General features: G+C 39.2%; 1 protein-coding gene across 1 annotated transcript; it reads left to right on the top strand.

The window, feature by feature from the left end:
- The first annotated feature begins 35,460 nt into the window (after window positions 1–35,460).
- Window positions 35,461–48,218, top strand: LOC149211371 (phospholipase D beta 2-like). Its single transcript, XM_089390420.1, has 2 exons — window positions 35,461–35,801; window positions 47,975–48,218. The coding sequence occupies exons 1-2, from the start codon at window positions 35,730–35,732 to the stop codon at window positions 48,188–48,190; spliced, it is 288 nt and encodes a 95-aa protein (XP_089246546.1). The 5' UTR covers window positions 35,461–35,729; the 3' UTR covers window positions 48,191–48,218.
- The last annotated feature ends 23,871 nt before the right edge of the window (window positions 48,219–72,089 follow it).

Here is a 72,089-nt window from a genome sequence, read left to right as displayed (position 1 = left end):
CGGTCTCAAGGTGAGGGAACTTTTCATGGTCAGCGAGGTCCCAATCTTCAAATTTCAAGTTCGGCACCCATCCCAGGTGCATGCCCTAAAAAATGATGTTGTTTGGGAGAAGCGGGGTCTGGAGCGAGCTCTTGCTTTTGTCAAGATCCTTGGGCACTTTTGCCTTCCCTTTCTGTGGGGGGATATAAGCGGGCAACTTTGTTGGAGGGTGCGCAGGCTTAGTTTCCTCCTCCATGCCTTGGTCCTCGTCTTCTTCGATAATCACATCCTCTAGGTCTCCTTCTTCCTCATCGGTTTCTATGGTAACAACTTTCCTCTTCTCCTCCATTGTTAGCCTAGTGTGCAGCGGGTTTCGCAGAGACACACATACGGGAACCATCATTTGTTTGTCCTTATTTGGTCTCAGTGTGTGCGGTGATTTAGGGATTTCTGCTACAATCCCGACACCTTCCAGGTCATCCCCCACAGTTGGGGCCTATGTAGCATCTTCAGTGGTCATCTCTTGCATCTCCATAACTTCCTCATCTATTGCCATTGTGTCCGTCGAGAAATCTATCACTCGCGAACTCAGGGGCTCAATCAACAATCGGAACAAAACAAACAGGGCTCTGCTCAATAGCTCAATTCGCAAATGACCAAGTGTTGTTTGCTGGGTAGCCCTTTGTAATTTATAACGCCTTTTGAATTTGAATTCGACCATTTCCCCCAAATATGGTTCATTAATGCTCCCTTTGTGGTGGATTTTCTCAAATCTTTCCCATAAATAGAGTCTTAAATGCTTGTCGCCCGCTCCATTTGGTCTCAAGTCGAGCATCCCATCGTGAATAGTGACTCTAATGGTCACTTTGTGGCCAAGTCGAACGGCAGCGTAGCCCCCTGTGTGCGGTCATGGACCTTGTGACTCTTTGCTTCTGCATGTAGCTCCGACATCGCGCAGCTCCCAGGCAGAGTAGTTTATACTCCCGTGCCTCCTTTCAGCTAGCTGGAGTTCTAAAACTGTGCTTCCATCGGCTAGTCAGGTGGTCACGCCACCTGTATATGATTTCCTTCGGTCCTCCATCATTATTCCTGGGAAATACCCACCCTTTACCATTACTGGCGGCATCACGCACCTCATCATCTCTAGAGCGCCACCCTAGTTACTTAGCTTAGTAATATGGGGCCCAAGCCAAGGCATCAAACTGATCAATTCAAGGCGATAGTCCTCAAACTTGTGAGTGTGATCATGCACACCTTGTTTTATCACCCTGGTCTTCTTATCGAGAAAATATTCCTTTATCGCGTCCTCCAGCTTCTTGACTTCCACTTTTACCAAAGTGCTTTTCTTCCTTAATCGCACCCTTTCTTTCTCAAGTTTTTGGAGCCTAAAATTGCCTTGGATTTCTTCCTCATGTCCCATGCGTTCTGCTTCTTTCAGTTGTGTGATCCCTTCTTTAAAGTCTCCATGAACCTTCGTATCTACCGGTGCTGTCATGCGTGGACTAGGAATTTCATGCTCCATGGGGATTACAACGTTTTCTTCATACTCCAGCCTCGGAGGTGCCTGTGCCATCAGGTTTGATACCAAATGTAGGTTTTAACCCCGTACAAAAATTACCTGCATATGAATTCTAAAACACAGAAAACAAACAATGCGAGATCATAACACATATACACATATATTTTCCCTTGGATCCCAAAACCAGGACTACCAGCTTGATTTTTCATTATTTTCCTTTCAATGTTACAATACATATTTATACATGCCAAAGCATCCAATACCATGGACCGAAAAACATCGCATCCAATACCATGGATAAAAAACCATCGCGTCCAATACCATGGACCGAAAACCATCGCGTCCAAAAAGCATGTGCGAAAATCATGCACAAAACCATAGGTGGGTTCTCCCAACCTAAAATAGGGTCCAAAACCAAAATTTTCCAGGGCGTTGCCCCAGATCCCATAAAATGGGGTTATGGGTGCCCTTCAAACCCCCTGTTAACTGCGTGGAAAGAATACAACACAACCCAACATTCTCCCACTTGTTGTTTTCATTCCATAGGGGGCCACAAGAAAGCTTAGTCATTTTCCCATCCCTGAAATGCCCATTTTCTCTCTACACCAAGAGAACTTCTCAGAGCTCACAAATTTTGTCAATGCATCTGCAGTATTCTTCAAAGTGTCCACCTTTACCAGCAACACCTTTTTGTCTTCTATCATATCCCTCACAAAGTGATACTGAACATCAATGTGCTTTGTCTTTAAATGATATGCAGGGTTCTTTGCCAAGAAAATTGCACTTTGGCTGTCACAGTCTATCCTTATAGCTTCCTGTACTAACCCCATACTTGAACATAATCTCTGCAACCAAACTACTTCCTTGCTTGCATGAGTGACTGCCATGTATTCTGCCTCTGTAGTTGATAGTGCCACTACAGATTGTTTCTTACTCATCCAACTGACTGCACCTCCAAATAGGTTAAACACATACCCACTTGTAGATCTTCTCTGATCCAGATCTCTAGCCCAGTCTGCATCAACAAAGCCACGAATATCCCACACTCTATCCGATCCCAGTCTTCCTTGGTAGCACAGATCATAATCACTAGTGCCACGCAAATACCTAAAAACCCGCTTCACTACTATCTAATGATCCTTTCCTAGTTTTGACATAAACCTTCTCAATACTCCCACTGCATGTGCAATGTCTGGTCTAGTACAGACCATTGCATACATTAGGCTACCGACTGCACTTGCATATGGAACACAGGACATGTCCTTTTCCTCTTCTTGTGTCTTGGGACATTGTTCAGTAGATAACCTCACACCTACAAGAATAGGAACCTTCACCGGTTTACTATCCTGCATATTAAACCTCTGCAGTATTGTCTCGACATACTTCCTCTGGTTTAACCAGAGCTTGCCTATAATGCGTCTAGGCTCTCCCATTGATTTGTGAACATTCCATCTTACTTGCAATAGTGCACTGTATCGCTCTTATACTTGTCATTTGAATTACTTGCTCATTGACCTTTGATATTGTTCTATCTTTTTGAGCTCAGGTAAGACGTGAAGGTCCGGAACCTTCCTCGACCAGAAGGAACGAATCACAAAATTGAAGGGAAAAAAAACCTGCCGATGATATGTTGCAAGAATCCATGCAAATTATGAGAATAGTTTGATGTTCATTGAAATTTATTTACATCACAAAGAGTATTAGGAAAACTTTGAATACATAGTTTAATTATTATATATATAAAAGCCCTGAACATAATTTCAGGAAATAGCATACAGAATCCATCCCTAGACAGTAAACTACAGAAACTTTAAACAACATAGTACCACGAAATTAACTTATTGCTTGCACCTGCATATGAGCTTGTACACACACGCAAAAACACCTATTTGAATTCCTCTGCATGCCCAAAATATAGTTTGCAGCACTGTTACACTAAAAAATGTCACCATGGCTATTTGTAGTTAGTATGGCTCCATCAACTGTCATACTATCCTCCTTGGCAAGTCTCACGCCTCTGCTTCTCATGTCAAACTCCAAGAAAGAGAGAAAAGTCATTTAAAGTCATTTATCTTTGGGTACGCAGTTTCTCTCAGCCTTACCTGCGTGTACGCAACCCAAGTTCACAATACCTGCGTACTTGTACGCTCTGTATGTAAAGGGATGGGTGCGTACCCCTGTAAAGGTCAAAAGGCGCGAGTTTCATCTTAAAAAAGTTACTTGTGGTCATTTCTAGAGCATTCTAGAAGCTTGTTTGACGTGTATTGAGCGCCTCCAGATGGTTCATGTATCCCTATGAAAGAGGAACTTATCCCATCAAGAGGGGAGCTAACCCATCCAAAGAGGGGCTTATCCCATTGATGGTGGACCTGATTAACTTCCTCTAGAGCACTATAAATACAAGCATTGGGCCAGAAGGAGGGGAGGTTGAAAGCTGAACATTCCTAAGGGTAGATGCTGCTGGAATTAGGACTTCCTTGTAGAAGCTTGTGAGGAGAGATTCCCATCCTTTCTTGTTTCATTTGGAAGTGGGTGAGCTTATCAAAGTAAAGGAAAACTCTTGCTGGACCCTGGGAGGGACCTGCACAACACCAAGGCTCAGGTTGTAATGGTTTCTTTTGTTTCCTATTAATACAAATAAGTCCATTCTTCTCAACAATTTGTTATTTATGAGTTGTTTCATATACTCCTTGGTCTGTATGTTAAATATGTTTTGTTTTATGAGATATTCAGGTGCTATTTAATCGTTTGATTGTTAGTGAATGCAGGTTTCGAAGAGAAGGAGGAGCTCATCCGGATCGACGAGGCTGGACTACTACAACCGCGTTGGGTTACAGGTAGGATCTGAACACTTGATTTCTTGTATGATAAATGCATATTTAGAGAAGGATTGCTCTTAATTGTCTTGTTTGTCACTAGAAAGCCTTAAGCTTCTAGGGAGGTTGGTTTTGTCCGCAAAATCGACTCTTTCCGCATGAAAAAATGGCGACTCCGCTGGGGAACTCCATTGATGTGAATGATTTTTCCTTTGTCTGAAACTTTGATCTGAGAAAAGTCTTTTTCTTTCTGGTTTTTGGTTGTCTGACTGTGTATTTGGGTGGCTTAGCTTAGGGTTAAATTACATTTTAGTTTTTCTTTGTTTTGCTAGAAGTACGCAGCCTCTGAGTTGAGCACAGTGCGTACTTGTACGCACTGCAGCTTTGTGCACAGAGCGTACCCGCACCTGTGCAAACAGGTCACCTGCGTACCCTGTCAAAATTAAGAAAATTTCAATTTTCTTCTTTTTGCCTTTTAGATTTTGGTTTTAATTTGTTTTCTCTGCCCAGATCCACTGGTTTTCTGCCATAAATCTTCACCTAAGCTTGTTTCGTCAGTGTCGAGAGTTTTAGTGAAATTCATAGAGATTTTGCCTTAGGGTTTGATTTTTAACTGGTCCTGTAGTGACTTTGGCGTTAGAGGTTGTCAAACTTTGGATCTCCCTGATTTTGTTCAACCCTCTTAGGAGTCGGACCTGTCATAGAATTCATACTTGTGAGAGACCTACCTTTGTGTCTTCTCTTTGCGAATCTCGAAAAAGTTTGTTGATTGAACTTTGAATTTTATTCTTGAGAAAAAGAACAAAAGATTTTGATTTTTGTTTTTGACTGGTTTTTGGTTCTGCATTAACTAGTCCTTATTTGCATTTTGACTGAGTAAAACATCCAGGAATCATCTTTAGTAGGCTTTTGCCTCGTTAGATTTACTTTTAGGTGCATTTTATCTTAGATTTGCTTTTAAGTAGCTTTGATTTGATTTTCATAGATTTGTAAAGGTTTGTTTTTTGATTTTTAAATGCTTTGTTAAGTAGGAAAAAATCCAAAAATCTCTTTTGAAAGAAAAGTTTGCTTGGTAGCATTTGAGTCTTTGAATGAAAAAGGAATTTTCGTAGAATAATTAGTGGTCGTGTGTTGTACGTTTTGGAAAAGATAAAGAGATTGTTTCTTTGATTGTCTTTGCCAAGAAAGTTGTCTTTTATAAATTTTGCATTCTCCAACTCTCTTAGCTAGGGAATTCATTGAAAAAGAAAATTAGTATAAGTCATCCTAAGTGCATCTTTTTAGTGGATTTGAGTCGAGTCTACACACCATCAGTTTCATCTCCACTACCTTTTGTCTTAAAGAAAAGCCATAAAAAATTAACGCTTAAAGTAAAATCAACGTAGTAACTTTTTATTTACTAGGGCTCTGAAACACCAATATAGATCAGGCTAGTGTCTTGGAGTAGGAGAGTAATTAACTCTCCAAGACAGCAAAACCAAACAAGTAGCTTATCTTGTGGTAGGATAAATCCAACTGTTGCATTTATACTCTGGGAAAGCTCCTCTTAAAGGAGAAGCACGAGCTCGTGTCCGAACCAGTGAGGGGATCAATCATCCCTCGTTGGGAACGACGCCAGATACGCACGTATTACAAACGGTAAACCTCGGATTAACCATTGTTGAGGAGACAGGGGTCACTTGTCGGTAAACCTTGGATTATTGTCAAGGAGCCGGCAAGGGGATTGAGCTTGATACTCTGCCCTTGCGTGCTGTCGGAGCGTAGACTGTTCCCCCAGGTGTATTTGTTGCTGTTGGTAACCTTAGTGACCATTATCTTTAGGATTCTACCCGAGGTGACGGTGGAGGGAAGATCCCACTGTACCTGGAGCAGACGTCGACTAGACTCACTTGGATTTTCCGGGGGGTTCACTTCACTCGAGACGGTTAAAGTGGAGGAACTTGTGCCGGTCTATTCATTAAGCAGGTTGCCAGGGTAACTATTCCGCCCACCACTTCTGTACTGAATTCGGCGATGTTGGGCTTCATCACCAACTAGTGTTTTCGGTCCAGAAGGCTACTGTTTGTGTATGGTTTGACGCCCTAGATTCTTTAGGCGTGTGATTCAAATTTGTTTGGTTCTTTAGAGACTTTAGGTGGTTTGCTTTGATATTTTACTTTGTTTGTGTGCACAGTAGTTAAAAGTTTTTAACTATGGCGGAATTACCGAGACAGTCCCGTAGACTTCGGGGCCAGTCTCCTGAGATTGTTACCATGGCCGATTTGTTGAGGAAGTCCCGTAGACTTCGGGGTGAACCTCCTGAAGACGTCCCGGGTCATTACGAAGGTTTGAAAGTCCTTGTAACTCCTCCTAGTGGCAGTAAAGTAGGTTCGCCTGAAGAAGGAGAGTCTTCGTTGGTAGTCCATCCGGATTACCAAAGTCTAGAAACAGGTTATAATCCTGAAGCTGTTGCAGTTTCTGAGCTTGCTGGTAGTTTTTCATCTACTAGTGATATAGGCGAAGAACCTGAAATATCTGAACCTGTTACTCCAACTTCTAGTGTTCCTGATTCACCTAGGGTAGAAAGAGTCATCACCGAAAATCTTCCTTCTGGTCTGATAGCTATTGAAGAACTTGCTCCAGAAGAAGAAGTAGGTGGCCCTATTCTTGAAGATCAACCTACTATTGATCTAAGGGAGCGTGAATCCATTTTTTACAATCCACCTAGAAGTACTACTTGGTACCTTTCGTTAACCAATTATTTAGACAACTCAGGGATAAGTTTTTCTCCACCTCGTACTCCTTAGCCATCCGGAGGTATTTATAATCCTGTAAATATGTCTAGTCAGTCGTCCGTGTTCACTCAATCTCCTAAATCTTTCTTGTATGGTGGTCCTTCTGTTCCTACTGGGTATCAATCACTTTCTGGTACCTTTGCAGGAGCATCTCCTCAACCCGTTGGACATGGGTCATTAACTGGAAACAATGGTAATAAACCGTTGGGCGTAGGAGACATTTATATGATGTCAGGTTCAATTCCCGATTCTCAACCTCAAGGTGGCCAATTACCGCCTGGGGGGCAACCTCAAGGTACACAACTTGCGTCTGGGGGGCAGCCTCAAGGACAATATGTACCTATGGTACAGTATATTCCTCAAGGTCAACCCCAGCCTCAATATGTACCCCAGGGTCAACCTCAATATCAATTTATCCCTCAAGGTCAACCCCAGTATCAGTACTTACCTCAAGGGTATCTACCCCAAGGTCAGTACTCGAGTCAAGGTTATCAACCACCCCAAGGTCAATCTTATGTTCAAGGTACGGGAAATGTACCTTTCAATTATCAATCCTACCCTCAATCCGGTTATGGATCTCAATATTCTCAACCTGTCATGGGTCAATACCCCGGAATGAACATAGTGTGGGATCCATCACAAGTTCAACAAGTGTTGCAGCCAAGCGTACAGTTGTCATCTCAAACTAGACAACCTGTGGTTTCTGGTCCACCCCAGCAACCAGTCCAGTCTAATGTTCAAACTTCTGTACCTTCGGTAGTTATTCAGTCGCCAATTGCACCTAGTACTCCATCTCAAACGACTACTGCAACTATCGCAACATCTGTTTCTTCTACCGCACTTACTTCTGGAGTATCGACAGCTCCGGTTTCTACTGTCTCTGCCACTACTCCGTAGACATCTGTACCATTGTCTGGATCTACGATTCAAACTACGGTTCAGATGCCTATGGGGCAGCCTGGTTTAAGTACGGTTGTCACTAGTCAACCACAATTTGTTTATCAACCGTACCAGGGACAGTACCAATACGGGCCTGCTGTCCAACAACCGGTTTACCAGTATCAACCGTATCCTGGGTACACTTATCAACAACCACAACAACCCCAGTACGGTCCGGTTAATCCTGTTTTTCCGGGAGGATACAATATCCCGAATGCGATTCTTGTTCCAAGTTATCCTGGATATCCTCCTCCTGGGACTGGTCTTGTGACCCAGAGTTTTAGGGATCCTAATTGGCAATTTCCATTTATCGCAACTTTGGATTTACCAGACTTGACGCGCCTAACGAACGATCCAATAAATTATCTTCCGTTCTGGCCACCAATGCCAAATAAGTTGCCCAGTGACATACCCAAGTTCGAAGGTAAGTCTGGAGAGGATCCATCAAATCACGTGATGACTTACCACCTCTGGTGTGCTTCAAATTCTATCTCGGATGATTCGATCCGTTTACGTCTTTTTCAGCGTACGCTCATTGGTCTCGCGGCCAAGTGGTACATTGAGTTACCACGAGCATCTTTTTATAATTTTAGTCAGTTAGATACCTCGTTCTTAACACATTTTCAGTTGCCGGTCAGGTATGATAATGGCACCGAGTTATTAACTTCATTAAAATAGTCGACGTCCACTTATATTTCCGATCATATTCATGAATGGAGACGTCGAAGGCGATTAGTGAAAGTTTTTATCCCGGACCAAATCTTAGCTGAATGGTTTGTTAAATCATTGTTACCGAAGATTACTGAAGACGTAGCTAAGGCCGGAGTAGTTACTGAAGAGCAAGTAATTGCTCAAGCGCAGTACCTTGACTTAGTTTATACTCAGTCGGGTACGTTACACGAAAAGATCCCAGATCTTCCAAAGTCAAATCAAATTGCTGCTGATGGCATGATTGGTACGGTAAATACTAAAAGCAAGAAGAAGTCTTCAAAGAATTCTTCGCCCATTATAACCTTACCAGACTCCCCGACAGGAGAATCTTCTCCTGAAATTTCCGCTGATATTCACGCTGTAGAGTCATCTACGGCTAAATCAAAAAACGGTGGGAAAAAGAAAGGCAAGAAGAAGGATAAAGCAGACAAGGTTCCAAAGGAGAAAAAAGAAAAGTCAGAAACCAATGACGAGAAGCGCAAACCTCGATATCCTTGTCTTATTTGTGAAGAGGATCATTTTACAAGAGATTGCCCTCATCGGGCCGAGGTTGTGAAAATCGTCAAGGGTTCCCCAACTCCTGTTGTTTTGAAAGATCCATTTCCAAAGCAGGAGAGTAAGATGATAGGTTCTTCCTCGAGTGCCAGTGAAGAACCCATATTGATGATGTCTCATGTAAGGATTGTGACTCGATCACACGATTATGGTAGTAAAAGTCCTGTTGATGGATCGAAAGAAGCAGAATCTTCTCAATCAAATCCATCAACCTCAGCTCTCGGTTCTAATCCACTACAGATCGAGAAACCTAACCCTGACTTAGTAATCAAACCGCCCGCCAAGGGTGTACTTCGAAGGTCTGCTTTCAATCCACATGCGAGAGTGGCCCAGAATTACAACATTGTTGAGGATTTAGCTGTTTCACCCTCAGCAATGTCGGCTTTAGAAGTGTTGCAGTCATGCCCAGCACAACGAAAATTACTTTTGTCGGCTATAGGAGCTGTTGATGTTCAGGACCCGAACCTGATAATCTTTGATCTAGAAAATAGTACACCGCGTCTCCCTCATCAGATGGCTTTCCAGATTCCAGTGATAGTCAAAAATAGGCCTATTCATCGGACTGTAATTGATGAGGGAGCTTCCACATGTATTATGTCGATTCAGTGTTGGAGATTGCTTGGTTCTCCTTCGCTGAACCAATCCCCGACAATTCTTAAGGCCTTTGATGGCCGTGGGTTCCATCCGTTTGGCATTTTACAGGATTTGCCTATAGGGGTTGAAGGAAAAACCGTTAGTCTGCATGTGGAGGTGGTTGATGCCTCTCTAGACTACAACCTTCTCTTGGGTCGAAGTTGGTCTTACGCTATGACAGCGGTCGTCTCATCGGTCTTCAGAGTTATAAAGTTTCCACATAATGGCAAGATCGTGACAATAGACCAGCTGGCTTTCTTTTCATCCGACCCAGCCTCTTCAGAGAGTATTCAGCATGTTGGTAAAACGACTATCCCTTATAAGGATGTTGGCGTAGGATTAGTTAAAGATTCTGGTTTACTGGGAACTTTTCCTTTTCCTCCAATCAACGCAGACCCTTCATTCGCATTCATTCATATGATTACATCAGATACTATTATTTACGATGATCCTTGGATTGTCCCATCTGAATCTGAGATAGACGCATTCGGTGATGCTATGTCTTTGAGTCCATATGAAATTGCTTATGAAGCCGTGCAGTCTTTTACCCACCCGCGTTCAACCCAAATCGACCAAATGAATGTGGTCGGTGAGGAATCACTTTTCACATCAACCTCAGAACGGATAACGATTCCCGAAGTCGTGTCATCTTACGAACAACTTCGTGAAATCCTAAGTGTAGACGATCTACCATGGGAAGATCTCCATCATAGGATCTACCATGGGAAGATATCCATCATAGATCTTCGTTTTTACCTGAGGGTGATGGCTTTGAAAATGATTTTTCATCAGTCTTCACGGCTGAATATGTCAAGGACGCTCAGAATCCCATGAAACATCCTGATTCAAAGTTGAATTTGGGAAACATTTCCCAAACTATTGCCATTGACATTTCAGTCAAAACTGGAATTGTTGAGAACATTCATATAGGCGCCTCGTGTACAGATGATGAAATTCAAACATACAAGGCCCTATTTCAAGAATTTCGCGACGTGTTTGCCTGGTCCTATGAGGAAATGCCAGGAATTGATCCCTCCATTGTTGTTCATGAGATCAAGACTTACCCGGACGCTAAACCCGTTTGGCAACGTCTGCGTCAGATACACCCTCGGAAAGCGGCTGCAATTAAAGCAGAAGTTGAGAAGTTGTTGAAAGCAGGTTTCATTTATTTGATTCCGTTAACGGATTGGGTATCGAATATTGTTCCGGTTAACAAGAAACAAGGAACAATAAGAATATGCATCGACTATAGGGTATTAATCGTGCTTGTCCAAAAGACAACTATCCCACGCCCTATATCGATCAAATAATTGATGATTGTGCCGGCAGTGAAATATTTTCCTTTATGGACGGTTTTTCCGGTTACAATCAAATCAATATTCTACCTGCCGATCAACCAAAAACGGCTTTCATTTGTCCATGGGGGACATTTGTTTATTGTAAACTACCTTTTGGACTTAAGAATGCCGGAGCCACTTTTCAAAAGGCAATGTCTTATGCGTTTCATGACATCAAACACATTGTGCAACCGTATCTCGATGATTTTCCTGCTCATTCTTTACATCGAGCTGATCACCTTGTCCATTTACGAGCAATCTTCATGAGGTGTAGACATTATCGTATACGTTTGAACCCACACAAATGTGTCTTCTGTATAGAAGTGGGACGATTGCTGGGATTTGTAGTTTCAAAAGCCGGCATTCGCGTCGATCCCTCGAAGGTAGAAGCTATCATCAAATTGCCTCCTCCTTCGAGTCTTCGCCAACTCCAGAGTTTGCAGGGGAAAGCAAACTTTTTACGCCGGTTCATTCCTAACTACGCCGAGGTCACAAAAGGTTTCACGCGGTTGTTGAAATAGAACGCTCAATTCTCTTGGGATGAGATAGCTCAGCAATCTTTCGATGCACTTAAACACGCGTTGACCCATGCACCGTTGTTGCATCCTCCCAACTACAACCAAGATTACTTTTTGTACCTCGCCGCCTCTCATTCCACTATTGGAATGGTGTTAGTTCAGGAAGACGAAGTCGGAACGGAACATGTGATATATTATCTTAGTAGGACGTTAAATCCCACTGAGCTAAAATATTCGCACGTGGAGAAATTGGCCCTGGCAGCCGTTCAGGCTGTCCAACGTTTTCGTCATTACATTCTTCTCCGTAAAACTACAGTCATTTCGGATTGCAACCCTATGATCTACATTTTGACTAAACAATTGCTAGGGGGCAAGTACTCTAAATGGATTGTTATCTTACAAGAGTTCGACTTGTAGTTTGAAAAATCTAAGTCTAAGAAATCTTTAGCTTTTGCAGAGTTGATGTGTGACTTCCTGCATGCTGACACGGAAACTGTGGTAGAGGAACCCATTGCAGACGAATCTTTGTTTCTCATCAGCTCCGTGGTATGGGGATATAATCGTCTATCTCCAAACCCAATCCTTTCGGCCCGAAGCTTCAAAGTCGGAACGTCGGAAAATTCGATTCCAGTCCCAACAGTACAAAATTATTGGAGATACTCTTTATCGCCGTCGGGCAGACTTGGTTTTCCGACGTTGCTTAACTCATGAAGAGGCAGAAAGGGTTTTGAATGACTGTCACTCTGGGGCGTGTGGCGGTCATATGTCTGGGTATGCCACAGCTCAGAAGGTGTTGTGTGCTGGCTACTTCTGGCCGTCCATGTTTAAAGATTGTATCATTGCGGTCCGAAAATGCCACAACTGTCAAGTGTTTGATCGCAAGATGCGCGCACCACCTGCTCCTCTCCACCCTATAATTGTCGTTGGTCCTTTTGCCAAATGGGGTATTGACTTTATTACATGTAACCCTCACTCGGCTGGGGGGCATGCGTATATCATCCTTGCGGTTGATTATTTTACTAAGTGGGCCGAGGCGATGCCTACATTCGAGGCTGACGGCAAGACAGCTGCAATTTTCATATTCAATCACATTATTGCTAGGTTTGGTGTCCCGTAAGCGATAATCACTGACCATGGGCGCCATTTTCGAAACATTATGATGACAGAACTTACAGGCCAGCTTGGTTTACGTCATGATAGTTCTACTCCTTATTATCCCCAAGCAAACGGTTTGGTTGAGTCCATCAACAAAGTTCTAGTTATCATGATCTGATGAATCATTGGTATTCATCGGTCGAATTGGCACAAGATGTTATTTTCAGCGCTTTGGGCGTACCGAACCTCAGTGAAAACATCAACAGGGTTCACTCCTTTCCAACTATCTTATGGTTTGGAAGCAGTGCTGCCCATTGAATGCGAAATCCCATCACTTCAAATGGCTGTCGAATTACTTCCAGCTACTTTCGAAGAGGAGAAACGTCTATTATACTTAGCTCAATTAGATGAGACTCGACGTGACGCTGCTTTGGCAATCGAGACTCACGCAAAACGAATGAAAGCTCAGTATGATCAAAATGTGACCCCAGTGCTATTGTATGATCAAGCTAACGATAAATTAGGTGCTGGAAAATTCGTTCCTATGTGGCATGGACCCTACATTGTTAAGCGAAAGCTAGCAAAAGGGGCCTATGAGCAGGTTGACTTTGATGGGGACTCTTTGGGTAAACCCAGAAATGGACTTTACCTAAAGAGGTATTATGCTTAAATGATGGGTGTGGAGATTTTAGTTAGGTTAGTTAGGTTAATTTTTCTTTCTAGCTGGTGTGTTTGTTAGTTTAGACAGTGTGCTTAGCTTAGAAAGTGTGTTTTCGTCGTTATTCTGGCTTATCTTGGTTTTACTCTTGATATTACAGATGTCGACGCCTCTCCAAACGTACATTGGATTTGCTGATGGTGCTTGTCGTAGTACACGGAATATCTCTTCCGCAGCTTGGGTTATCTATTCGCCCTCTGACGAGTTAGTTTCTATGCATGGGGTGAGCCTCGGTCAAACAACAAACAACATTGCAGAATACAGTGCAGTGATTGAGTTATTATCTGAATCTATTTCATTTGGGATTCGGAGTTTGATAGTGAGGTTAGATTCTGAACTCGTTGTACTACAGCTTAATAGAGTATATGCCATTAGAAATCCAGTGTTATTAAGGTTATTTTTGAGAGTGCGCCTCTTGGAACGTGAATTTGATTACATTGAATATCAGCATATTCCAAGGTCGTTAAGTACATTAGCAGATGCAATTGCTTCTCGAATGTTAGATAGACATTTGCGATAATCATACATGTAAATTTAAAAACATTTCATCACACATGTTTAACAAGATAAGCCGGTAATAATGATATATATAGATAGGAGTGTGTCAAAATATACATCGTCTTCGATCATAGGTTGAAAAACACCTTATGATTGGCAAAAATGATAAGTACAAAAAACCAAAATGTCACATGTGCCTACAAAAAGTGACTAGCCAATCACTGGTGGTGCTCTCTATATGACACCACTGCCCGCGCTACCCTACACAGTAACCTCCTGAAAGGTCCTGGGACTGCGACCACATAGCGCTGAAGTCGGATAGGAATATCGTCTATAGTCGTCTCTGGTATGTCCGTCGTAAGACGCTCTAGGTCCTGTTCCAACTCGGCTAAGGTCTCTGCGGCCGCATCCTGTGGGGCCGGTGCTGGTGCAACTGGTACTCTTCTCTCGAATGGCCGGAGATTGGCCGGACGCTGTGGACCTACATCTGCATTTTGAAAATTGTCACTGTCAGTTTTGAGACGATATAAAAAACAAAACAAAAAAGTAAATAATTTAAAAACCTGTGAAAAATGAACTACCTCTGTCGTCCCATTGTTCTCCCTGTGGAAGAACCATGTCCGGATCATCGCGAAAATCCACTCCGGCATAAGGAAAATCCTGGATCGCAAAGACCTGGTCCTCCAACCAGTGAAAGTAACCCGCAGGAAATCGGACAACTCCCGCTCCCTCCTCAGGATGCCGGGCCATCACCGTAACCCATCGCTTCAACTTTGGCTCCCGAGGAGGCCCAACTGCAATAGTGAGATGCTGTGGGATCAGCATCGGAACCCTCTCTAGGGCAAAGCTCACAACTAGAGGCCCATACCCAAAGGTCTTTAATTTCCCGTTCTTTGCCCTAGTCAGTTGGCCCTTCATATTAGCCAACACAGCATCGCACCAGTTGAAAATGGTGCCTCGGTAGCAATCAATCGCCATCCGCATTTGGGACCCGGTGGCAATATGCAAAGCGGCTGCGCCGCAGAGTCTGGTAACTGTAAAGGCAATTACCATAAGTTCAGGCAGGGATATGTAGTTGATTTCTATCCCTTTCTCCTGGTGCTGATTATTGCACCACTCTAGCCGGAGACTAGCAAGGGATTGGCCACCCGGCCTAGTCCCGGACAGAGTCAGTTGCTCGCCCCTATTAGGCAAACCAGTGAGAAAGTATATGTCTGAGGGCTCTATCTCGAGCTGGTGCCCTCCGATGTAAAAACATTGATCCTGAACGTTCCACCTTTCAACCAGCCATTCTAAGAATTGCACCTGGGCCCTCATGCCAGGTATGGCCCAGTATTTGTAGAGACCGCACGCCTTCAAAGCATCAATGGAAGGTTGATGATCTATTGCAGCCAAATCGACATCTTCGTGTTCTCTTTCGCGCCAATCAAGCATGGTGGGCAATCTACACCAGAAAACATTCATTAGAATTCATTAAATCAAAAATTAATGGTTTAGTTTTGAGATTTGGGGTTTTAAATTTACTTTGCGCGGAGTACGCACCCCGTTTTCAGAAAACAGAGTGTGGGTACGCAGCTGTTCTGAAGGTAGGCTACGTACTCCTGCCATTTTCCCATTAACGAAAATATCGGGGTACGCAGGTCGCCCATGGGGCACCTGCGTGCCCCGAAAAGCGGATCTTGAAACCCCAAAGCCCCCAAAAAATCAAACTAGGGCTTAAAATGAAATTATAAATGGATGAAAACAAAGAAGAGGATGTTGTGAAATACCTGAAAGAGACGGCGCTCGATTCCGACGGTCGGATTCTCCGCAAAGTCCACGGGAAGTTTCTTGCCAAAAGCCCTTTTCTCTCCCTCAACAGTAAAATGGTAAAAATGAGATGCTAAAAGGTCTTTTTATAGGTTTTTTGGATAAATGAATGCTAAGTTTGTTTATTTTTCACCATGGAAGGATATTTTTCAATGTATTTTTGCCCATCTTAAACAGGTATGAGTAATGTGTCGTTTTTGTGCAAGACAAAAGGACTTTCAGGGAAAATTATCATTTTTCACGAACCAAAACATCAGAGTCATCTTTTAAGCCCTTTTCTGACTCCTAAAACACGAAAAGATTGCCGAGCGTTTCTTTTACACTCATTAAAACGGAATTAAAAGACGGTCCCCTTATAGCTCTTTTCTGACCGTAAAAACAGGAAAAGATTGCCGGGTTTTTGTCGTTTCAAACTCGATACTGGAAATAAAACGACGTGTCCTTGATCGCTTTTTACTTTTCAGGTCAGAGGCACTAATCATGAAAGTACTCCTTGGTCGCAAGATCAATCGGTTCTCTCAGGTATTATTTTATACTTTTTCGGGCTTGGGAGACACAAATTTACGAAAAAGTTCAACCTGGAGTCTTCTTAAGTTTTTCAGACTCTCTAAAATTGAAAAACGCCGAGTTTCTCCTATACTGGACTCGTTAAAATTTCACAGTAAAGGACTTGTTCGATTACAAACAGGAAGAGACCACTCCTTCTTAGGGTCTGAATCTAAACTAAGTTGGACTCATCCTAAGGATGAGCTTATAATCAAGCATATGTTATCCTCCTCAAGCTTGTAAAAAATAAAGAGGTACTTGCCAGAAATGGTGGGGGAAAAGACAGAAGAATGAACCTATTTGTTATCCTTTGTCACAGAAAAAACCTTATTACCACTCTTGAACACGACACTTTTCATTCACCTGGGTTGGGAAATCCTTTGCCTTAAAGTTGATTAAACCGCTTTGAAAGTCTTCAACCGTTTCTGGATATTAACTTTGGGTCAATCGTCGCCAAGCCATCTGTCGTGTTGTTATGTGTTCAAGAGGTCTCTGCAAATAAACCATTCATATGCAAAATACTTGTCATCCATTTTGACCATCCCTGAGTCAGTCCTTACAGCAACATTTCTTCAACTTGAACTATGATTTCGTGTTGTGGGCTTGCCTGCAACGGGTCGCTTTCTATCGACATCAGCACATTATCTAGAAAGATGACTTAGAAATCGTCAGTACCTTGAAGTCTGCATGCATCAATGGCAGGTTTCTTGCCTTTGACGACTGTTTACATCATTGACTTTCGATCGAAGGATTCCGTGAAATGTTCAACATCGACCCATTTATTCACATCTCATGGATTGTACTGGGTACTTTGAGAACCATTGACATCACTGGTGGTCTCTCTCACACTTGTTAACAGTTTACATCATCGACTGGTAATCAAGTGGTTTCTACCATGTTCGACATCAACTCATTTATTCGCATGGATAGAATCGTACCAATTCGGGAAGTAGAAATGAAGACCCTGGATCTAGTTTCCACCATCCAGGCTGCGAGGAGTTTTGTATTCATTATATAGTAGACTAATCATAAACAGATGGCTGCGTCCATATTGTGTCTACATGAGTCTATGATTGCGATGTACTGCAAAATCATTCCTGTATCAGAGCAGTAGATAGTCAATTAGTTAAAGTTTTCAATCTGAGTATGGGAATGCCTACCTCAGCGATGATATGATCTTATATATGTATTTTTTGTTGAATATGTGCAGGTTCTGACCGGGCTCTCCACAAGATAATCCTTGAAATGATAAAGTACTTCACCCTTCCTAGATGATATAAAACCCTAATCTACTACAGGCTTCGCACTTTAGGGGGCAATCTGTTACACTAAAAAATGTCACCATGGCTATTTGCAGTTAGTATGGCTCCATCAACTGTCATACTATCCTCCTTGGCAAGTCTCATGCCTCTGCTTCTCATGTCAAACTCCAAGAAAGAGAGAAAAGTCATTTAAAGTCATTTATCTCTGGGTACGCAGTTTCTCTCAGCCTTACCTGCGTGTACGCAACCCAAGTTCACAATACCTGCGTACTTGTACGCTCTGTATGTAAAGGGATGGGTGCGTACCCCTGTAAAGGTCAAAAGGCGCGAGTTTCATCTTAAAAAAGTTACTTGTGGTCATTTCTAGAGCATTCTAGAAGCTTGTTTGACGTGTATTGAGCGCCTCCAGATGGTTCATGTATCCCTATGAAAGAGGAACTTATCCCATCAAGAGGGGAGCTAACCCATCCAAAGAGGGGCTTATCCCATTGATGGTGGACCTGATTAACTTCCTCTAGAGCACTATAAATACAGGCATTGGGCCAGAAGGAGGGGAGGTTGAAAGCTGAACATTCCTAAGGGTAGATGCTGCTGGAATTAGGACTTCCTTGTAGAAGCTTGTGAGGAGAGATTCCCATCCTTTCTTGTTTCATTTGGAAGTGGGTGAGCTTATCAAAGTAAAGGAAAACTCTTGCTGGACCCTGGGAGGGACCTGCACAACACCAAGGCTCAGGTTTTAATGGTTTCTTTTGTTTCCTATTAATACAAATAAGTCCATTCTTCTCAACAATTTGTTATTTATGAGTTGTTTCATATACTCCTTGGTCTGTATGTTAAATATGTTTTGTTTTATGAGATATTCAGGTGCTATTTAATCGTTTGATTGTTAGTGAATGCAGGTTTCGAAGAGAAGGAGGAGCTCATCCGGATCGACGAGGCTGGACTACTACAACAGCGTTGGGTTACAGGTAGGATCTAAACACTTGATTTCTTGTATGATAAATGCATATTTAGAGAAGGATTGCTCTTAATTGTCTTGTTTGTCACTAGAAAGCCTTAAGCTTCTAGGGAGGTTGGTTTTGTCCGCAAAATCGACTCTTTCCGCATGACAAGCACCAAGATCTTTCATGTCGAATTTGGAGGACGATTGGGTCTTCAAATACTAGATAATTTCTTTGTCATTTCCAACCAGCAACATATCATCCACATACAAGACCAGATAAATAACATGGTCACCAATTAATATAAAATACACATAGTGATTTTCTTTACTTTTGGTGAAGCCAAGTCCCCGTATAAATGTATCAAATTTCTGATACCACATCCTTGGTGACTGTTTTAACCCATACAGAGACTTCTTTAACTTGCATACCAGTTCTTTCTTACCCTTCGTTGCAAAGCCTTCAGGTTGCTTCATGTAGATTTCCTCTTCCAAATCCCTGTGAAGAAATGTTGTCTTCACATCCATCTATTCCACCTCAAAATCAAAAGCAGTAGCAATAGATAAAAGTAATCTAATAGAAGTTACCTTGGCAACAGGAGAAAAAATATCACCAAAATCAATTCCTGGCACTTGGGAATAATTTTTTGCGACCAACCGAGCTTTGTATTTCTCCACTTTTCCTTCTACATTTGTCTTCTTTTTGAACACCCATTTGCTGCCAATGGGTTTCCTTCCAGCTGGCAACTCCACCATATCCCAAGCCTCATTTTTGTGCAAAGATGCCATTTCATCAACCATGGCCTCTTTCCAGAGTTTTCCATCCTCTGAATCTACTACTTCCTTCACAGTTCTGGGATCATCGTCAGTAATAGATAAAGCAAAATTTGAACAGAAGCAGATGGACTATACCTTTCAAGCTACCTTCTTTCTCGAACTGATCTTCTCACAACCAGAGTTTGTGGCTCTTCATCTTCTCATTCCTCCTCTGTTGTAGAGTCTGATTCTTCCTCCTTTAGCTCAAACTCTATCTTCTCAGGTTCCTTTTGTTGGACTTCATGTTTAATAACATCTTTCACCTCTTTGAACACCACATCTCGACTGTACACAACCTTCCATGTGGCTGGGTTCCAAAGCTTATAACCCTTTAAACCATCCTTATACCCAATAAAGATGCACTTTTCATATTTACTATCCAACTTGGTTCGTTTCTCCTTTGGAACATGTACATATGCATCACATCCAAATACCCTCAGATGTGAAAGAGAGGGTTTCTTACCAATCCATACCTCTTGTGGACTCTTATCCTCCAACGCTGATGAAGGTGACCTGTTGACTAGGTAACATGCAGTATCCACCGCCTCTGCCCAGAATTATTGTCATAACCCAACACCACTAAGAATGCTTCTTGCCATTTCCATCAACGTCTTATTCATTCTTTCTGCAACTCCATTTTGCTGAGGTGTATATGGAGTAGTCTTCTACCATGCTATACCAAACTTCTTACAAAATTCTTCAAATTCCTTACTACAAAACTCTCCACCGTTATCTGTCCTCAACACCTTTATCTTCTTCTCTGTCTGGTTTTCCACCAGAGCCTTAAATTCTTTAAACCTGTCAAAGACTTCAGATTTCTTCTTAAGGAAATATATCCATGTATTCCTTGATAAGTCATCTATAAATGATACATAGTACACAGACTTACCCAGTGATGAAACCTTCACAGTTCCAAACATGTCACTATGCACAAGTTCTAATATTTGTTTTTCCCTCTTACTACCAGAGGGGAAACTCACCTGATTTTGCTTCCCATATACACAATTTTCACAGAAATCAAAATCCAGAGAGATATTACTCATACCTTCTACCATACCTTTACCATGAAGTATCTGAAGGCCCTTTTCTCCAAGCCTTTGATGCCATAGCATGGTCTTCTCTCCAGAGACCACTAGATTTTCTGCTCCACTTTTAGGAACCACATAACTGTTGCACCCATCAATAAAAGTGTTACCTTGCAGCTTGTACAGAGTTCCAATCTGAACTCCGCGCATCAATACCAGTGCTCCCTAAACCATCTTGTAGGTATCCTTCTCAAACACTGTTTTTACACCTGCATCATCCAGCTTGCTAACAAAAATCAGATTTCTGGCTAATGCAGGAATATGTAGAACACCTGGAAGCGTTCTAACCCTTCCACCTTGCAACTTCAACTTTACTTTTCCGTGACCAACGATTCTAGCCTTCCTGTCATCCCCCAAGAAGACATCACCACCATCATATTTCTCATACTCGCAGAACCACTCTCTATGGGGAGTGAAGTGAAAGGATGCACCTGAGTCAATCAACCATGCCTCATGATCTACATGTGTACTTAAAGAATCCAAGTACACATCCCCACCTTCATCTGAGGTGGTTTTCGCCTCTGTAGAAGGAGCCTCATCAGATCCCTTTCCTTTGTCAAGAGCTTTAGATTTACAGTCCCTTTTGTAGTGCCCTTCCTTTCCACATTTCTAGCACACCACCTTTACAGGTTTTCCTGGAGATTTAGATCTCCCTTTAGATTTAGATCTCCCACTCGATGAATTATTTTTGTTTCTTTTCTGGGTCCACCCTCGTACATATAAGGCATCACCATTTTGGCTCTCCATATTTTTCCGTCTCATCTCCTCCGTCAGCAAGGATGAGACTATTTCATCAAAATGCAAGGCAGTTGCATTGCTACCTATTGCAATAACCAGACTATCCCACGAATCTGGTAGAGAACACAACAAACTGATGCACTTATCTTCATCTGAAATTTTTATATCAACATATGCTAACTGACTTACCACAGTTTAAATGCATTCAGATGCTCTATCACCGAGTCTCCATCTTTCATCCTTACGTTATACAGATTTTTCCGTAGGAACAGTTTATTCACCAGAGACAGAGATTGGTACAAAGTCCCTAACTTGTCCCACAAAGCCTTCGTCGTAGCTTCCCCGGATACATTCAGCAATACTGAATCTGAGACACACAATCGTATTGTGCTCTTTTCCGTCCAATCCATCTTCTTCCATTCTTCATCGGACACTCCCGTTGGTTTAGTACCCGAATCTACTGCGATCCACTGCTCTTTATCCACCAACAGGTCCTCCATCTTGAGTTTCCACAACTCAAAACTTTGACCATTAAATTTCTTGATCTCTATCTTTCCATTGCTCGCCATCTTCTTTCACCACCAGAATCAATCTTGCAGATCTCCCACTGAACAGGGTCTACCACAGGCCCGAGCGAAACCCCTCAGCAACAAAGGTGTCCCCTTGAAGCCAAAATAGCTCTGATACCAAATGTATGTTTTAACCACATACAAAAATTACCTGCATACGAATTCTAAAACACATAAAATAAACAATGCGAGATCATAACACATAAAACACATATACACAGATATTTTCCCCTGGATCCCAAAACCGGGACTACCAGCTTGGTTTTTCATTATTTTCCCTTCAATGTTACAATACATATTTATACATGCTGAAGCATCCAATGCCATGGACCGAAAAACATCACGTCCAATACCATGGACTGAAAACCATCGCGTCCAATACCATGGACTGAAAACCATCATGTCCAAAAAACATGTGCAAACATCATGCACAAAACCATAGGTGGGTCCGCCCAACCCAACATAGGGTCCAACCCTGGAACCCATAAAGTGGGGTTACGGGTGCCCTTCAAACCCCCTGTTAACTACGTGGAAAGAATATAACACAACCCAACATTGCACGCGGTCCTATAAGCCCATAGAATCGTTGGTACGTGCAGGTCCCAGTTAGTTTGCTTCGCATTGTGGACCTTGTTTAGTGCTTCGCATAATTTGCTAAAGGCTTCTGCATGGATAATGTCTTGTGCACTTGGTTTTTCCATACTCTGTGGTTTTACACGGAGGGGTTGTTCGCGCCATTTCCTTGTCTGAACCTACTTACTGACTGTGTCTCCTAGCACAAAGACTGTGTGCATCCGTGCAGGTTTCGCACCATACTCCTGCATCCATCTGGATAGGTGGGTGCATGGACCGTTTCGTCCAGAAGTATTGTCTTTTAACTACATCTTAGGCTTCCCAAACTACATGCACATAATCCTCCTGTAGTCACGCCAGTCTTCAAAGCTTCTTTGGTGCGTACCCCACCACCTTGCAGGCGTAGCACGCAGTACCAATTTCAAAGCTTCGAAACGTTGCTGTTCTAGCACTTCTTTTTCAAATCCATTCAGGAAATCATCCACCTCACTTAATCCATCATACGTAGGCAGATCTCTTAGCTCTGTTTCTACACAAAGTAGTGATATCATCATCATGTTACAATTTAGCATGCTTACCTCGTCTAACCGGTTCTGCCATCGTTCTATCTCCTCATCAGAATCCGATGTGTCGGAGCTTTTGCGCTCCAATGATATTCGTCCATCCGCGGTCGGATTTATTCAGTCTTGCTCTCGTGCGGTTATCTTGTAAATGCATTCCAAGTCACCGTCGCTGTCGTAGTCATGCACCGCCTCCGTGTAGTGCTATTCTTCTGTACGGTCCAAAGTTACAACCACGTGCAAAGTCTTTTTCTCAAAATTCATCTTGCGCTTCTTCAAATTTATCACCCCATTCATGTTAGTGGCCCAATCTATTCCTAATAACACGGGGTAGGTATTGCTGTCATCAACATCACTTCAAAATTTCCTAGTGCGCTTGCTCCTTCAATATCCACTATGATTCCCTGCAATCTCCCGATAGGTAGGATATTTTGTTGGTTCACCATTCGCAGTTGGATAGGAGACCATTGCAGTGTAGTCTTTCCCATGCGTTCCCATATCTACTTCGGTAGGACGTTCACGTCCGATCCTAGATCCAGAATCACTTGCTCCATCGCATATTCCCCAATCTGTGCGGTCAATCTCATTTCCCTTCTTGTTTGCGTCGTGTGCTTTCTGAGTTTCTGGACTACACGCGGTTCTCCTTGTGTCATCCCAGTGCATCTATTTATGAGTTCTTGTAGCCTCTTTACAGCCTTATTGTCATGCATCAGCTTCATGCATGTTTCCAGGAACGTGGTGAGCATCGATGGGTCCATCTCTAGCTCTAGTCTATCCTTACTTCCTGTAGTGGAGAGAGCGACGAAGCTCTTCTTGGTTTCCATGAAGGTTTCCTTAGTGTGCTCCAAATCAAACTTTGGTTCCTTTGTTGGAGCCTTACGAACCCAAGTACTTTCTTCAGGTTGCTTGCCTTTGTCATCCCCTGTCATAATTCCACTTCGAAGCACAATATTTACGTTAAGGTCTTCCTCGTGCAGCTCAAACCTCATCATTTGCAAGTTCTGAGTCGGGGGAGGTTGGAGTGCTCCTTTATCGCACAACCTTGTTATCAGTGTGGGGAAATCCTCTGTTTCATGGTCAAACAATGTACAATACAAGCATGATGGTCGCGTGGGATTCATACAATCGTGGGCATAATGTCCCGCCCCCCCCCGCAATTGTAACATATTAATTGTCCGCGACCTCTTCCTGGTCCTCCCCACCTCGGCCTCATGTGCACCCCTGAAATCCGGTTTGCGCCATCCCTGCGTTTTGGTCAAGGGGCCACGTTTCGGCCTAAACTCTGTAGGTAGGAGTTCGATCCATCATCTGCTTGTAACTTCTATAGGTGTGCTCATCATGGCCTACTGATCTACAGAAATTACAGAACAACTTTTGTGCATTTTGTGTGTACTTCTACAATAAATGGCAGTTATATGTAGCATGCTTTCCTCCTATCTGACAAATCGCGCACCATAATGCAGGCGTCGTGCTCAGTCCTGCTTGTGCCTCTAGTCTCAATGGCATTGGTCTTCCTCCCGGAAGGTAATTAGGGAACACTGGGTAGTGGTCCTTGTCATGTCCCTGACCTTTGCACTTTACGCACCATACCTCCTCGCACACTTCTGGGCGAGCTGTCTTGTCTTGTTTCAAACTCTGCATCTGAAGGCACAAGTTTTTCAAATTCGCATGGATCTACTGAACTCCCAGGTTAGGATCTTGTATTGGGGTCTCATGCAGCCTCATCACGATCTCCAAGGCCTCGACCTGAGTGGTTAGCCTCTGTTGTGACAACGTGTTCCTTAGATGCAGCGTTAGAGATGCTACAAACCATGCGCAGTGTTGTACATCCATCAATGTCATATTAGCTTCACAGATTGTACACTTCAGTGTCTGATCCAACTCCCAAGGGGTCTCTCGCCCGTAGGCTCAAAATTCAAACCTTTACTATCTATCTAAATTCAAAATCCCTCCATGCCTTGATGCTTATAATTTTTATACAATTTTTTTTATTTTATTAGTATTTATTTATTTGATTTTTTTTATGTTTGTGGAAAAACCTGTGAACAGTTTTTGAAACCAATGTTTCGGACTAACTTAGTGAGTCCATCATCAGGGCAATGTGATTTGTATTTTGAGAAGAGAGAGCATGAAATTATGGAGCTATTAATAGTTATTTGAAAAATATTTGATGTCTTTTTTAATGTCGACCTAGCTGATTAATAATTATTAATTTATTTATTTATAACAAAAGGTTCTGTGAACCAATTCTATTTCAAATCCTTAATAATTTCAACTAAACCCCAAGAATCCTCTCAATCCCATAAATCATGAACTAATTCCTAATTTAAGATCTACAATTAATTTACAAATTTATAAATCCCTATAAACTCTCAACTATCATGAGTCTCTCATGTTCCCCTTCATTTGAGAACATTTACAATATGCCTCTCAATACTTAATTAGATCCTATTCTAATAAAATCACTCAAAAACATTAGAATTACATTAATTTGATGCATAGGAAACCAACTTCCTTAAAAAACACAAGACCCGTAAATTCTACAAAATGTAAAAAGTTTTGGAACCATGATGCTCCTGCATCAAACTCCCAAGGTAGAAAACATTCATGATCCCCAAATCATGTGTCATCGTATGCCAATAAAAAAATGTCCAGGGTCCCAAACCTTAGTTTGTAACTGCCCAAATGCCTTGCACCTTTGCTGCTGTTGTATATTTGTTGTCTTCTGGTTCGTCGTCTTCTCTTCAATCAGTTTCAAATTCTGATTGATCACTCCTGTTGTCATTTTCCTCAACCTGGACTGTTTCATCATCAACTGCCATAATTCTTCAATCTCTATCTCCAACACATCCTTGGGCTGGTACATACTCTGCCATTTACTGCTATCTCTTTCTCTCTGCTTCAAGGTGTTGTTGTTGTCCACTAACTTCGGCACCTTCACATTCTGCATCTCTTCAAGCTCTTTCTCTTTCATGGCTACCTCTTCTTGCATCAAGTCTTGACTTTCCATCATTCTAATATCTTTGTTCCATGGATTAAATACTTCCATAGAATCTTCTTCTTTCTTCTTTACTTGGCTGCTCTCTTGTACCAAATATTCTCCAGCATCTGCAACAAAACCTGCAATCATAAAACAATTGTTAAAATAAAAAACATAAGGCTTTTGTGCCTCTTCTTCCTTTGGCAACAATTCAGCTTGCCACTCTGATTTTTCCTCCTCTGTCAGCACATCAGTATGTTGATTCAACCTCTCTAAAGAATTCTCTAAAGGATTCTCAAGACTGTCAGCAAGTCTCTCTTCCACACCATCTACTTCAATGATGTCTTCCTGCTCTTGTCCACTGTAGTGAACTTCTTCATTCTCATTCAGCTCTGATTTTACAACCTAAACACTTACTCTTTGGTTTTCTAGCCTTTCCTCCAAAAGAATCAACTCATGCCATAAATTTTCCATCTCACTTGGGATTTCTCCTAAAAGCTCTGTAAAATCCTCACTATCTTCTTCTTTTTCACAAGTATAATATCTTAGTGACACTACTTCTTCATTCTCAATTAGAATAAAATTTTGATCCTCCATCTGTGTGATAGTTTTAGATGTTTGTCCATCACTCTTCCTTTGGCCATTTAAGAAAATCAATTTCTCTTTGTCCTTACCAATAACAAATTCCTTATCATAAGACATAATTGTCTCATCTCTACTGAAGATATTTCCTTCACTAAGCAAGGAATTTATGAACTCCTTCTGCTGTAATAACTCAACTTGATCTTCATTTGAAAGACAATCATCATCATACTTTGCTTGGCAACCTTCAGCTTCACTCAAGACAATTCCATAGGATGGTTTGTCTTCTGCAATACCTGCATTCACACACAACTTGTCAGTTTTAAAACCACAAGACCTCATGATCTCACTTGATGATTCAATCATCAAGTCCTCCTGTTGTTCCAAGTCCTCTACATGACTCAGAAATTTTTCGATGGTCTTCTCTTCAATCTCCTCAAGTCCTTCACTTGGTTGCTTGATATCCTTCCCTACTTCTTCCTGCTTTTGGCCATCATCATGAGTCAAACTTCCTTTGCTTCCAGTCCTGGCAATATGTTGAAAGGTAAAACTTTTCCCCAATTGTGTACGAGCATTTACATGAGACCTATCTATCTCATTTACTTTCATAACAGAATTTATATTTTTCCTATCTTCTTCCTCCTTTATGACAATATCAGCAAACTGTCCATTTTCACATGTTTCACCTGCAAACATACACAAATTATCAGTTTTAAAATCATGTGACCTTTTGGTCTCACTTGAAGTTTCAGTCTTCAAGTCTTCCTCCAAATACTCATTTATTTTGAGTAATTATTCCTTTAGTCGAGTATCCATCATTTGTTGTTTCCTCTTCTGTAGTTTATGCCACCTTATCTTTCTTCTCATAAGAAAACCACACATCTGGTCTTTCTCATTCCTCTGTAAGAATTCCATCATTACTTCACGATGGACTATTATCTCAGCATTCTCCCTCTCATATTCTTCATCATTCATCTGTCTCATTATTCCATTTGCTTTGGAATCTTCTTTCTTCACTTTGTGGCTTTTCTCTGATCCTCTACAGTGACGATCATTAGTCATCTTATTCTCCATCTCTATGAGTTCTTCACCCACTCACTATGAGTTGCACAAGTCTCTCCAATAGCAAGTCCTACCTGTTGCACAGTACCTCACTAAGCTTCTCTCCTTTGAGCTCAGTCTTTTGTCATCTCTCTGGTTCTCTCCTCTGGAACCATATGAGCACTCCATGCTCTAGGCTTCAACTCATCTGCACTTTTGAGAACACAATTGTCCTCTTATATTTCAAACCCAAATGAAATACTAGGTTCTGGCCACTCTCTCTCAGAAACCCTTACCAGATTCCTTCATCACTGCTCTTCGGGCTGTGATCTTCTTGCTGAGATGCCTCACTAACTTTTGCTACCTACATATCAATGATATTTAAACAAATATCATTCCTAATCTTTCAAAAGCTCGCTGCTGCCAAATTTCTATGGTTATTTTAAAATGTTTCTGCCCAGCTTCCATATAATTTCTTCTCCAAAAGTAGCTTCCCTGCACATAAATTTGTTAATTAACAAACCTCCTCTGTAGACCTTCTGTCTGTCTTCACAAGAACATACCTTCACAACTTCTCTTTAATTAAAAAGAACTTTAGCCAGGCTCTGATACCAAATGATGCCAAGAACGACAAAATTTAAAACTCTCATTTTATGATCCCACTTTGATTTGACCCTTCACCGGTCACTTTAATTCTGGAATTTTCGTGATGGAATATCCACTGTCGATATTTATCAGCGCGATCCAATGGTCTTCACGCAATATCGCGCTCCAACAAGTGCACTAGTTATTATTTTGAAATCACATGATATCGGTGGTTTTGTGTGAGCTACGTGGCGCTTCCACATTTTATCACATTCACAAAAATATTACCACTTATGGTTTTGAACTCGCATAATAACCACTTGTTGTTTTCAAAAACTACTCCTCATTCCATCTCACGGTTCCACAACCGTCACAGTTTTGTGCGCTCTTCATTCCGTTGACAATTCACTACCCTGATACCACTTTGATGCAGCAAAGCTGCAAATTTTATCATCCCTAGACCTATGGTTTATGGCCCCACATAACTGGTTAATTTTTTTTATTGTTCGACTGTCTCGTTCCTGCGGCTAAAATTTCTTTCATTGAGATCCAGCGCAATATCCGCCAAAACAAAATTTAACACATTTCCCTCTGGAACTCAAAGAAGTTAAACTTATTTTGAATAATTGGATAATTCATCGGGTCCACCTGGCGTGTTAACCCGTGCAAACATTCCAGTGCAATTACCATCGGATTATCACTAGAACGAACAGTCACGATGAACCGACGAGTAAACTTTGTTTAATAGATGCTTCAGGTCAGTCATTCGTGGATAACTTGCATGCTAGATCGAACCCGATCACCGTAGGATCTCCTCTGATTGAAAATTACAACACTCTCATGACTGTTGTCAATTTTGTTCACGTTCTGCACTTTGTCTTCGTCCACTGGTTCATGATCTGAAATATTTGGCTGTTTACAACATATTCACCTCAAAATTCCACCGTGTCACACCTCGCATTATTTTCATGATGATGGTAATAAGATATATGTTAAACGGAACATACACATAGGAAATGATATATATATATGAATGCTATTTCATTACATAGTTTCAAATCTATATAATATTTGGCATCATATGTTCATGTAATGATTCATTAACAGGAATCTCCATCTTATAACAATTCAGAAATTCAACACCACTCGCACCCCTGCACGCTATCCTCTTTCTCTGAGCTTCAATTTAATTATTCAATCGTAACAGAAATAATTCCGACTACTGCTCTGTGTAAATTTGCTCAAGTTCACCTGCACATCTGTATTCTACATAAATATTCCACAATTTACACATCGTTTGTAGTTCAATCACTTAGTGTACACTAGATATATATATATATATATATATATATATATATATATATATATATAGATAGATAAACAAATATTTACAAAAGGTTTCTTTTCTCAGGCTTGATTTCTAATCAATGGCCTCTTCACCTACTCTCTGGCCCGTAGGCTCACAATTCAAACCTTTACTATCTATCTAAATTCTGAATCCTCCCATGCCTTGATGCTTATAATTTTTATACAAAAGGTTCTGTGAACCAATTCTGGTTCAGATCCTTAATAATTTCAACTAAACCCTAAGAATCCTCTCAATCCCATAAATCATGAACTAATTCCTAATTTAAGATCTACAATTAATTTCCAAATCTATCAATCCCTATGAACTCTCAACTATCCAGATTCTATCATGTTCCCCTTCATTTGAGAACATTTACAATATTCCTTTCAATACTTAATTAGGAACTATTCTCATAAAATCACTCAAAAACATTAGAATTACATTAATTTGATGCATAGGAAACCAACTTCCTTAAAAAACACAAGACCCCTAAATTCTACTAAATATACAAATTTTTGGAACCATGATGCTCCTGCATCAGACTCCAAAGGTAGAAAACATTCATGGTCTCCAAATCATGTGTCCTCATATGCCAATAAAAAAACCTCTAGGGTCCCAAACCTTAGCTTGTAACTGGCCAAATGCCTTGCACCTTTTCTGATGTTGTATATCTATTGTCTTCTGATTCATCTTCCTCTCTTCAATCAATTTCAAATTCTGATTGATTACTCCTCCTGCTGTCATTTTCCTCAACCTGGACTGTTTCATCATCAACTGCCATAATTCTTCAATCTCCATCTACAACACATCCTTGGGCTGGTACATACTCTTCCATTTACTGCTATCTCTTTCTCTCTGCTTCAGGTTGTTGTTGTTGTCCACTAACTTTGACACCTTCACATTCTGCATCTATTCAATCTCTTTCTCTTTCATGGCTACCTCTTCTTGCATCAAGTCTTGACTTTCCAGCATTCTAAGATCTTCATTCCATGGATTATATACTTCCATAGAATCTTCTTATTTCTTCTTTACTTGGTTGCTCTCTTGTACCAAATATTCTTCAGCATTTGCAACAAAACCTGCAATCATAAAACAATTGTTAAAATAAAAAACATAAGGCTTTTGTGCCTCTTCTTCCTTTGGCAACAATTCAGCTTGCCGCTCTGATTTTTCCTCCTTTGTCAGCATATCAGTATGCTGATTCAACCTCTCTAAAGAATTCTCTAAAGGATTCTTGAGACTGTCAACAAGTCTCTCTTCCACACCATCTACTTCAATAATGTCTTCCGGCTCTTGTCCACTGTGGTGAACTTCTTCATTCTCATTCAGCTCTTATTTTACAACCTGAACACTTACTCTTTGGTTTTCTAGCCTTTCCTCCAAAAGAATTAACTCATGCCATAAATTTTCCATCTCACTTGGGATTTCTCCTAAAAGCTCTGTACAAACCTCACTATCTTCTTCTTTGTCACAAGTATAATATCTTAGTGACACTACTTCTTCATTCTCAATCAGAATAAAATTCTGATCCTCCATCTTTGTGATAGTTTTAGATGTCTATCCATCACTCTTCCAATAGCCATTTAAGAAAATCAATTTATCTTTGTCCTTACCAATAACAAATTCCTTATCATAAGACATAACTTTCTCATCTCTACTAAAGATATTTCATTCACTAAGCAAGGAATTTATGAACTCCTTCTGCTGCAATAACTCAACTTGATCTTCATTTGAAAGACAATCATCATCATACTTTGAATGGAAACCTTCAGCTTCACTCAGGACAGTTCCATAGGATAGTTTATCTTCTGCAATACCTACATTCACACACAACTTGTCAGTATTAAAACCACAAGACCTCATGATCTCACTTGATGATTCAATCATCAAGTCCTCCTGTTGTTCCAAGTCCTCTACATGACTCAGAAAGTTTTCGATGGTCTTCTCTTCAATCTCCTCGAGTCCTTCTCTTGGTTGCTTGATATCCTTCCCTACTTCTTCCTGCTTTTGGCCATCATCATGATTCAAACTTCCTCTCCTTCCAGTCCTGGAAATATGCTGAAAAGTAAAACTTTCCTCCAACTGTGTACGGGCATTTACATGAGACCTATCTATCTCATCAACTTTCAAAACAGAATTTAGATTTTTCCTGTCTTCTTCCTCCTTTATGACAATATCAGAAAATTGTCCGTTTTCACATGTTTCACCTGCAAACATACACAAATTATTAGTTTTAAAATCATGTGACCTTTTGGTCTCACTTGAAGTTTCAGTCTTCGAGTCCTCCTCCAAATACTCATTTATTTTGAGTAATTCTTCCTTTAGTCGAGCATTCATCATTTGCTCTTTCATATTCTGTAGTTTATGCCACCTTATCTTTTTTCTCATAAGAAAACCACACCTCTGGTATTTCTCATTCCTCTGTAACAGTTCCATCAGTACTCCAAGATGGACTATTATCTCAGCCTTCTCCCTCTCATATTCTTCATCATTCATTTGTCTCCATATGCCTTTTGCTTTGGCATCTTCTTTCTTCACTTTGTGGCTTTTCTCTGATCCTCTACAATGACGATCAGTAGTCATCTTCTTCTCCATCTCTATGGGTTCTTCATCCACTCACTATGAGCTGTACAAGTCTCTACAACAACAAGTCCTCCCTGCTGCATGATACCTCACTAAGCTTCTCTCCTCTGAGCTCAGTCTTTTGGCATCTCTTTGTTTCTCTCCTCTTGAACCATATGAGAACTCCATGCTCTAGGCTTCAACTCATCTGCACTTTTGAGAACACAATTGTCCTCTTGTATTTCAAACCCAAATGAAATACTAGGTTCTGGCCACTCTCTCTCAGAAACCCTTACCGACTTCCTTCATCACTGCTCTTTAGGCTATGATCTTCTTGCTGAGATGCCGCACTAATTGTTGTTACCTGCATATCAATGATATTTAAACAAAGATCATTCCCAAGCTTTCAAAAGCTCGCTGCTGCCAAATTTCTATGTTTATTTTAAAATGTTTCTGCCCATCTTACATATAATTTATTCTCCAAAAGTAGCTTCCCTGCATATAAATCAGTTAATTAACAAACCTCCTCTACAGACCTTTTGTCTATCTTCACAAGAACATACCTTCGCAACTTCGTTTTAATTAAAAATAACTTTAGCTAGGCTTTGATACCAAATGATGCCGAGAACGACATAATTTAAAACTCTCATTTGATAGTTCCACTTTGGTTTGACCCTTCACCAGTCACTTTAATTCTGGAATCGTCACGATGGAATATCCACTATCGATCTTTATCAGCCTGATCCAATGGTCTTCACGCAATATCGCGCTCCAACAAGTGCACTGGTTATTTTTTGAAATCACGCGATATCAATGGTTTTGTGTGAGCTACGTGCTGCTTCCATGTTTTATCATGTTCACAGAAATATTACCACTTATGGTTTTGAACTCACACGATAACCACTTGTTGTTTTCAAAAACTACTTCTCGTTCCGTCTCATGGTTCCACAACCATCACAGTTCTGTGCACTCTTCGTTCCACTGACGATTCACTGCTCTGATACCACTTTGATGTAGCAAAGCTTCAATTTTTCACATCCTTGTACATGTGGATTATGGCCCCACATAACTGGTTAATTTTTTTATTGTTCGATGGTCTCGTTCCTGCGGTCGAAATTTCTTTCACTGAGATCCATCACAATATCCGCCAAAGCCAACTTTAACCCATTTCCCACTGGAACTCAAAGAAGTTAAACTTCTTTTGAATAATTCATCGGGTCCACCTGGCGGGTTAACCCGTGCACATTCGAGTGCGATTATCGTCATATTATCACCAGAACGAACGGTCACGATGAACGACGATTAAACTTTGTTTAATAGATGCATCGGGTCCATCAGCCGTGGATAACTCGCATGCTAGTTTGAACCCGATCACCGTAGGATCTCCTATGATCAATGATCATAACACTCTCGTGACTTTTGTCAGTTTTATTTGCATTCTACACTTTGTCTTCGTCCATCGGCTCATGATCTGAAATATTTGGCTATTTACAACATATTCACCTCAAAATTCAACCGTGTCACACCTCGCATCACTGTCATGATTACGGTAATCGGATATATGTTAAACGGAACATACACAAAGGAAATGATATATATATATATATATATATATATATATATATATATATATATATATGAATGCTATTTCATTACATAGTTTTAGATCTATATAATATTTGGCATCATATGTTCATGTAATGAATCATTAATAAGAATATCCATCTTATAAAAATTCAACATCACTCGCACCCCTGCACGCTATCCTCTTTCTTTGAGCTTCGATTTAATTATTCAATCGTAACATAAATAATTCCAACTGCTACTCTGTGTAAATTTTCTCAAGTTCACTTGCACATCTATATTCTACAGAAATATTCCACAATTTACACACTATTTGTAGTTCAATCACTTAGTGTACACTATATAATTCAGAATCGAATCTCTGTATATATATAAACAAATATTTACAAAAGGTTTCTTTTCTCAGGCTTGATTTCTAATCAGTGGCCTCTTCACCTACTCTCTGACCCGTAGGCTCACAATTCAAACCTTTACTATCTATCTAAATTCTGAATCCCTCCATGGCTTAATGCTTATAATTTTTATACAAGGTTATGTGAACCAATTCTGGTTCAGATCCTTAATAATTTCAACTAAACCCTAAGAATCCTCTTAATCCCATAAATCATAAACTAATTCTTAATTTAAGATCTACAATTAATTTCCAAATCTATCAATCCCTATGAACTCTCAACTATCCTAATGCTCTCATGTTCCCCTTCATTTGAGAACATTTACAATATGCCTCTCAATACTTAATTAGATCCTATTCTCGTAAAATCACTCAAAAACACTAGAATTACATTAATTCGATGCATAGGAAACCAACTTCCTTAAAAAACACAAGACCCATAAATTCTACTAAATGTACAAATTTTTGGAACAATGATGCTCCTACATGAGATAAATTGGCATAATTTTGTTGTAGCTCCATGGATAATTGAAATGATTCCTTTGACTCAAACATGTTATTAGGTTTAGCTTCAAATACTAAAATTACTTTTGTTCAAGACCTAATTGTTGTACCAAATTTAATTGTGATTACATTGGATTAAGAGGTAGACAATGAAAATATAGTAATTAAAACCATGATTTTTTTGTCCTTCCAACTTAAGTAAAAGCTACTTTGTTTAATGAGAAAAGAGTGCAAGAGAAGATGTTGAGATAATCTATGTTCCTTTTTAAGTTATCCTATTACGAATCCAATTTATTCCATTTAAAAACACACTCTTCTAATGCTAGATAAGTGTCCCATCTATATTGTAAAAAAATAAAGAGAAAAAAGTTAATATAATTCAATAAATTTATAAAAATCAATCCTCAACCCCTCTTTCTTCATAAAAATAGGTAAAAAGACATGAATAGAGTCAAACCTATTAATTTTAAAAAATATTACTTAAATTTACAAAGTGTAACAACTTATTCATTAATATACTCTTTATTTTTTATTCTTAAATTAAGATATTAATATTTTGTCAAATCATTACATGCACTTACATGAGAACCCTTTCCCTACCAAAGTGGACCAACAAAGACTCAAGAGGCTCTACTCACCCCAACCCAAGTGCGAGGAAGTCCTAGCAACAAAAGGCGGGAACTTGCAAACCTTGGCGGGAACCATTCCCACTCTCTCAAATTCCACGAGAAAGTGAAAAAAAAAATTGCAATAGGAAGGAAAAATTCCCAATCCACCGTGAGAAGGCTAGAAAAAATGGTGAGAAGGCTGAAAAATTAAAAGAAATCAATAAAAAGGGTGGCGACAACATTTCACCCTTTTAGTCAAATCCACTCCTCCCCGCCTCACTCGAACAACAGGAAAAGCTACCAAAGCATGGTTTTATTTGTTCGTCAAATTTTAAAACCGTCACTGGTTCAAGGGTTTCCTATTTGCGCTCCGGGTTTCCATACAAATCTGAGATCTATCCTCAAAAGCTGAGTCAAGCCAATAAATGGGCAAGCATGGTAGGAGTTCATCAGATGACCTGGCTTCTTCGCACAAAATGAAGAATCGAGCCCAGACAAAGAAGAGGATGACCAAGAAGAGCTCGAATCCATAACTTGGCCGACAACAGACGACCATGAAGATGATGAAGACAATCAGTCGGCGAATGCGTCCAGCGCAGACGACCATCAAGATGCTTCTGCCAGAGGTAATTTTGTCAAACTCTATTTCTTTTGCACTCCCTTTATTTGTCTTTGGCGCACAGTGCAAGTTTGAGTCTTCCATTTTGTGTGGTCTAGGGTCCTGAGAAGTGTCGGGTTCCTATTCTCTATCTCGCATTAGAAAATGCTCCACATTGAGCTGCCCTTGATCACTCTGATGCAACAGCCGAGAGGCGTCGTGGCAAGAGGAAGCTATGTATTATAGACCCTCTCAACCAATCTGCTATGTATTACCCGCGTATGACCACCTCTGCTCATGACTATATATCAGTCCATTCTGTGACTTCAATGTGCAGAGAGTCAAACCATAAGTAACAACATTCCAGCAAATAGAGATTAGAACAGTTCTTTCCTGAAATAAAGATTCAACTTACATGTCACATTAGCGCAAGTATCCTTCTTATGTTCTGGCAATTAGAGCTCATATGTGTGATATGTGTTATGTCTGAGTATGTAAGCCCTAATTGAGGGAAAAAAACCCTAGCAGCGGAGCGTGGCCATCAGAGATATGTGAATGCCTATAGCCATGGGTGAGCATTGAGTGGCCATGCCTATAGCCATGGGCGAGCATTGAGTGGCCTTCCATATAATTGGGTATAACCTGCTCTGTCACTTCTAACTACACTGGATTTATCATCCAACTGATGGTGGTGGGATGGTTATGGATCACAATAGAATGTTCAGTCAAAATAAATTTGAAATTCTAGACCGGATCATCACTAATTTCCTCTTCTTCTCAACATTATCCAACTGGTTATACAATCTTGAACACATCACAACCTCGTACAGTTCAGTTACGGCATTTACAATCAAAACTTTCAATCTGCTATCCCCAACATTTATAAATCTTTTACATATCCCCAATTTAACCACGGCAATGTTTAAAGTCCTCTCCAACCCTTCTCCAAGCCCTTGAGTTTGGCCACTTTGACAAGAGAAAAACAACTTATTATCATTAACTCTATAATAACAGGAAGATGAGTAGAATAATGACTCTTCCTATTAGATCATTCTCAGGGCCTATTCATTCTCTGAAACTGTATCTTTCTGCTTTTCCAGACATGCTTTGGTTCAACTGGTGGAGAATTCAAATAATTCGCAGTAATAATCCAACGGTTAGGTATACAACGTTACTCGATTTCTCTCTAGATTCAATGAGAAAACCTCTCGGTAATGTCACACCCTTCACTTTCATAATTTCATTGAGGAATCAAATTAACTTTCGCAGTTTGCAAATTGCAAATGATATTCTTCATCTCCACCATCCTCACTTCTCTTAGAAATCAAGTTCTTCTTCTTTAATTTGCATATACTATAGATTTATGAATGGAAGCTTTTTAATAAGCTTTGTTACCATTAATGTTGAAATTCAATTTCTATGAATACAATGAAGGTTGATTTTTGAGTGTTGCCTGTGAATATATTGCGAGTCTCATGATTTTATGATGTCATTCATCAATTCACTGATGATTTTATTTGTTATGGGTGAATATTTTTGTTTTTCAATTGTGTCATTGATATATGTTTCCCAAAATTGATTGTTTTCAAGCTATCCCTTTGTAGTTTGGTTGCTTAATTGGATTACGCTCTTTCGAGATTTCGAGTACACTCTTTTGAAGTTTTGGTAGTTATGTGTGTGACTGAAATACATCAACTAATTAATTAATTAATTAATTAGTGGTTGATCAATTCTTTTATCTATAAATCATTAACCACAAAACCAATATGTAAATCGAGAAATGTCGACGCTAGAGAAAATATTGTTGACAGACCTTTCAAAAAAAGTGCTCCAACATCATTGATGTGCATAATAAGGAAATTGATCTTCTTAGACACCTGATTTTACAAGGTGCAAAGAGAAAACAACTAAAGGTGTCTATCCGAAATAGGAAGAGTTTCTGAAAAGTCAGTAAAATCTGTGGATGTTGAGCTATTTTAGTTTTGGCAACGAGACTAAAACTGCATGGATGACCAAACATTCTTATGATGAATGACATAATCAGAGCAGTATTTCCTTTCAATTGACCCAACTCCACAAATAGGTTTATGGTCCCTACTACCCATCTTTTATTTGTGGCATGCATCGTATGAAACACACTAGCTGTAAAGGTATCTCCTAAAGCACAACAAACTGAAAATCCATTCGCAGGTGGTTGCAGTGTATTTTCTAGATCGATGTGTAGTCTATCCGAAATAGGCAGAGTTTCTAAAAAGTCTGTAAAATTTGTAGATGTTGAGCTATTTTAGTCTTGGCAATGAGACTAAAACTGCATGGATGACCAAACATTCCTCTAATGACTAACATAATCAAAGCAATATTTCCTTTCAATTGACCCAGCTCCATAAATAGGGTTATGGTACTGACGACCCCTCTTTCATTTGTTGCATGCATTCGTATGAAACACACTGGATGTAAAGGTATCTTGTAAAGTAGGACAAACTGAAAATCCATTTGCAGGTGGCTGCGGTGTTTTTTCCAGATCAGTGTGTATCAAACCGTAATAAAGCAGGCTTAGGCTTGCTTGTCTATTGGATGGTAGGAGTCCTATGAGTTTGAAAAAACATATGGTTTTAACCTTTTGTTTCATTATATATTTTTTTAATTAAACGCACATTGTTTAAAAAGCATATGAAAAGGGGCACTTTCCAGTGAGTTTAAAAAAATATATGGTTTTATCCCTTTGTATCATTATATTTTATTTTAACTAAAAGAGTATGCTTTTTTAACCATTTGCATATATTTTTAACAGTTTGTATTGTGGCGATATAAGTCAAATAGAAGTTATAAAACATGCAAGCTCATTAAGACAAGTTTATCAAATCAAAGCAAAACATTTGTTTACAAAAAAATGGCATTTTTTCATTACAAAATCACAAAACAATGGGTTGGTGGCTACTGATAACACCTCTTATTCAAAATTAAGGAAGTGCAAACAACCTCCTTTATTTTTGTTTCAGCAACGAAATCAAGGCCTAACATTTATGGAGTTACATTTCTACTTCCACAAATGGCGTCCAATCTTTAATTACATCGAAAGTAACTAAATAAAGCAAGCTTGAGCTGGCTTGTCTATTGGATAGCAGGGCTCATTAAGACAGCTTTATCAAATCACAGCAAAACATTTGTTTATAAAAAAAATGGCATTTTTCAATTACAAAATCACAAAACAATGGGCTGGTCGCTATTGATAACACCTCTTATTAAAAATTAAGGAAGCACAAACAACCCCCTCTGTTTATGTTCCTGTTTCGGCAACGAAAGCAAGGCCTAACATTTATGAAGTTACATTTCTACTTCCAGAAATGGCGTCCAGTTTTTAAATACATCGAAAGTAAATAAAGCAGGTTCGGGCTGGCTTGTCTATTGGATGGTAGGGGAGGTGTTAGCTCCATTCAAAGGTACATAATTGATATTAATGGTTCATTATGTAGTTGTTTTTAGTGCGATTTTTTGGACTTTTGGGTACCATAATCTAGCGGAAAAATTTGAGGTGAAATCTTGATTTGTGCTATTTAAAATGGTTTTTTGATTCAATAGAAATTAGACCCAAAAAACCCATTGGAAAGGCTTCCAAAAAGTCGCACTAAAGACAACCCTGTTCATTATGACCACTTTCGAGTGACCTGAAAAATCTATGGTGCTTAAATATGATGACCTAATTCCTTGCAATCCAAAAGTGTGGCAAATGCACAATACAAATTTAACATACAAAAACACATGAGTTCAACTCTTCTATTGATCACACAAAAACTTGATTATTACAATAAACTCGGAAGGATATTTAAACTTTTTCATCTAGTCGCTAGCCTAAATTAATTTTATAGGCACATACACTCTAAATTCTACTTTTCCCAAAATATGACTTAACTCTTAACTTGACTCAGTTAATTGACTCTCCTAAATTTAGCCAACTCTAATATGGGGAAGATTATAATTTCTAAGAGATAGGTTGTGGTGCGAAAGATGGTTTGTGCAGAGATGAAAGATGCAGAGAACAGTTTGTGTGGAGGATGAACCATCCTACCACAATATGAGTCAGTATGGCCAAAAATAAATTAGTTATCTTGTCGTGCTGAACCCCATCCTAGTTAAAATATCGTTGAGGATTTGCACACAAAACTGCTCCTCCCACCCCACATGGTGTACCTATATTGTAACTATACAACCCACCAACTCCACAACATATTGCTTGAACTTTGTTGATCTCGAACTCTAGACAATATTCAAAAAATATTATAATTAATTATAAATTTTCAAGAGCACAACTAGGGTACATTATATAATATTCACACTCCATATTTTTCTAGTCCATTCCAAATTCCCACTGCTTCTACTTTATTTAAACCTCACACCCTATCGTAGCTTTCTCCACTTTCATTATTTTCAACAGAATGAGAAAATTATAGGTTTTACATGGATCTAGTTATGGATGTTTATATTTTGGAAGACTATGAAACAAGATGACCGAGTTTCTTTCAACAATATAGAGGTCGCTGATGAGAAGAAGTTCCAGATGCCAGGACATTGGAATATGTTGATATCTGTTTCGACTAGTGAATCGCAGCAGTAGATTTAAGGAAGACATACTTTTCAATTATTTCAGTCCATAAACCCTTGCCTAACAATATCAACAGTTTTCGTGAATAGCTGAGAAGTAGAATGCCTTCATTATGAGTCCTAAAACATATAGACTCAATTTTCTAAACATACATTTTTTTCCCGAACTATACTTATGCCTTTATGCTTGTCTACCCAAAAATTGAATTCTCTACTTTATATGTGTTAAAACAAAACTGAATGGCGTGTATTCACCAGAGCCTGTGGCCATGTTTTAACTAACATCGATGACAATCAAATCACACAAATTTAAAAATTAATATAATCTTTTAACAACAACAATAATTTAATTTAGTTGTTTTCCATATATTGTAAAGCTAGGCATGAAATTGTTAGTACAACAAGCAAATCAGGCCAATTGCATTCATTTTATTGGATCAAGTATTTTATAAATTAATTAATTAACCTGAACTTGCATACTTTTGCTCATTATGGTAGTGCATGAATTCAAGTTCAGATGCTAAATAATATTTCGACTTGTCATTCAATTGGATAACTTGTTGTAGTTGTTAGGATTTTTCTAGTCTCCTTGATGTAAATTTTTTCGACACTTCAATTTAGTTTTGTTTCATTGCCAATTAGTTTTGGGGTGGCACTATTAGATCCAAATCTCATACAGTTTACTATTGGTGAATCTTAATGTCAACTCATTAATGTTTCCTGAATGTGTGGAAGTATTGTTGTGCAGAAGGAGGTGGAGCCTGAATGTGCAATGATATTGATGTGCAAAAGTTTTATTGTGTGGAAGGAATTTGGGTAGGGATGTGGCGAAGTATTCTATTGGGAAGTGTGGAGTGCTAAGGAAGAAGCTATTTATACTTAATACAATATAATAGAAAAAAAAACAAAAACTAATTTACACAATGACAATGCTTATTAGTAGCAAAACAATTCAAATAATTGCCAAGCATCCAAATAATCCAACTTACATCACTCACAATTAATGTAGTTTTGTCTTGGTTTTTATGTGGATGCTCACCAACGAATCAACGGTTGAAACTTTCGTCAAACACAAAACCTTCCCCAAGTGAGACGTAACCACCAGAAAAGCCAATGACAAGGTTGTTCCCTCAAACCTTAGGGTTCCACATCTCTTAGTGTGCATATTTATTCTTCCCTTAGAATCATGACAAGGTTGTTACTATGCAGCATCCTTGCCAAGGGGCAGGCACAATGACTCAGCTATTGTTATGAGTGTGAAGATTGAATGGTTAGTGTATTCCTACTGTTGTATACTACTCACAACACAAATGTAGACTTCATTAAACTTTCTTTTAGAAATTCTCCAATTTATTCTTGTTAACAATTTGACACTATAACTAGAGAACTTTTTCATTAAGGATGTGATCCATTTAACCATTAGGCAAGGCTACAATGCATTTGTTCATTGAGATCAATATTCAGTGTCCTACTAGTGATCTATAAGACTCACAATGCAAATGTAGACTTCATTGCACTTCCTTCAAGAGAAACTCTACAACTTACTCATTTTACAATGAGACAGTATAAGTAGAGAACCTCTGCATTGAAGATGCGATCCATTTAATCATTAAGCGAGGCTTTGATGCAGTTATTCATTGAGTAAGAAAAAGAGATTGTTTGAGTAAAGTTTTTGATATGATTTTAAATCCATTCAAATCAGAAGCTAGAGCAAGGAATGTATCTTGGGGTCCATGATTTGTAATAAAACCAAAATTTTGTTCTGTACTGAGTCAAGCTCAGAATCCGTTGAATAGAAATTGGCATTTCCTTCTCTCGTTATTGAAGTCTGTAAGGGTCGATAGTCGTTTTCTCTAGTTATTCATGTCCTCAACAAGCAATAGTTGTTTTCTCTGTTCTATTAATGCCAATTATATTGCCATGGTTATGTAATGATATGCATGACATGGAATCTATGTGTCATATTTTGTGGGCTACTGCTAGTGTCAAACCTACCAACTAGTTGAATCAATGACAACCTCTTTAAGATCTCGATTTTCGACATTCATGTCAATATAAGAGTGTTATTAAAGAATGCAAACATTAAAACACATGCAATAGAGACATGTTGATATATCAGATGATTTGCACTATTATAGATGGATAATGCACTCTTAGTTTTGCTATCTTGTTGTCTTGAATTGGCTGACAAAATCTATCATTTCAAAGTTGGACTTGTATTAGAGGTTTTTCTTTGGATGGTAGTTTTAAACTTTTCTGCCACCACTCCTTTGATTTTGGACTGTCTAACAAACACATGTCCTCCATTTGACAATCTAAAACGAAAATATGTATTATCATATCTTTTTTGTATCAACAGTTTTACTTATTAGCTCTCTTGCCCCTATGTTGGTTTCTTGTGGTTTATTCTCTGCATATTTGATAGATACCAAACTAGATGATACTTCATACTCATAGATGCCAGGTTAAAGGATACTTGCACCGGTATGAGCGGCCTGGGGAGATGATGTAGTCTCCGGCGTGAGGTGTTAGCACCCATTACCCCAACTACAACACCCATTGCGTACAAGGTGCCACCAGACGAGAGAGAAGGGCCCCCCGGGAATACCCCCTTCAACACATACCCTCCCTTAAGAAAAATTTTGTTGGTTGCAGACTGCAATAATAAAGTGGTCAATTTAATATGCATATATCTAATTTAAGGCGAATTTAATGAAACTGAGGTGAGATCACATGCTTAGCCCCACCAATCGTGTATTTTGGAAATCAAAGCATCATAATCAAGGCCAAAAGTTTTCTTCAAGGAATACAAGTGCTTGACACTTTTACTTGATAGGTAACTAATTTGAAGGGAATACAATATAGATTATCTTCTTAGTAATGTGCAGTAGTACTTGACTAGTGCAAATGACAATACTAAACACAAAGTTGTACTGGAAAAATAACTGCAGTAACGTTTATTCCAGTGCAAGGTAATTGAATTTTTTGAGGCAATTGTTTGCTAATTGGTTAACTTTAGACACATATGCTAGCATTATGTCTATAAACAAGCAAAGTTATAGGTTCCTTTTTCCACTATTGATATATAATGTAAAGTCATAGTTAATTTCCTACCTTATATTTCCTTAATATTTTCTATTTCAAATTTGATTGAAAATTCATTCAGACATTCCTTCTAATATATAGCTAACTATTTATCAAGGTTAAAAATAATTCACAAACTTGATGATCTATTGAATTTTCAACTTGGACACTTATGGGCCATGGCTTTATGTAGCTGGCATCCAGTGTTCACTATTAAGGTTAGTCAGGTTTTCGACTACTAATGGAGTCATTATCCCAAGTTATATTTTCAATAATGGGTGATGAGTGATTATAAAACGTATTTGTGATCAACTAGTAAGAAGCCAATTGTGTTGTAGGGTAAGCCAATCGAATTTTAGGGCTAAATATATGATGTTTTGGTTCTGATTAAGCACCAATAAGTCAACTGGGATTTGGGAGTATGGATCAAAGTGACCATTGTACGCAATTTCCGGGTTAGTTTCCTTGAAAGTAAAACATGATTGGTACCATTTGGAGCAAATTGTCTTTGAAAAATTGTTTCAGTAAGTTTAACTTTGACCCATGGGCCATTACAATTTGGCATTGGGATGTGGGTATGTGGGTGATTCAAGGTTAGTGTTGGTTATAGCTCTCAATTTCTGTTTGTACAATTTTATAGCCATTGAATTTTATAACTTTCTCAATAAGTATACCATATGTCCTTTTTATCTATGGTTAGTTATTTTTTCTTGTGAATTATTCCTTCGTGATTTTTGTTCTTATTTATTAAGTTGTTTTGTTATGTGAAACAAGAAATTACTGCCAAAAAATTGTTCTAAAAGGCCTGGCTGACCCACTATTTATTGAGAAGGTTGTGATTTGGCCGAGTCATTGGTGATATTTTCCATAAACTATTTTGACAAGGCTCAAACCTTTTTGTAAAATGTTTTTTAGGATAATTTTTGCTTAGCTTTTGATTTTACCAGTGAGAGTTAGCTCAATGTGCCAATAGAGGGGAAACATGGTGTTTAATCAGTGTTAGAGATACTTTTTTGGGTTAGGAAATGAATTAAAAACAAATTAAGTTATGTTCATTTTTCAAGGTTCTTCGAGCTTTTGCTGACTTCGCTAATTGTTTTTGGGTCCTTCCCATGTCAATGTTTCAAGACCTTAATGGAGTTATCCTCGAATCTAAGTTCTACAATATTGTTGTTAATATATTCATATTGATACCTTAGAAAAAGGTAGATGTTTACAAGATATGACTTTGTTGGAAAAACGTTTGTACTGGCATTGCTTCAAGCCCATTTATTACCATGTTGTTTAGTATTATTGGATTCTTAAGGCAACTAGAAATTATAAAAAACTTCTTGAAAATTTTGCAATTTAGTTTATACATCAAGAGTTTTTTAAAAATATTTGTGAGGTTTATGGGATTTTGGTGCTTATAATTTCAGTGATTAGATTGACCATACTGTACCTGCACTGTACAAAAAAAAATTCGGAATTTCGTACTGCTGTTGAATTTCATTATTGCACAAGCCAATATGGTTGAATCTTGCTGCTTCATCAAGATCAACTATTTTCTTTCTTTTCAAAGTCAGATTTTCCAGTTTTGTATTATGATATAATTTAATAAGCTTTAGTGTCAAGGGCTCATATACGATAGTCAATCTAGAAAGAATCCTTGTCATCACATTATATAGAGCAATGTGTAATGAGACCTTATAGGAGCATGTTACCATGTATAAGATCCTAAGTAACAAAACAAGTCCCTTAGGGGCCCCATGTCTGTTGAACATGTGATGCACTAGGATGTGTGTCCTAAAAATTAATACTTGAGGCACTTTAGCTGATATGTTAAGAACATTGTCCAACAACATTAATACATTTATGATACAATTTCTGAAGCTTTGCTATCATCATTAAGCAATTTAACTTGGGTCTTGTCCTTATGAACTAGAAATAGAGAAACTAGATGTGAGCTTCACGAGATTTAATGGTTCTGTAGTGATGTGCCTAAAAGTCAAATACCTACCTCCACCCAAGAAAAGTAGACCAGTATGTCATCCTAATGGCTACTCATACCTCTAGCGTTCTTGTGAACTCCATGATTTTGTGACATCTTACTAAAACAAGTTGGTATTATTCATAGTGAAAAATAAACTATACATGTATGCATGATTCTGTGCATTGAAATGCTAAATCATCTCATGGAGGCATAAGAAATACGTAAGTCAATTGCTACACTAATTTAATAAGAAAGAAGCACCCTTCACATGGACTAAATTTTGCATTCAACTACAAGGTATACGTTTTGTATTTCCAAGGAGGCTAAGGCAATAAACTAATTATTAAGCAGCCCATTAATATATAGAACATTCATACAATTATGGCATACTATAAGGCATTCCATGCATACCAAATCTCGTCACCAAAGTGACATTAGAGGAAATTAATCAGTACAAAAAGGCATTCACTTATGCTCTGCATTTAATCATAGCATCACCCATTGAACAATAGTCACTATATAGGGAAAACCTAGGAAGATGTGCATCCAAATCATAGTGAACTGTTATGCAACTGCTACAATAATTGCACACAGCCCTTAGTGGCAGTTCCGGATATAGCATTAAAAAAGAACAACATCCATCCATCAACAATTCATATATAGTGGCAGGTGGCTTGTATACATTGAGACTGTGTAATATGGGTGAAATAGTAGCATCCCATGTGAAATTCTCATTCCAACATTTATCCATCAGTACTTTATATATAGTACATTGAGACTGTGATACAGGTGGATGACTTCATAATTTTAAGCCTGCAAGAATCACTTGCTATCTTACTGTCTGCATGAAAAGTCAAATTGGAAGCACAAAAATCAATTTAGCAAGAGTCCACTGTATATAGGCAGATTAATGTTTGTAGTATTTGTTATTGTTTTTGTGTGCCAATCCAATTAGCCCTAAAATGCAGATAATAAGAATAAGAACACTTGATTACGTGTCTATGTTTTTGTGAAATAAATAGACATTTGTCTTCCAGTGTGGCGAACTTATTAATGTGATATGTTATAAGTGGACTGTGGGTTGTGTGGCAATTTTTATTGCATGCAAGTGTTAGTATGTTATTAATTTCTTATATCAAGGCATCAGGATTATTTTCCCCTAAATAGCATGTTTGATTTTATTCTTAGATAACAAATCCAAGTTGTATTAGGGAGTAATTTGTTTCACCTGGACTAGATTAAATTGACAGATCCTTGGCTATCACAACAATTATATGTTTGAAATTATATTGTAGTACTTGTTATTGTTTGTGTGTGTGCCAACCTCATTAGCATCAAAATGTAGATAATAGAGATAATAATTTGGATAATAATGGTAGATAATAGAGATAATAATATGTGATTAACTTTTTATATCAAAATGTAGATAATATGTTATTAACTTTTTATATCAACGTATTAGGATTATCTTCACCTAAATATTGTATCTAAACTTATGCTTTAGATAGCACATTTCAGTTTTAATAGGGAGTAATTTGTTTCTATGAAACATTTATTCCTTTAACAAATAAAATTCCCAATCATGGGCTTAATTGTAATTCTCTCATATGGTATGGCTCTTACCATCCTTACGCAATTGGTTTTTCACCCTTGACATTTAGATTGTAGCAAGAATAATAGCCTTACAATGATTGTTGTCTTGCTATCTCTATTATTTCCCACCTATAGATTTGTATCTCTGATTGTTTTTTCTAGCCCCATATTGAATTATTGCTTGCAGTGTTATCAGATGAACTTCTTGTTGGGTATATACATGTTTATTGTAAATTTCAATCTAAAGAATGGCCGAGTAAATTGTCAAGTGGCTGTAACTTTTGATTCAGTATATCCAATCTTGTAAGGTCGACAACAAGGTTGTTCCATTTTATAATACATGATTAATTTTGATGGGACTAGTAATTTTACATATTTTGTGTGGCTCCAGGTGCCATCTATTGCCACAAGTAGTGAGTCCCCACCGGAGAGGATAGGCGAGCCTTTTGATTTCTTTTGATTTTGTTTAATTTAGCTTTTTGTTGTGTTGTTGATTTTCATATTATTGAACTCAGTACTATATGAAAACTGGCATCTGCAAATTTGGTTCAAAATGCAAGTTCCACCATCCAAAAGATAGGTTGGCAACCTTAAAATCAGAGGAGAATTTTGATGGAAGTGAGGTACTCAAGTCAGTCTGTGTTTTCATCCATTATTGTTTGTCTTACATTAAATATGATATGTGATCAGTCTCTGAATTTTTAAACCTCATGGGATCCCTAGTAAACTCATCAGTGTAGACTAGCACACTTACCCAGGAGTAATTGAACCGGTCACATGTTGGCACAGAACTAGAAAAATGCCCAACAATATTGGACATATTTGGTTGAAATAATTTGTTGGGTTTTTCAATAAATATACGTTTATATTGGACCTACAGATTATAATGATATAAATTTTATGCTTTAAGAACTCAGTGATTTTGTATCTTAAGCTTTTATTTGGCATTGCAGGGACAAACTATGCATATGACGTATCAGACTATTTTCAAGGCATTGGAAGAAGTGGGTCTGGAAAAGACATATCATCCTCAGGATTATTTGAAATTCTTTTGTCTTGGGAATCGTGAAGTAAGGGATGATAATGAAGCACCTTCTGCAAGTGCAGTTCTAGAAAATAAACCTCATGTAATTTATCCACAACTTTTTTTTCTCAACCACTCTACATAAAATGATCTATGATGTCCTCAATTACTAATTTGCCTTACAACATATTTTTTGTTAGATACCTTTAGTAGAAAATGGGTTTCTCTTGTAATTTACAGAATAGCATTTAGTTTAGCCACTTTCAAGTGTTAGATTGGATTAAAAAAAATTCAGTGTTAGATTGGATTAAAAAAAATTCAGTTCAAAATTGACGAATCTTTATTGTTACTAAAACTGATATCATATTGTCCTTTTGGATGTCAGGTCCTTCAAATTTTACTGACATTCTTTATGTGATAGGCTCGGGCTCTAAAAAATCGTTGTTTCATGATTTATGTCCATTCAAAGGGTATGATTGTAGATGATGAGTACATCATTCTAGGGTAATCAAATATTAACCAACATTCAATGGATGGTTCAAGAGATACTGAGATTGCTATGGGTGCATATCAACCACAATATACATGGTCTAAAAAGCGAGACCATCCACATGGCCAGGTGATTGGCTTAAGATTTTGTACCATGTTTATATCATGCTTTGGTATTGTTTATTTTTGTTTTCTCTGCAGCAACTTCTTTTCGAGGCACTCCCTCCCTCCCAACCTGAATACATATTGAAGCATCCCCTCTTTTATATTTTTGAAAGAACTATGAAAATTTTGGCTTGAGTGGGTGCAAAATTATTGGCATGTGTCACTTTGGGGATGCCCAACCATGCATACACTGAGAATTGAACCTGGGTTAGTTGGGGTAGACTCACATCAAGTTTCTACTAGACCACAACCCAACCTACATAAACTGAAGCACACTTACTAGAGGTCATGCCCGTTGTTACTGAAATTGATGTTGCATGAAGATGGAAGCTAAACTTATATGGGAAGTGGTGAATATATCTAGTTTAGTTGGAATTTTATTTAGATATTATACATCCAAATAAGCTCATTTCTTTATTTGTTCCGAGCTTTTAGTTGAGTGAATTTTCCACACGACCTCCTTCTACCATAACATCATAATGCACTTGTTAGTTAGGCTTCATCATTTTGCTTCATTTCTTCTGTATTGTGCTATCTTTCTACTTGTACAATGTATGAATTTCATTAAAGAATAACCTCCCTTACAATGAACAAGGATTTTTTGGGGCTCCATTTTAGACATTAATATAATTTATATGCTCTTGATTTTGTAGGTCAAACATGTTGTTGTTTCACTACCAGAGAGGTTTGGTGAGCCTGAGTGCACTTTAAGATACTCAGAATTTTGCATTATGAATGTCAAATTAGAATAGTTATTTGGACATGTCACTACAAGCTAAGATGTGCCAAGTGCTAAGGCATGCCAAGATGTACAAGGGTTCCAAGTCCCTGCCTCCTCTTCTTCCATATGCTATCCACTTATGACATTTCTTTTGCAATATTTGGTGCATTTGCTAGTTATAGGTAATTTATAGGTTATAAATGTCTTCATAGTTTAACTTCTAATTGAATATTCAACTGAACATATTGATTCTCTTATATGTAAATATTTTTCCCTCCACCCACTTTTCATAACTTCAATAACAATTAGATTGGGACCTGCAACTTCGATGTTGATTTGCTTGTTTAGTAAAATATTGTCAAGACTTTAATTTATTGAAAGTTGTAGAATTTACAATTTATGAAGTTTCAAGGTCTAACTTTTAAAAGTATAATTCTTTAAAGGGTGCTAGCTCAATGGAAGAGCACCTGCTTTATAAGCATGAGGTTGGTGGTTTGATTATATCGTGCCCTAACATAAATATGGAATGGCGACGATCAATTTTTGGTGATGGAGGCTCTTTTGACCATCACCAATGAGCTTTGGTGACATTTTCGACCCTCACCAAAAATATGAAATGGTGACGGTCAACGAACGCCACCATATGTACGCATCAATAGTGACGACCCTCAAAGGTCCATAACCATAAATCGTTGTTGTTGATATGAAATGGTGATCGTCATTGTCTGTCATTATAGTCATTATTCATGTTGGACTTTGAATGTCACCACAACACCTATACTTTTGGCAATGTGGCTTTTGGTGACAGTCAACGAATGTCACCATATATATGCACCAATAGTGACAACCATTAAAAATCCATCACAATAAATCATTGTTGTTCATATGAAATGGTGACAGTCGCTATCCGTCATTATAATCAAAATTTGTGACGGACCTTGAATGTCGCCATAACACCTATACTTTTGGTAACACCACCTTTGGTGATGTTCAGTTTTTGGTGACTGAGGCTATGATCCATCACCATTGCTCATATGAAATTGTCACGGTCATTATCCATCATTATAAATCATTATTGATGACGAACTTTGAATGTCACTATAACACATATACTTTTGACAACACCTTTGGTGACGTTCAGTTTTTGATGACAGAGGCTATGGTCTGTCATCATTGCTCATATGAAATGGTGACGGTCATTATCCATCATTATAAATCATTATTAGTGACGGACTTTGTATGTCACTACAACACCTATACTTTTGGCGACGCCACCTTTAGTGACTTTCCGTTTTTGGTGACGAATGATCTTTTGACCATCACCAATGAGCTTATGGTGACATTTTTCACCCCTCACCAATGTCCTTTTTTCTTGTAGCGCGGGTACTACGTTAAGCACCGTTAGCGAAGCCGATGTGAGGAGTCGTAGACATATGCAAAGCAAGGAAAACATAGTAAACATGAAAGTTGTTTGAAAAATAACACACCAAACCACACTACACAAAAATGAATGACACACTAATGTACACAAGTAACCATGCAAGATGACCTAAGAATAGTACTTCTTGAGGTAAAGCCCGTTTCGGGGCTTATCTAGAGGATTTCCTTCATAATCAATAAGCTCATAGCCCCCTTTCTACAAAACGTGTTTCTCCATGTAGGGCCCATGCCACATGGGTTCGAACTTGCCTGCCCCCAGCTTATCATTAGCTTGGTCATATAGTGAGACCAAATCACCCTTAGAGAACGTGCGAGGGGAGAGCGATTGGTCGAAATGGGACTTGACCCATTTCTTTTATGCTTTGATAACCAAGGCAGCAAGACGACGACTCTCGTCCAGTCCTTCTAAATATAAGAGGCGTTCTTCCTCAGGTGATGTTTCAGGGAGAAGTTCAATAGCTAACTTGAGTGAAGGAATCTCGCATTCGATCAGTAATGTTGCTTCTAGACCATAGACTAACTGGAATGGTGTGAAACCAGTTACGTCTTTGGTTGAGGTTCAGTAAGCCCAGAGAGATGAAAAGAGCATGAGATACCAATTTGACTTGTGCATCCCAATAGTACGTTGAAGCATTGTAACAAAAGCCTTGTTCATAGCTTCAACTTGGCCATTGGCCTTAGGATAATATGGGGTCAAGCCATTATGGCTCAAGTCCAATCCGATGTCATCTTAACCATCATGTAATCTCTGAAATGGGAGCCATGGTCTGTGACAATGGCTTGAGGTACGTTGAACCTAGAAATAACATGGTTGAAAAGGAATTGAGTCATCGTTTTATCGTCTGCAGAGTATGTAGGCATCACTTTAGCCCATTTGGTGAAATAATCCACAGTGACGATAATATAGCCATGCCCCCCGGCCAAACAAGGATTGCATGTCATATAATCGATGCCCCATTTCGAAAAAGGACCAACGGTAATGACGGGGTGTAGGTGAGCGGGTGGGGCACGCATCTTGCATTGGTAAATTTGGCATTCATGGCACTTGCGAACAATAAGGATGCAGTCCTTGAAAATGGACGGCCAAAAATAACCAGTGAGAAGGATTTTTTGAGCGGTAACATAGCCAGACATATGACCACCACATGCCCTTAAGTGGCAGTCATTGAGAACTCTTTCATCTTCCTCGATCATAAGGCATTGGTGAATAACTAAATCGACACTGACACGGTATAAAGTATCACCAATAATACGGTAGGGTTAGGAGTGATGACGAATCCTTAGGCGATCATCCTTAATAAATGCAAACCAGAACGTAGACGTTTGGAGATACACAATGATATCACCATACCACGAATCATGGGTGCTAATCAGGAAGAGATTCTCGTTCAGAATATGTTCATCTACACCAGTAGGGAGAGACTTAGAAGGAAGGGAACAAATCAATTCGGTGAAAATGAGTGACTTCTTAGATTTGGCAGTAGTAAATACCAAATTGAATTCTTGTAGGATAACAATCCATTTGGAATATTTTCCCCCTAGCAACTGACGAGTCAGGATGTAGGTCATGGGGTTGCATTCAGAAATCACCGTAGTCGTGCGCAAGAGGATGTAGTGTCGAAAGCGTTGAACAGCATGGATGACAGCCAAAGCCAACTTCTCGACATGGGCATAATGCATTTCAGTGTCAAGGAGATTACGACTAAGGTATTAAATAACATGCTCGTTGCCTTCATCGTCGTCTTGGACCAAGACCATAGCAATGGTGTTAGGGGCTACAGCTAGGTAAAGGAAGTAATATCGATAATAATCTGGGGGATGCAACAAAGGAGAATTTATGAGGACAACCTTGAGATCATCAAAATATTTTTGGGCCACCTCATCCCATACGAAGCACTTTCCTTGTTTTAGAAACTGGGAAAATCCTATAGCTAGCCCAACATAATTGGATATAAAAAAATGGAGAAAATTTTCCTTTCCTTGCAAAATATAGAGTTGGTGCAATGAGGATGGAGGCGGTAAATTTACAATGGCCTCGTCTTTAAGCGGATCAAGGCAAATACCATATTTGGAAACGATAAATCCGAGGAGTCATCCGGATTCTATACAGAAAACACATTTATGCAGGTTTAACTAAATGTTGTAGTGTCTACAACACAGAAAAATCTGTTGAAGATGATCAGGGTCATCTTGGCGCTTACGAGAATGAGTAGGAAGTTCATCCAAGTAGGGTTGTACAATGTTGCGAATATCATGAAACGCGTAGGGAATTTCCCACTGAAACGTAGCTCCAACATTTTTGAGGGTGAAAGGGATCTTTTTGTATGCGAACGTACCACGTGGACAGATAAAAGTTGTCTTTTCTTGATTGGTCGGTGCAATGGTTATTTGGTTGTAACTAGAAAAATCGTCCATCAAGGAAAATATCTTGCTCCCGACACATTCATCAATGATTTGATCAATGAAGGGAGTAGGATAGTTATCTTTAGGACAAGCATGATATAGATCTCAATAATAAACACAAACATGGATTTTGCCTTGTTCTTTTGTCACCTGGACAATATTGGACACCCAATCTATGAGAGGGATGGAGAAGTTTTTCAACTTCACCCTTGATAGTGGCGGCCTTCCTAGGGTGCACTGGGCAGAGCCGTTGAAGAACAGGCTTCGCGTGAGGATAAGTTGGTATTTCGTTCACAACAATGTTAGGATCAATGCTAGGAATTTCTTTGTAGGACCATGCAAACACATCACGGAATTCCTGAAACAGACAAGTATAAGTCTTGATCTCATCCAGAGAAAAAGATACCCCGATATGGAAATGTTCAATGATACCAAGCTTGATAGAAATATCAATCGGCATTGTTTGGGTAATATTACCCAAATTTCCTTCCGACCATACTTCATGAGTTGTGATCAATGGCGGAAGCAGGAGGGAAGGGAAAGGGGAAGAGGACTCTTCGAAAGCAATAGACGTGATTGCCGGGTGAGGCAGGAACAAGGAATGATGATGAGTATTAGTCCAAGTTGGTTCCTCTAGAGACATGACTTCCATGCTACCTTCATCAGCAAGGAAGGTCTTGGCTAAGGGATCAAGTGATTCCAAAGCACCAAGCCACGGGGATTGAGAATATGTCTGAGAAAGGTCTTCAAAACAGAAGAATTAGAGGATGCAGAACTTGAAGCTGAAACAATTTCCACGTAATTGATTTCAACAAGACTAAGCGGCGTAACCTCACCCCAGGAATCAGCAAGATCTGGTGACGGTATGACCCAAGGATCAAATTTGACCGAGATCATGTTGACAGAGGCAACATGAGGAGGTGGTAGCAGAAAAATTCCCATTAAGGTAGAATAATTAAAAAGACTTGCCCCCACACTTTCATAGGGAGCACTAGTGTGCTTGACATACAGAACATTGCCATATGAAGAGGAAGAGGCAAATAAAGACAGTTGGTTGACAGTGACAATCTTCCCTTGATGGGGAAAACAGATCATGCAGAATAGGGAGGAGGCTACAACATGCATAACATGGGTCCAGCTCTGGCCAAGTAGAAGGTTATAATTGAGACTGGCGTCAACAATCTCTACCCCGACTTTCCCTTTCTTGCCTTCCAGAGTAATGGCAAGGTTAGGTAAGACACAGAAGGGTCGCGAATTGCGCCCATCGAAAGCTTCAAAAGTGTTTGGATATTGGTTCAAAGCAGGAGAACCAATAGCCTTCCAGCATGCGATTGACATGATGCTGGTGGAAGCACCTTCATCGATGACAGTCCTATGGATGGTCTTCTCATTGATGATTACTTGAATGAGAAAGGCAATCTGATGAGGGAGGTACAGAACATGGTTCTCTAGATCAAAACATATCAAATTGGAATCGGTGATATCGATACCCCCGATAGATGACAATGAAGAATTCCGATGTGATGGGCAGCTTTGGAGCACCTCGAGAGCCGACATCGTTGATGGTACCTGGGCCAAGTCCTCAACAATATTATAGTGTTGAGCAACTTGGGCGTTAGGATTGTATGAGGATTTCTGCAGCACTCCTCAAGAGGGCGGTCATATAGCGGAATTAGGGTTAGGGTGCTTGATATTAAGAGGGCCACAACTTGAGGCAGAAGAAGAAGGGGTGGCTTCTTTCTCTTTCCCGACTGTCGAAGCAGGAGTCTGGTAATATTTCGATCTAGTAGCAACATTAATAGGCATACTCATCATGAACACTTGAGATCCTGAGGAAGAAGATGATTGAGGTTGGTCTACCATTTGGCTCTGCTAAGACAGAAATGGCTCTTTGAGGACAGTGGGGGTCCCTTTGAGCAAACGACTAACTTCAGATCATTAGGGACAATCCTGAGTGTAGTGATATTCCTCATAAATTAGGCAAGGATACTTAGGTTTTCGTTGCGAAGATTCGCCAGCAGACGATTTGGGAGGACCCTATTTCGGGGCATCGAATTTACCCTTGCCTTTACCTTTCTTCTTACCTTTCAAGGATTTTTCCACTACAGTAGGCTAGACAGCGTGTACCTCTGAGGTTTTACAGGTTCTAGGTGGATTCGGGGAAGAACTACTAGGAACAGTATTTGAGACTGACTTTTATTTAGAAGAAGATTTAGCAGGGGTCTGGGATACTAAACCAATAACTCCATCGACAGGAGGTACAACTTGTGACTTTGATGTTGTGGGATTCAATGATGGTCGTGGAGCATTGGGTAATAACTCGTACAAAGTGCCAGACTGAGAGTAAACTAGGTCTAATTACAGGGCACGAGGAATGGCTTTCTCTTCAGTAATGCATCCACCCATAGCTATATCACGAGCAATTGGGGCCATGAATGATTTAGTGAACCATTCAGTGAGAAACTGATCAACAATCTCAAATTTGATCAGGTGACATCTACGCCTCCATTCATGGATGTGATTAGAGATGTGTGTCGCAATATATTTCTTAAGCGATGTGAGAAAATAGGTGCCAGTTTCATAGCGAATCGGCAGCTGGAAATACGTGAGGAAAGACATGGCTAAAGAGTTAAAGTAATGATAAGTACTTCGAGGAAGCTTGATGTATCACTTGGCTACAATGCCTGTGAGGGTTCGTTGGAAAAAACAGAGACGAATGGAATCATCAACGTAAGAGTTCGAAGAGTAGCAGAGGTGATATGTCATCACGTGGGCTTGAGGATCTTCTTTTGCTTTCCCATTGAACTTTGGACAATCACTTGGTATCTTGGATGGCAACGGAGGCCAGTATGGCGAATGAAGGATTGGATCATTCGTAAGGCGAGATACATCTGGCAACTTGAGTGTGGCCAAGAATGGCAATTGAGTATTAAAAGGCATAGGAGGTTGGTAAGCTGGTCCGAACAGAGGAGCCCATCCCTGCTGGTAAGGATTTTGGCCCCACAGTGGGGGATTTTGGCCATATGGCATCTGCTGTTACCCCATTGCGGGTTACCTTGACCATAGGGAGGATTTTTACCTTGAATGTCTTGGAACTGTCTGGCCATAGGTTGTTGGTAAGCAACATACGGGTTAAAAGGCTGTTGAGCCTGTTGACCTTGGACATATGGATATTGGACCAGTTGTCTTTGAACATATGGGTGGTGAACCTGTTGTGCCTAAACAAGATGATTTTGGACCTGGTGTCCTTAGGCATAAGGTTGATACACTTGTTTCCCTTGGACATAGGGATTTTGTACCTGTTTCCCTTAACCAAAAGGATTTTGAACCTGTTGACCTAGGGCATTAGTGTTTTGCACCTGTTTCCCTTGGCCAAAAGGATTCTAAACTTGTTGACCTAGGACATTAGGATTTTGGACCTGCTGCTGCAGGACTTGACCCCAACCTTGCCCTTGGAAGGGTTGGCCCTACTAATATGTATACAAGGGTTGTTGTTGCCCGGGTTGGTTTTTCTATTGCAAGGGTTGACCTTGCAGCTGCAAAATGTGTCCCTAGGGCTACAGAGGTTGGCCCCGTGAGCACATGGGCTGGGAGGTTTGCGGAGCATATTGCATCTGCTGCTACATGTTTTGTTGCAACTATTGGAAAGGGTTGACCCTATGGTTGTTGCAGTTGACCTTGCTGCAGGATCATTTTCCCTTGTTGTTGCACGGATAGCCCTTGCTACAACAAAGGTTGCCCTTGCAGTAACAAAGGTTGCCCTTGTTGTTGTAGAGGTTGTCCTTGTTGTTGCAAGGGTACTTGAACAGTGCCCGGAAAATTTCCGAACTGAATCTAGCCATAGCCACCCTGGAAAGTGGATGATCCAGGTTGAATGTACTACCCAGACTGAAGGGTGTAAGGTTGATTAACCATTCCTTGAGAACCATATGGAACGTAAGGAGTTTGGTATTGGACCTGAGCCTCATAGGGCTGTTGATACTGGACATTGCTCAACCTAGACGGACCAATGGGATTCTGAACCTATTGGTACTAGACATTGCTTGATCTAAACGAACCAACCGGATTCTGAACCTGTTGGTACTAGATATTGCTTGATCCAATAGGATTAGTAGGGTTGTGAATAACGCTAGAAGAAGTCTTGTTCATACCAAGCATGTGAGCTTGTGAGCCACTCACATTGGTGGCACCTGACACCATAGAAACATTCAGGTTTTCCCCCCAGGCGGTGGCACAACTTGGCCACTGACTAAAGGGATGGAGGAACTAACAAAGACATTCCTCGAAACCGCTGGTTGAACCAGACGGGTGACTGGGACTGACGATACAAGGAGGTATGGAACGGTGGGTTGCACCGGGACTGAGGTAACAGCCTGTTGGGAGGTCATGTTCGCAATGAACAGACCTGAAGTAGGCATGGTGCCTAATGCCCAAACAGGGTTATGGTAAAGTGATGAGGCACTAGGTGTACCTGAAACCAACTATGCCAAAGACACATAGTTAGGTAGCAAACTGGCGGGAATTCCCCCTGTATAGGGGAAACCATCAGGAGGAAAATGATGTTCTTCCTCCTCGACAGTGTGTGGAGTAGAAACTTCTGACTCCTCTGGAGAGGTGACTGGAGCATCGCCTTTGGGTTCCATATCTGGGAACAAATGACGATGAATGGCCAAAGAAGTACGAGGGGATAGTTCCAAAGGAACACCTGGCTGGTCGTACGGACTGTAAGGATGCTACGGTGATATCACAACAGGGTCAAACAAAGGATTCGAAGGATAGATAACCATTCCAAGCTGACCATCAGTGGTTGGCGAATTCTCAGGAGTTTGAATGAGATTTTCCGAAGATTCCGGGCCAAGATCAGTAGATGACCCAGTATCTAAAGTAGGCGGAGGACAAGATGACAAAGGTTGAATGCTCAAAACAATTTCAATCTCAACACCTTGATCCTCGAGTGACTCTGGTAACTCAGGAAACGACTCCTCAGGCAATCTTTCAGACAGATGAGAGGAAGAGGAACTAGGTGAACCAGATGGTTCAACCACGATGACCTTGTTTTAGTTAACAGAAAAGAGATAAATAAACCTCAAGGCTTTAAAATTTCCTTTTAAGGGGAACTCATGATTTGGTCTCAGAAAATACTAACAGGATGTTATCAAATCATGGGCAATCAATTATTAAGACAAATAAAAACACTGGTGCTCTTTCATTTTTTAAGAGTCGAGAAAGAAACAAAGATGACTCTATTGCTTTCGATTGGAAACGAGCTCGAAAGTACAAGTGATCGAATGATCTTTTAAGTTTAATGAGTCAAAAAGATCAAATGACTACTCTGGATGATCTAGGTAAACAGGAATATCAGGAAACCTTGAACTGCAGAATACCTCCTGGCGAACCGAGAAGTACGAGCAGACAATCTCCTTGAATGTTGTGTTCGGTGTATCACATTTGCAAGGTGGCCGACTCGGTTTCCTTAGGATAAAGGATTGCAGCCTAGAGGGGTATCCCATTATATACTCAATGGTATGGAGAGCACAAATCCGTACTAGCGTTGTCTAATGTCGAAGCTCACGACAACTGCTAGGTTTAAAGACATCAGAACATGTCTCTAGCCTACACCTTCTAGATATGGTCCTTAAATGTCAAATGCGCCTTAGGTTAATTGAATTCATTTTAAAGTTTATCTTGAGTTATGTCTCAGTTTTCAGGCCTTAGCGATGCAACTCGAAAAACCTTAAATGCAACTAAATGAGACAAGACCCTTTAAATTCGATGAATTGCCTACACTAGAGAGGGTAGAAACTACACAATCAAATGCAAACAATCAAGCAACTAAAAGAAAAATGATCTTTCACTACTTCACTTTTTAAAAAAATAAACTAATGAAAAATGCATTCCAATTCCTAATTTCCTGACAAGCACATTTCTAACAGTCCTTTCAAAAGAAAATAGAGTTCTTTTCCTTAAAATGCTAATGCAATCTTAGTCTCTAATGATGCTAATTATCGTAGCACAATGATGCAACAAACTAGAATTTCATACTTTTTCATCAAACAATGAAATTTCACATACAACACTTCAATGAAAAAAATTTCGAGACATTCAACTCTTAAAGCAAATGAAAACATGAAAAGAGAGACTCATTGAGACTAATGAAACACCGACTTTACCAACAACAAGACAAGTAATGCAATCCATGCCAAAAAAGAAACGTTTAAACAAGAAAACAAAAAAATTTCAAACTTGTGTGATGGAGGTCAAAGTCGTAAAAGGACGCAAACTAAATGAAAGGAGTAAGCACACCAACAACTCGACTCACTGAGTTCACAATCAACTGAATGGATGACAATCTAGATGCCCTAGTGTCACTGACCATCCAATGACTCAAGAAATCAAGCAGAAAGATGATAAACCAACAAGCAAACAAAACCAAATGAAAAGCATCTTTCTAGTCAGGGAGAAAATGGTCTAAAAGGCTTACAGGGTCGAAATCAGGAGAGAAAAACACTCTAGCCAATATTGGGGACAAACCCTAATCTTCACTAACAGGCATCAATGTGACTTCCTAATTGACAACAAGCTCCAGAGGCTGGTTGGCACAACTGTTTCTTAGCATATCACACTGATTGACGTGACTGTTAGCGGATTAAGCGCGTTGAGCAAGGGAGCCGAGAAAAAAATAAAATAAAAAATTGAAACAAGGACCAGATCTGCTACTATGAATTTTAAACTCAGACCAGTAAGTAGGAGAAAAGAAACAAAACCAAAGGGAAAAAGTGGAACTAGAAAAGTTCACACGAAATCATGAAATCTAAGACAAACAAAAGGATTGGTTCCCCAGTATGGTCGCCAATTTGTGGTGAAGTAAAATTATAAGTGCGGACACAAACAAATTCCTCTAGCTCGATGATGGGTCTAGCCACAACTGATACATTCTATGGAATATTTCCTTAGGTTATAACCAATTAGTAGGGCCTACCTCTTAGTACACTTATCTCGTTTGATGATGTCCTTGCTTGCTTGCTCTAGCTATGTCTCGCTTCCTTCTTCAAACACCTGAAACAAGTAAACAACAACAAACAAAAACCGTGATAATAGACAAATTGTAATTCAACCTACTTAACAAGTCAAGAAACATTAAGCCATGAAAATTTAAGATCACAAATCATGTAGGAAACCAATCGGTAGTTGCATATATATTGCATCAAGAAGAGATTACAACCATTGTCTTGGTGTTCCCATTCTCCTCTGACAAGACTAGGTTCCCGCACACTTCTACTAGCATTCCATGATGACCTCGACAATAATAGTTTTAAGGCTCTTCCATTTAGGCTTCAACACTAAACCAAATTGACACTTCTGCCTCACACAACTAGAGAGCTAGAGCTATGAATAGCTTGTTGTTTACTCCAAAACTAATTAGCACTACCACACCAACCTTAACACTAGCTTGTGCTTGGGAAAAAGGGAGGTTTATATAGGATGAATGGATGGGAGATGGATCCTCTTCTCATGGGAGAAGGTCTTATCCCTTCAGGTAGTTCCATCATTATAGGGGAAAGGAGCCCAAACTGACATCCTCGACTCCATCCGGCCAAACCATTTACCAGACTTTCGTTACGAAGCTTCTAGAGCTGAAAGCTTTGGCTCTATATTTAAAAAACTTTCCATAAGAGGACCAAAACAACTGGAACAAAGCTCAGTCGCTCCGGTCGGCACTAGGGACAATGTTAATCCCTACATATCAGTGCAAGGGGGACAAGGGCCATTAGCGCCAATCTTGTAAACTGGGCAAAACATAAGTTTTGGGGGAAATGGTGCAAAAGGGAATTGTTCTGCTCATGAAGAGGGACACAATGGGAGTTTCTTCATGAAGGGTAAGCATGCAGGGTTCACTGTAGAGGTCCTCCAAGATCAAGGAACGGGGAGTACAGGTACAGTGACAATGTTGTGTAACAAACTGTACAAAACCCTCTCCCCATCCATGTATACCATAAAATCTTGTGGGAATCCCAATTCAACTCCCAATTTTACAAAATTTGCCAGGGTATTATGTTGCCTATTCATAAAACCATTTTTGATAGAATGACCCCAGGATTTTCGAAGAAGCCCAGGTAGACATCTTTCCAGTTGCAAGATGGTTCGGTGAAGAAACATTCACTTATATCAGAGTTTTCGGGAGCATTGTTGCTCTGCATGTCATCCCATATTATGTTCCAGACAAGCTATTGGCTAGAGAGATTGCTTACCAGACAGCAGGAAAGGGTTTAACCAAAGCCCTGAGGGAACAAAAGAAAGCCATTTGACCAGCCTTCCCATTACAATGTGGTTCTTTTGCACTACATGACTATGGACACGCAGTAAAAGAAGCAAAGATTATTACATCTCTAAAATTCGCCACAGTTCCAGGGCCACAGTATGACCCAAATCAAGTTGTTAAAGAGTTCACCACCATTGTTAAAGTAAAACAATTTACTCATGAAGGGGATCCCTTTGATGACCTATTTCAAGGAGCCGAAACATTTTCACAGATCCTACATTTGGCATCATTACAGTTAAGCCTAGATCACATTAATGTTTTTCATGTATATAGGAATAAATATTGTTAAAGATCCCATTGGACCTATTACAAATTGAACCAATAAAAGAACTTACTCCTAGCATGATCCTAGAGGTAAGTTCAAAGGAAAATTCTGATGAGGAAACGCAAGAGAAATCAACTCATGAGTCGGAAAAGTCAGAACAAGAATCTCATAATGGAGAAGGAAATCCTGATAAAGATTCTGAGAAAGATACAAAGGAAAATACTGAGAAAACGGCTGAACAGGCCTTGACCAAGAAGTAAACAGAGGTTGATTCCACTTCAGCTCAAACAGGGAAGATTCCAGTCATTGACCTAGACAAGGAATGGGAGAAATTCAATAAGAAGCTCCAAACAGGCACAAATCTTGAGGAAACATATAAATTGTAGACCCCCAAATAGACTCAGCACAAAGAAAATCTAGAGACAATAGAGAAACGGGCTAACACTAAGATATTAAGGTTATTCCGGCTTTTCCCACTTCCGAGATTGTCTTGAAAATTGAAGAGATATCTCCATTAGATATATTCTACAGTCCTACTCATAAGGTTGTAGTTAAAAGACAAAGAAAGAAGAGGAAATTAGACACCACAACTGTTGCAACTCTAGAGAACGAATCCATGGATGTTGTGTGGAAATATACTCATGTTGACCCATCAAAAAATCTTACGAAATTGTCACAGTTTGCAGGAGCTTATGCCACAATGACCATTGATAAAGCAATGAAAGTCCGACTGCTGCTAAAAGAAAAAGAACAGAGAATTCTTTTGCTTGAACAACAATTAGAACAAGAAAGAACCAATCAGCAAGCAAAACAATAGGTAGCTCAGCTTCAAAGGGAATTCGAGCAAATGAGGTTACAACACCAGGCAAGCTTATCAGAAAAGGACTCGCAGATTCGCCAAATGCAAGCCATGGTGGATAGATTTAAAGATAACCCTCAAACGGACAAGTTCATCAAAGAAGCAATCAAGCTAAATTCCCTATTAATATAGCAAGAAGAAATGTTTTGCCAGAAAATCTCACAAATTAATCCTTACTGTGAGACAAGTGATAAATTGACAAACCAAGTGATTGATATGAGGTTTGAATATGAATAAATCCATAAAAAGATTTCTGAATTTATTACTCGGAAGAAGTCTGATGAGGGAAGAAAGGTTGATCTACCAAAAATAGAAGAATCCCACAAATACATTCTATTTATAGATTGGGATACACATTTAAAACAGGTAGAAAGGGTGACAACAATAGCAGCAGGTGCATCAAGAAGTATAATTGAAGTCATTAACGAAAACCTCCATAGTGGCAACCTTGTCAAAGGGTGCATAACAGAGTCTCTCCCAAATATCAAACAACTGGAAACACAGTGGAATCATACATCTCAGACCAAGGAAGAAGCAATCAAACAGCTGACCAAACTGGATTGGGAAACATACTGGCAATATCTAGTAAAACCACATAGCTAGTGGATGACTCTACGGTGTTTAACTACCTCTGCACGAAAGATGGTGCTAGCTTTATCAGATTCCATATTTGCTGGATAGTTAAAATCCAAAATTGACCAGCCACCTCAGCTCAAACTAATGATCGACATTTGAAATCTCAAAGATCAAGTTAGCTGACTAAGATAGTTCGAGTTGAAAGGAGCTTGTCATTAGTTTAATTCTATTTTTTGTTTTATTTTTGCCTACTCTGAGGAAGTTTGTTTGAAATCTCCTCAATTTTTTTTGTAATAATCTATTTTTTAGGCATTTATTTTAGTATTTAAACCCCTCTCATGCATTTAGAGAGGGGTCCATAATTTTATCAAAACCACTTTTCAAGACATTACACTTCTGTATTTTTGGGAAGGTTTTGATGAAATTATTGAAACATGATCTATTTTTCTTTGAATATCGAGCATGCTCTACTGAAATTACACTTATGTACTCTTAGAGTGTATTTGATTGGATGAAACTGGATCAATATTACTGAGCCTATGAGCAGAACCTTTCATATATGGTACTTTTATTGTATGCTCATGTTTTATTTATGCATTAGCAATACTCTTTCTTTCATTGTCTTATGTATGAAAATCTGAGCTATATTTCTGCATTATTGCACTTTTGTATGATGTTTCAGCTCTGATTTTTTCTTGAATACATGAACAATTACTATATGCGATATAGTTTTCTCAATTGTTTTGTCTAACTATTTATCCAAAACAATTATCATTAAATGATTTCATTTCTTTTGGCAGTTGAATGATCTTTATTACCAATTTCTTTGAGACATCTCTGTAGATCGCATATCTTAGTTTATTCTCGGGTATATTTATAATTAGATAATGTTAGATTAAGATATATGCATGTGTTTATTATTTATATTATATTATACTTAGTTGAATCATTCTCCGTTATATCTTATATCATCCTCAACAACATTATCAAATCAATCCTCTCTAGGAAACTGGTACCATTATCCCCAGTCGTAGCCACTATACCAAACGGAAAAGGAGCTGATTTTAAGGTCTGAACCGGGTGGTTATCCCCCATGTTATCACAACAAATTTCGAGGCTTCAACAGAAGGATCTAGTGATTCTTACTTATATTTGGAAATTACCTTGACCCTTTCAATTTCTGTGAGTGTGTTGTAGTGTTTTTGTTTTTTATTTACTATCTTAGTGGTTATATTCCTAATATGTCTCAGATATAGCTCAAATTTAAGAAAAAATATCTTTGTTAGAGAATGATTTCACCCTCTCGTTTTAAGAGATAGGGTGATCAATAACCAATTGTTGCACTATCAAGGTGTGATCGTAACTTTCTAGTTGCACGTTGATGATGCTACAAGGAATGAACACATTTAATAGGTGGAATTTTGGGTATTTTTACATCTTTTCTCTTCATGTTTTTTCTTGGATTTCATTTGGGATATTTTCTATGATTTATAGATTATGATTTGACACCTAGATAAGCCTTTAGTTTGTTATTTTAGTGTTTTAAGTGAATATGAGGTTTTCATTGTTTGAGTGTATTTTTTTGATTCGACCTTGTTTGAGCTTGGTACCTAGTGAATAATGACCTAGGTAGTACCTATGGCAAGCGTCTTTAGATCTAGTTGTGAGTTATAGGGCCTTTCCTTTTGTTTCATACTCTAAATTGAAATTATTGCATGACACTACTATATATTTTGTGAATTTTTGGGTCTTTTCCTCGATTATAAACATTAAAGTGTGCTTGTGAATATCTCTACCAATATCATAGAACTCTAAAACTTCAATTTCCTAGTTTGTTTTGCATTTTTCTTTTCTTTACTAGACTAAATAACATTTGTGTTTCATAAGGAAAAAGAGCCAAAATCATTTGAGATATATCAAAATCACTATACATGAGTCAGTACCACTGAATACACAGTTGTGAAATAATGATTGCAGGGTAGTATAATGCACATCAAGGTTGAGAGTCGATGTTCTTGGTGTTGCCTAGGATTTGACTTTGAGAAAGATTTGTCAAAATTTTGTATAGCTGATTTAAAGTGTTGATAACTCATATGGAAAGATGCATGTGGCAAAATATGAAAGATGGAAGACTTGCTAATCAGAAGTTTGAAGGCTTGTTTGATAGCTTAGTAAAATCTACCAAGTCTTTCAAAGTATTTTCCATATGTCTACATCTGTATAGAATATTAAAGAAGTTTCTTTGATATTCTGGGAAGTCAGAATTTGTTACTATTAGTATGATTATGTATGATAGTCAGGGTACATATTGATGATGTATGGGCTTTAGTTTTCCAGGAGTACAATACCTTCATATGCCATATTGAACCTTGAATAAAATCTACTATTGAGATTCATAATCTGTTGAGCAGCCAATATATCTCAGGGTCTATATTTTATGACAGGTTAATCTGATTTGAGCATACCTGCTCGGATAAATGATGTGTGCTAGGATTTGTTGAAGACCTGGGTTATATAACTGGGTCGCTGAATTAAAACTATGGAAAATGGTAAAATCACATCTATATTTCTTAAAATCCACCTTTATAAGTAAATCAAAAGACTAAAGCTTGTTTTCTCAAAGTAGTAAGCTTATCTTATATGAAGCCATTTAAATTAGTTATTCAGTAAGCAAAGAGTAGGATTTAGAGAATTTGCTAAAAAATTATTGTTGATGATTCTCACTGTCTTAAGGAAAGATACATGCCCTAACTAAGGAATATTTTGGTAGTATTTTCTGAAGCTATACTTACGTGGCAATATTTATACACATTCTATGGCTCTTAAGGCTCAAATCAAGGTAGAATTGTGCCAAGTCTTCAAGCAAACTATTGTGGTCGATCTGAGGGTTTCATTTTCCAGGTCTCTAGCATAAGTGAAACCTTCTTTCTGGAAGGATTTCATCCTTCTTGCATCTAATTAAGGAAAAAATTCATAGCATATATGTTATCAGCCTCCTTGGATCTATATGTACAAATTTGAACTGAATTTGTTGTATGATTTTTCAACCCTCTTAACAGTAGCATATTTTGGGACATATCTTGGCTTTCTGGAGCAAACCATTGATAAAGAAAATTGTGCATATTTGGGAACTTAATGAGAGGAATGATTTCTGAAGTGTTTTTTTGTGGGAGTACCTATGTAATATAGGCCCTAATCTAAGCCCTAATAAGAAATACAGTTATAATTTGGATACTTTGGTTTCCATCATCAGTAAATCTCAGCTACTCTTATAATTAATTGTGATTGATTTGACAGTATGGACAATGAAAGTATCCTACCTGTAATGCGAGTTTCTGAACAGTGAACAAAAAAAAAAAGTATAAGCAATTAGTAGCAATTAAGTGGCATATTTGACATTGGCACAGGTACGAAAATGGCACTCTGTGTTCCATTATAATTAAGTTATTTTTTATCTATTTGTGAGATGTAATTTGATGCAGAGGATGTAGAGGAATGTGTCTAGGCTTTTCCAGAACTATTTGAGCTTGTGTGGGCATGTAGTTGAAAGCAATTCATACTACCATAATCTAGAGAGAACTATACAAATATTGTTACACAACATTCAAAGAATTCGAGTGACAACTAGTTGCAATGCACCAGCCCTGATCCCACCTGTTACGGCCTAAATCTACCTCAGGCTGAGAAAGGCAGGTCTAGGGTAACATCAAACCATGCTTAACCTGGTAGCTAGCCCTACCAAGTCGGGAGAGGGCTCTCTCTTTGTCAATCTCAATGAAAATTTATCAAGGAAGGCTTGAGATGACTGATATAAAAACTAATTTTAGGCTAGGTATGCTTGCTCAAAGGAATATGATTGAATTTTATGGTTGGGTTGCTGAATCAGATGGGGAAGGCAGCTTTGGGTCCGGGAAATGAACACAAATTTGCAGAGGTTTCTGTGGGGCGAGGTAGGAAAGTGTTTTAGCACTTTGAAATGAGTGTAATGGTGAGTCTAAAGACTGGTGAGGAGCTGGAGAGGGCATGCAAAAGTCATGAGTCCTCTTCAAACAGTAGAAAACATGTAAAACTAAATAAACCCCAAGGCAGAGCACTGAAACATCAATGAATTCTACCTTTTACACTTGATTCATTTAGCTATGAAGAATAAAAGAGATGATGGCACACATAAACATAAGATCACTGAATAACTGAGAAGGAAACTATGCTAATTCACATTACCACAAGAATCCCACAAAATGCTGCAAAACCCTGGTTTATTTCCTTGCCAAACTGCAGAAGTGATGTACAATAGTGCTCAATGCATCCACAAGAGTCCAACCCTGACAAATGACTAAGAAAGTACAAGATATAGGAAAAAAACCACCCATGCTAGCCTTTAGGGGTCGAATCCATGAGTCTAGGAGCTGTTTCAACAAGATCTAAACTAGGAACTGAAAAATAGGCAGTGGAACAGCTTGCCTCTAAAACTATGGAAACTGATTCATTCAGTTCAAAACCACCTATAACTGATGTATCTACCTCCATGAGTCAATTTTTATCATTTTTACATCATAGTACATGAATTTACATCATATCACATCATGAATTTGACCATAAGAGAGAAAAAGTCAAACTGGAAGAAAACTAGGCGAAATTTTGAGCAAATAGGCAAAATTGGCACTTTTTCATTCTGTGCATAGCGCCATTTTTTTTGTGCGTAGCGCTTTTTCCAAGATGCTTTTGGAAGGCTTCCCGAGGTCCAAATCAGGTGTAGGATAGCTTGTTGGAAAGCTTGGTGAGTCTAATTTCTGGAGCAACTTGAATTTTTTGATTTGGAGTCCATTTTCCCCTCCAAAATTGCAATCTCCCAAGACTACTTCCTGTGTGGCCAAAAAGTGGCAGAGAGGGCATTTTTTGGGTGTTTTTGGCCCTTTTGGAGACCCAAAACTTGTCAAAATTTCCTAGAAATTTCTGAGTATGCATAAATTTTCATGAGGAATCCAAAAATGAAAAGTTTTCTTCAAATGGAGGTCCCCATCAAAAGCGTAGCGCCGGTGGCGCTATGCACCTGCCGGAAAAACCTGTTTTTTCCCTGAAAAATTCAAAAATGCCAAAAAGTTCACCAAATTTCTTGAAATTTGGCATGAGTGATCTATGTTAAGTGCTATGTTGGGCCAATGAAGCTTCAGCCAAGATCTTGAGCTTATCTTGCTCTTTCTTGCTCCTCAGAGTTCTCCTTAACTTGGCTTTGATTCTTGATGAGCCTCTATTTCTTGCTCTAGTGAAGTTAGCTTGATTTTCCTCTTCTTTGCCAATTGCCGGTTTTCCCTTATGTTTTGCAGCTCCATGATTGTTTGTTTGTCCTCCAATTGCTTGTTCTGTTGCTCAAGGTAATTAATGACCCATTTGGCCCTCTCAAGGTCAAGTGATAGGCTTTGAATCTCAGCTTCTTTCTCCTTGATGATCTCATCCTTGAGCTTTGAGCTTTGGGAGGCCAAATCAGTGTCCTCTTCCTCAACCAAAATGAAATCTCTGTCTTGGCCTTCAGAAGGCCCTTCATCATGCAATGGTTGTTTTCCTTTGTCCTGTACTTGCTCTGCTAAAGAAGAAGGCAAAGCCCCTTTCACCCCGGGTGAAGATAGCATTTTCCTGTTGTCTGGTGAAGAGAACGAGACCCCTTCCACTCCTGGTGGAGATAATACTTGTTTGGCAGCTGCAAATAGTCTCCTTGTGCCTTTCTCATAAGTGACAAACACTGGCACACCTATTGGTTCAGTCTCATGAACATCTGGTTGGTTTGAAGGCCCTCCTTCCTCATGAAGCATCGATGGAGTCACCTGAGGGCTTTTGAATACCTCATGTGCAATGAAAGTATCCCAAGAAATATTCTTCAAGATCAGCTGATGCAAAACAACAATTTTGATCAATGAAAAATGATAAATGTTACTGAATTGTTGAGGAAGAGGTTTCCTTTGCACCAATGTAGCCATCTTCTCAATATTTCTACATATGAAATAGGGGAGGTTCATAATCATCACTCTAGTAAAGTGCATTAGCAATCTAACATGGTAAGTGTACAAGCGACAAAACCTCCCTTCACAGGTGGAATATTTGATAATAAGCTTCATGAGTGGGGCATAAGTGTCTTGTAGGTATCTGAAAGGAAAGAACCTACTGATTTTCCTTTGATAACTAGCCTTGATGTAAGGCTCATAATGCTCTTTTCCCACATGCTGCCCCTTATTCCACAGTTCTCCCACATTAGGAATGCATGTTGCTGCTGCAATAGTTTCAGGTGTCAAAGTGAAAGAAACACCAACTAGGTTCACTTGGCCATTGTGAAGATTAAGAACAAATAACCTAGCAAGCTCATGGTGATATTTCACCCTCTCCACCATCTCACAAAACTAGTAGCAAGACTATTGTTTAAAACATGTTACTGCAAGAGGGCAAGCTAGTAACTCTGTGAGAGTGATGGGCTCCTCCCGGATGTGTTTTCCTCCCTTATGTGGTTTTCTTGGTGCATGAACCTCTTGGGAAGAATCACTGATAGTTTCATCATCCCTTTCATAAGCTGAATCTGTTTCCATACTTGCAAATATAGAGTGTAGAATGATGAGTATGAAGAGATTTTCTTAAATATAGGGTGACTGCTGTTTTTCTTTTGGGGATAAAAGGGTTGACTGATAGTATAAGTGCAAAGGAGGGTTTTGATGATAGCAGTAGGGTTTTTAGGGAATGATAGGGTTTAGGAAAAGGGAATTAGGGTTTGGGGAATAGTAGGAAATATGTATAGGGTTTAGGGTTTGGTGATAGGGGGTAAGGTGAGTGTCAATGGGAGAGGGAAAGGGGAAGGGAATTAGGGAAATTTAGTGCAGGGGGATGGGATGTGGGAAAATCATACAAGGGAGTGAAAACAACAAGAATAACAAAAACCCTAGACAGTTTTGCAAGACAACTTTGAAGCAACTAGGGTTTGATTTTTCACCATTCAAATCACTATGATGGATGACAAATTTCTCTTGCTAGGGCAGATGGGAGGGTGTACTTACTTGAAGAGATGATATTTGCAAACTTGGAGGCTTGGAAAAGCAATGAAATTCGTTTTGAAGCTTGGCCAACAGATGCGTCGTGCCAACACCCAGGTGCGTAGCACACTTTCTGTGTGTAGCGCCCGTTGAAATTCCTTTGGAAAACCTGCGCCCGGTGCATAGCGCCAGGCAGGTGCGTCGCGCCAGTGCCCAGGTGCGTCGCGCCGGCGAAAACTGGAATTTTTGCTGCAAGTTTCCCTCTTTCTCCTCAAAGTGCGATTTTTCTTCTGGCTCTCTCTCACTTGCACAAAATAAGGTCTTCCAAACACTAAAGAGAATTTTATATCATCTTGACTTTAATTTTTCATTTTAGAAACCCACTTTCCTAAAGTTGAATTCACTTTGCTTTAAAAACCCTGTTTTTTACAGTTTTGGCTCTTTTTGTCATTTGATGAACATGATGCTTGGATGTTTTTGTTTCTTTTGCAGTAGCTGGAGTGCTGGAGTTGGCAAGGTGACCAAGGGCTGTAGCTGAAGCTTTATTACATATGAAAACATTAAAATTACATAAATTTGTACATGAAAATAGAAAAACTCTGTTTTCACCTCAAAACAGAGTTTTGAGGTAAAAACCCTTTATGAAGCAAATCATCAGTGAAATTTGTGATTTTATGAACTTATTAAACATCCTCATGTGCCTGCTGACCTCTTATTGAGCTTTTGAAGACCATGGTGGCAAACCCTAGACCTAATGAGACCTAAAACCCTAAAAATGGCTTTTGCAAATGTAAATGACAAAAAATGACCTGAACTTGTGAAAATAGGCCAGCAGGTAAAGACCATGAGGGAAATTTGATAATGAACCACTTCCATCAGTTGATCCATGACCTAATCGAATGCAACTGATCAGATGGGACACCTAAAATGCATGCAAAAAGAGAATTTGATCACTGATGGAGGGATGAAGATACCAACACTAACACCACCTAACGCAAGACCCTGGTGCTATTGGTGAAGCCTCTGCCTCTATGACTATTTCCAGTAGATCGATTGACAAATCATAGCTATTGGTGTTGCAATGAAGACTTAAAAATGAGTCACGACCTACATGAATGGTGATAGCCCCACTGCTGGTGAACCCTCTGCCTCTGCGACTACTAGCACTGCCTCTGCCTCTGCAACTACATCAACAATCAACTATAGTTATTGCTGCTAGAACCAAGGATTGAAAACGAGTTGCTAAGTTAACTTCAGTCTTCCATTAGGGTATTAATGTCTTTAGCTGCAACATTCGATTTGGAGATAGATAAATTTAATGTAAATACAATGTTTCTTGCAATAATGGAGTCTGAGTTGCGAGTCTGTGGAGTCACGAACTGCTTGCAACGAGTCATGAACTATAGTGTTTCTTGCAACAATGGAGTCTGTGGAGTCTAAGTTGCAAGTCTGTGGAGTCATGAACTCCTCGCAACAAGTCACGTGTAGAATTTTCTCTACAAATCAGCTAACTCACTGATATCATGTAGAAATTTCACCTGCAGATCCAACTGATATATGCAATGTACTAAAGCATAATACTAGATCTACATCTACCATAAACTTAGCGGAAGCTTAATTGAACATGAGCAACATCAAACATGAACATATATAACTAAGAATGAGAAGTAATCAACCATAACACAGAAGATATAACCTGGGTAAAGCACCGGCCTAAAACCCCATCTCTGTATTATCAATCAAGTGGAAATCCTCAACAACATACAAAAAGAATCAGCTCAAAAGTTATCCTGCTC

The sequence above is a fragment of the Pinus tabuliformis genome, chromosome 1_1, assembly GCF_031772625.1.
Source record: "Pinus tabuliformis cultivar Carrire ecotype Pingquan chromosome 1_1, CPIR1, whole genome shotgun sequence".
NCBI lineage: Eukaryota > Viridiplantae > Streptophyta > Pinopsida > Pinales > Pinaceae > Pinus > Pinus tabuliformis.
The sequence above is the reverse complement of the archived record's forward strand: the minus strand, read 5'-3'. Positions and strand labels throughout refer to the sequence as shown.

Bases quoted from the DNA above. Each gene is read 5' to 3' on its own strand.
- LOC149211371 (XM_089390420.1), top strand. From the start codon at position 35,730: ATGAAGATGATGAAGACAATCAGTCGGCGAATGCGTCCAGCGCAGACG. The intron at 35,802-47,974 runs GTAATTTTGTCA...TTGGCATTGCAG, and splicing joins TCAAGATGCTTCTGCCAGAG to GGACAAACTATGCATATGAC.